Source organism: Chenopodium quinoa, unplaced genomic scaffold, assembly GCF_001683475.1.
Source record: "Chenopodium quinoa cultivar QQ74 unplaced genomic scaffold, ASM168347v1, whole genome shotgun sequence".
In the NCBI taxonomy this organism is placed as follows: domain Eukaryota; kingdom Viridiplantae; phylum Streptophyta; class Magnoliopsida; order Caryophyllales; family Amaranthaceae; genus Chenopodium; species Chenopodium quinoa.
Genome location: NW_018743942.1, coordinates 1,506,956 through 1,579,044, shown reverse-complemented (window position 1 = coordinate 1,579,044; position 72,089 = coordinate 1,506,956). Strand labels below are relative to the sequence as shown.

The 72,089-nt window shown below is 33.8% G+C and overlaps 2 protein-coding genes, 1 long non-coding RNA gene and 1 pseudogene across 4 annotated transcripts; 2 read left to right on the top strand and 2 right to left on the bottom strand.

The window, feature by feature from the left end:
- Positions 1 to 13,633: 13,633 nt before the first annotated feature.
- Positions 13,634 to 24,163, bottom strand: LOC110688837. Its single transcript, XR_002504690.1, has 3 exons — positions 23,881 to 24,163; positions 15,412 to 15,432; positions 13,634 to 14,396 (listed from the first exon to the last, which is right to left on the bottom strand). It is a non-coding gene; the product is annotated as an uncharacterized LOC110688837 (long non-coding RNA).
- Positions 24,164 to 28,434: 4,271 nt separating this feature from the next.
- Positions 28,435 to 34,628, top strand: LOC110688836 (protein CHUP1, chloroplastic-like). 2 transcript variants are annotated; one of them, XM_021865593.1, is made up of 10 exons: positions 28,435 to 28,688; positions 29,462 to 29,749; positions 29,952 to 30,016; positions 30,135 to 30,875; positions 31,329 to 32,687; positions 32,797 to 32,928; positions 33,398 to 33,579; positions 33,752 to 33,863; positions 34,023 to 34,166; positions 34,325 to 34,628. In XM_021865593.1, exons 2-10 carry the CDS (start codon positions 29,641 to 29,643, stop codon positions 34,421 to 34,423), a joined length of 2,943 nt encoding a protein of 980 aa, XP_021721285.1. In that variant the 5' UTR covers positions 28,435 to 28,688; positions 29,462 to 29,640; the 3' UTR covers positions 34,424 to 34,628. The 2 variants fall into 2 exon arrangements, with proteins under 2 accessions (XP_021721285.1, XP_021721284.1); XM_021865592.1 differs by having other exon boundaries at positions 28,435 to 28,694.
- A 17,381-nt stretch (positions 34,629 to 52,009) lies between these two features.
- On the top strand, positions 52,010 to 60,243 carry LOC110688835 (syntaxin-132-like). The gene is made up of 13 exons (XM_021865591.1): positions 52,010 to 52,351; positions 53,984 to 54,091; positions 54,294 to 54,350; positions 54,464 to 54,512; positions 55,264 to 55,352; positions 55,425 to 55,498; positions 56,211 to 56,253; positions 56,325 to 56,385; positions 56,483 to 56,508; positions 56,602 to 56,679; positions 58,443 to 58,523; positions 59,527 to 59,592; positions 59,741 to 60,243. The coding sequence occupies exons 1-13, from the start codon at positions 52,334 to 52,336 to the stop codon at positions 59,912 to 59,914; spliced, it is 924 nt and encodes a 307-aa protein (XP_021721283.1). The 5' UTR covers positions 52,010 to 52,333; the 3' UTR covers positions 59,915 to 60,243.
- Positions 60,244 to 60,465: 222 nt separating this feature from the next.
- Positions 60,466 to 66,168, bottom strand: LOC110688834 (annotated as a pseudogene).
- Positions 66,169 to 72,089: the final 5,921 nt, after the last annotated feature.

The following is a 72,089-nucleotide window of genomic DNA, read 5'->3' as shown; positions in this document are numbered from 1 at the left end:
GACTAATTCTTCTTTCTTTTTCTTATGAAAGGAGAGATGAGGGAATTTAATGAGTTCTATGAGTTTTTGTATAGTTTTGAAGGAAAAGAGTTAGCCAAATTTGAAGAAAAGAAGAAAGTAAGAAATTGGACAATTGGCATTGGGCCCGACAGGGCGAATGCCGCCCGACCGGGCGCGAGAGCTAGGCTTCAAAATCAAGTATTTTCGCCCGACCGGGCGATGCTCGCCCGACCGGGCGCGAAACTCATCGTATACAGACATATTTGTCCGCCCGATCGGGCGAATCTCGCCCGACCGGGCGCGAGAAGAGGCGAAAAATATTTCATCAGATCGCCCAACCGGGCGAATGTCGCCCGACCGGGCGCGAGAGATCATCAGATTTTGAACTTTAGATCGCCCAACCGGGCAAAGGGCGCCCGACCGGGCGCGAGAGTTGAAGGAAATTCGAGATTAGATCGCCTGACCGGGCGACATACCACCCGACCGGGCGCGAGACCATGTGGATAAAATGTTCAGATCGCCCGATCGGGCGACAGACCGCCCGACCGGGCGCGAGGGTCGGCCGCTCCTTCTTCTTCTTCTTTCTTCCTTCATTTCCTCTTACCTTCATAACTTTCTCTCTCTAAAACTCAAATTTCCTCTAACTTCTCTCTAAGTTTTCTCCTTCATTCCTCAACCAAATTCAAAACTTTTTACATATCTTTAATCCCCTCTTCACCCTCTACATTTCCATATAAAAATTTTCAGATTTTATTCAAATAAATTTTCATACCCATTTCTACCATGGCTTCAAAGAGGGCTCGGTCTATTTTCGGTAGGAGCTCTAGTTCGAGGGAGGAATACGACCCGAATTTGCAACTCCCGTAATGGCCGACGATCCGTATTGCTAGCCAAGAGCAAAAGGAGCGGCTAGAACACCTAATCGGGCGCGAGGTAATTCCTTCTCGGTGGTTACACCGCCCTAATTTAGAATCGTTTGGTTTGTATGATTTTGTGAAACGGTTTTTAAATGACATAGGCATGAGAAAATTTGTTGATATGCACTATCCTACATACCGAGAACTAACTTGTGAATTCTTGTCTTCTTTAAAAGTTGTAAATAGTAGAAATGGGCCGAATTTAATTTTTAGGTTGAACAATAGGAATATTAGTTTAACTTATGTAGAATTTTGTAAATTATTTGAATTGAATTCTGAGTTACCTCACCAATGGCATGCAGACTATAAAATGGGTGACACTTATTTTGCTCTGACTGGTTTGCCTACTCCCAACCCCCAACATGCTAGTACCAAACCTATTCATCACCCTGTCCCAAAAATCTAGCAAAGATTTGCGGGTTTGTGTTTTTTAGGTAGGAACGAGCCCCATAACGCCCAAACTAACGAACTAGCTGTCATAGGACACTATGTGTATGGGTTCGGAAAATTGAACATAGGTAGGTATATTATTCACCATCTGAGCAGACATGCCACAGCCAGTACCACATCTCGCACCCCCATCCGTATAGGAGGCCTTATCACTCGAATAACAGTGAAAAAGGCCGGTTTTGTAGAGGATGGACCCCACCAACTGACCAACTATGGACCAGATACCTATATGACTGCTAGGTAATTTGAGGAGTTTGGGTGGGTATGACCGGATAGCGAGCAGACACCCTTTTGGTGTATTAGGACTGGGAGCGAGCATCCTTTGCCCATCTTTCCCCTACCTAGTCCTGACTTGACCGCTTTTCCCCCAGGGCAACCATCCTATACATATGATCTTTTAGTTTCCAACGCTAGGGGGCAAGCACCACCACCACCAGTTCCACCACCCCAGCCTCAACCTCATCCCGAGGTGGCGTTTTCTCCACCTCGCATGTCTCACTCCGTCCCTCATGTTGACTCTGACCCATTTTGGGACCTTCAGAGTATAGGTCAGGCCTTAGGACGTATCGAGCATTCCCACACTGACCTTAGGAGGATGGTAGGCTCCATAGACCAGAGGTTAGGGTACCTGGAGAGGAACCAGGGTAGAGCTCTCTACCCTATGTAAGATGATTATGCTCGTCGGGGCAAAATTCCCGACGATGCTATTTACCCAGACTGGTTTCAGCCTCCACCCTAGGGATACGATAGGGATCCCACTGCCCATGGTATTTAGACTGACTATTCTGCCTTCCATGGGTACGGTCAGGACATTCCTTTTGGGGGACCGGCGGGGGGGAGTTTTCATGCTGATTATTTTGGTGGTAGCTCTTCTGGTGCAGGTGGCAGTGGAGGTGCAGGCTTCGGCTCGATGGATGAGGATGATCAGGACTAGCTATGTTGGGCTAGTTTCTGAGCCAATGAGGACATTGTCTGATTCTGGCTTGGGGGAGATTTTGGATTTGGTATCTTTCTTTTTCTCTTTTATTTTATTTTGGTGTGTTTCCTTAGGTTAGATTAATTGCTTTCTAGGTTAGTTTTATTGCTTTCTTATTTATGAAAAATACAAAAAAAAAATTAAAAATAAAAAAATCCAAAAAATACGTTCCAATGAATTGTAAATTATGCTTCCCTGTGCTCCTTACTTGAGAAAAATTGTTTTGATTCTTGGTATATGATGATAAGCATTGTGGATTAGTTGATCATGATTTGATGTTTGATTGCCTTGAAACCTTAACATGCGTCAATTTTGCCCAACTATTTGTGAATATAGTGCTTGACTAGTTGATTTGGTTAGGAATGTGTGATAGTTCCTGGTATGTCAATGAATTTTAGTATTGGTTTGCAACTATAAGTAATGTTTATATGATTCATTATTATGCACATTGAGGAGGACGAAGGCATTTGTTCTTTTAGGTAGCCTCCAGATGATTGTAGATACATTTGTTTCCTTCTTGCTACCCATGTTGTTGCCTTGACTTTTTGTTGTTTTATGAGCCACATTACAAGCCTATTTTGCCCCATTGGTTACTAGTCCCAAGCTTGTCTTGGAGGAGCTATTAGTGAGTGAGGTGAGGGAATTTGTGGTGTGCTTATTATTTGCACAATTTGGGTGGGATTTGAGAAGTTGTTTTTTTTTATCATGTTTATTTTTGACGAGTTTGAGAGTTATATTTTCTTGGAAAAATAAAGCATGATGTTATGAAAAAAAAAGAGAAGTTCAAAAAAAAGTGAAAAAAAAATAAGTGAACTTCAAAAAAAAAAAAAAGCAAAAAAAGAAAGAAAAAGTGTTCAATGTTCAAATGTTCTAGTTAGAGGTTGATCAAAAGGAAGAAAAAAAATAAGAGCTTCAATGAAAAATTCAAGTTTGGAAATAAAGTTTGTTTATTCACTCCACTTCTTCATTATTATATTTTTATAAGTGAAATTGTAAGAGTTGGGATTGTTTTATTATGATTGGAGTATATTTGGTGGATGTTAGAGTTGGTTATGTAGGAGATGTTGATCATTGTTTATTTTGATCATGGGCTTTATTAGGATTTGCTCCCTTAAGCATAGCTTTTCTCTCACTTGTTCCCAAATGATTCCTACCCTTTACCCTAACCTTACATTACAAGCTTTAAAGGCCTTCCGACCTTTGTGCATAGAGTTGTATGAATGTGAAAGTGTTGTTTATCAATGCAAGTTATGATTTGACATATTTCGAGTCGACTAGTAGGTTGAGCGTTCATTGTTTTATACACACGAGAGTGTGAGTTGGGAGGGCATTATTCACATAAAGGGGTTGGTTGGAGAGCGATCGAGTACATCTTTTACTCGCCACATAAATGAGAGTTGAGTGTGTGAGCACTAGTCTTGAATTCTATATTCTCTTGTGGTTTGCTCTATTTGACAATTGTTAGGAGGAAAGGTAATTGGATGGATTTGATTGGTTGATTTTGAAGCGTGTTTATTTGATTTACCCTGAATCGTTTGTGCTTGATTTTTTTACTTTTTAGGGTGAAGCATATTTATTGATTCATTGATGAGATCTTTGCTTAGGGACAAGCAAAGGTTTGGCTTGGGGGAGTTTGATGTGTCTATTTTATATAGTATTTTACCCCCGTCCCTAGGTCATAATTAGTAGTATTTTTGGCTCTTTAGAGCCACTTTTATTACTAATTGGTGTTTTCTAGTGTTTTCGTAGATTTGGTTGACTTTTGCAAGGATTTACACTTGTGGAGTATTTTCCCGAGATATTTTGGAGCAATCACGAGCATTGGAGAAGCACGACCAGTTCTTATAGCCCAGGGCCGGTTAGAGTCATCGAACCGGTGATTAAGGGCTTGGTATAGGTGATACCGGGGCATTTGGACCGAGTATTCAAGACCCAAAGAGGAAACCCAGATTGGCTCGAAGAATTGGAGCCCAATCGTAGTCCAATTAGGGGCCCAAGAGAGCCGCCCGGCCAAAAAGGCTGGCGCCCGGAGGCGCGCCCGGCCGGGCGGGAGAAGCAAATGTCGGCGCCCGGTGACGCGCCCGGTCGGGCGCGAGATTCAACCTGAAGAGCAATCGGGCGCGCCTCGCCCGATCGGGCGCGTGTTATTGTTAGGAGACGATTAGCGTCGTTTTAGTTTGTTTTAGTTTAGGATTTGTACGGAGTATAAATACTACTCCGTAATATAATTTTAGCATCTCTCTTTTACTCTTTCTTTACTCTCTTAATTGTTTTCTTAGATTTTCTCTCTCTTATACCTTTGTTCTTAATCTACTCTTAATTCCAGATTTATTTGGTAACTATTTCTCTTCTCTTAGTTTTAGTTGTTTATTTTATTCCTTTGATCATGTCTTGTTTTATTGCTTTGATTAGTTTATTTCCTATTATGTGTGAGTAGTTCTATTTCTAGGGTTTGTGGGGATCCATAAATAATATGAAGGGGTAATTTATTGTTGTTAATTGTTAATGCTAGATTAATTTCCTATTGATTGATTTAATGCTCTGTGACTAGATTAGGCCTTATCTTTTATGCATGAGTTTGACAATATTGATTCGAGATTCGATAGATGAGAATTGATGTTTAGGTCTAGTTTCAATAGGCAGGTTAATTTATAAATGGTTAAGTCGAGATTCGAAAGATGAGATTTAATACCGGTAAATTAATTGTGTGATTATAATACGTAGCGAAAGCCCTTTATGATCTGATTAATTATGCATTGATGAATGATTATTATATTCAACCATGGAATATTATTTATTGGTGAACCTATGCCCTAGATCCTTTTATATATTTTTTTCTCCTTATTCTTGATCTCCATAGTTTAGTTTATTATTCAATTATAAATATTGGTTACCTCACAATCTAGATTATATTAGTTAATTAGGAATAGAAAGATCCGTTTCTCTGTGGATTCGACCCTACTTCCCTATCTACTTTAGTTAAAGGATTTAGGAATTACTTTTGATTTGGGGATACGACTTTACCCTGTCATCGTGTCGAAATAATAAAGGACAAGATGGTAAAACTACTTATTAATCAACAATTTACCGAAATACCCCTAGGATCGGAATTCCCCGAGAAAACCGATGCCTAGGGGCATTTGGTATAGCCTAGGTGGCTAGCAAACGCACCAAGCCGAGCCTAGGGTGACTGGTGCGTGCTAGCGCACCATGGTAGACACGGCAGTCGGGACAAGGCAGTCGTCGCAAGCCAAGGCCAGCAGCTAGTTGGGTCGAGGTTTCAGCCGCAAGCCTAGGCCAGCAGCAGCTGGGCCGTAGGCAGCAGCCCACTCGGCTGCCTTGGTGCCCATTTTGGGGTGTCATGTGGCAGCCACCAATTGGTGATTGAAGGGTGTAGGTGGTCGGCTCTTAGGGAGCTCCTTGGGGATCAAGTTTGGTCCCCTCCCCTCCTTGTGGTCCTCACCTAAGTCTTCTCCTAAATGTGCCATTTGTTGATTAATTAGTTGTTTGATATTAATTTTATTTTTGATTTAAAAATAAAAGGAATAATCTATTCTCCCACATTGATGGAAGAGAAAATCTCACTCATGATTTTCCCTATAAATACCCAAGTTGGGGTATGGGAAAAATCACTTGAGTAAGGTGTTAGAAAAGGCATATCCATTGAGAAAACCTTTAAACACATACAATTACTCGAGTATTAGGTCAAGCTTAGCTAACCTCTTATTATTGGACCTTGTCGGGGTCGAGTTGCAGGTGGTTACCGTTGGAGGTTTCGCCCGGAGCGAAGCACGCGTCAAAGGTAATTAATCTTTCCTTAATTCTTGTTAATTAAGTTAATTATGTCTTGTGATTATATTAATTGTGAGTGTGGTCTTGGCTCGGGTTTTCTTCCGCGGTGAGTTGGACTATGGGAGCCTTGCTCATTTATTTTTATAATCAAAATTTTCAAGGTGTTTTTATGGCTTTATTTTTTTGGTTTTATGTTGCTAATTAGATTAGTAGCTCGGTTTTATTATTTTTAAGCCCGTATTAGGGATGATTACGGCCCCGAACCTAGATTTTCGCCCAAAAATAGTGAATTTTTGGTGGAAAAAGTGTTCTTGAAATGGTTTTACCCTTCAAACACTGTGTTTTTGGCCAAAATCCGACCAAAAATGTCATTTTCGAGGGATTTTTCATTTTGACAAAAATTTTAAAGTCTTTCTAACCTTGAATCTTAATGGCATATTTATAGTGATCATGTATTTGGTTCTTTCCTTAATGTTTCTGCATTTTAAACCTCTTTAAGCATGGTTACTTGGTAGTAATTGGTGCTTGAAAGATTGGTTTATGTTTTCACATAATTGCAAATCCATTGCATTAAGTGTGAAAAATTTGTTCTTCGAGGCATCTAAGTAATAAAAATTCAATCTTTAATTGTTTTAAGTGATTGAAACTTTGAGTTACTAAATTCCATGAATTTTTTGGTTGAACTTTTGATTTTTTTTTTTTTTTTTATGTATTAAGTTGATTGGAATCATAAAGTTTGAATCTTGTGATAGAAATTTCATTTATCTTCATATTGGAAGATATAAATTTTCAAGGATTCACAAGTTAAAGTTGGAATCTTTATTTGAATATTTATTGTGTTCATAATTCCAACCCCCTTTTAATTTTGTCAAATCTCATGATTAATTTAAGTTAATTAAATTAATAGTGAGTGTATGTAACACCCCCGATTTACTAGCTAATAATAAATAATAAATTAAAGGAAAATAAATAAGCTTTGAATAAAGTTGCGGAAGCATACACCTAAATAAGAGGTATTACCGCCACACTCAACAATCTGTCAAGTGTTAAGGCTTATAAAAATCCCAATGATTACAACCCAATAAATCTAGGTGAGCTATTTGTATAGTACAACTTTATAAACTCGTTATAGCAAAATAATCAAAACACTTGAGCTCCTTTAGCTACGATCATCACTTGATCAACCTGTCACAACCTTGAATGCTCACCATTAAGGACAAATTCCAAAATAGATCGTCGCAGGGCCACCATAAGAAGAAGACATGACCGCAAACACAAGTAGCACAACAAAACAACACACACACGTCAGCAAAAAGTTGAGTAATCACCACTTATCAAATATACAATGAAATAATATAATAGTTAATAATATAATTAGCTCACTGACAATGTAGTTTGGAACTACATTCACCAAAATATCAGACTAAATACGACACTTTACATAACTAACCTTGATAAAATCCAACCTCAAAAATAATAATATGATACTCTGCTCAATTAACTCATCTAACCAATATGTGTGTCACGCTCATTGTTTTATACCTAGCCTTGGACATGGGTAATTCGAATAACAAATCAACAAGTATAAAAACTTGAATACTCTCAATAACCATAAAACACCTTAAACCAGACCACATACGGGTCAATTCCCACTGTAGGGAACCATTAAAAAAATAAATAATAAAGATTGTATCTCATTCTTAACCCATGATTACCATCCTTTTACCAACATGCCAAGGACTAAGGTATATAACATTGAGCCTCAAATAAAGAAAAAAATAATAATAATTCTCAACCTTTTGATCTCATACATCGATCAAATAATAATTCACAAATTAATTTATAATATCTCAATAATGGCACATGTTCCCAAATAACAAAACAATTTGATTCATAAATATCTCAACTCTTGGGGTAATAATACTAGCACCCAAAATTAATTAATTCTCAACCCAAAATAATACTCTGCACTAATAACCCTAAATCTCGATAAAACAATACTCCTTATAGAAACAACATTAAAACCCTGAAAACAATCAATCATAAACAATAAAAGTTATACGAATCATCATATACATATACAAACTTGATTACACGAATTACAATTATAAAATTTACACATAATAATAATACAAAGTACAATCAATAAACAAATTGTAACCAAACAATTCTAATAATTTAATACAATCACATTATAATCAAGCAACTCCAAAATATCGATAGTGTGATTACCTTTCCAACGAATATTAAAACAATGAGACAGTACACAGTTGATAACCGCACGCAAATTGTGCAATTGTGCTGTGAAGGAATGATGAGAAAATTAATTAAATCAATCATCTTGCACCAATCGAAACTCACGACAACTTATAAGAGAAAAGGTAATGGTGTCATTGGTGTGCTCTTGTGAAATTTGTATCAAGAATGAATAATAAAAGGGTTGATGATAAAATAGTGATCTCATAATTGAAGAATAATATGAGATTGACAAACGTATTAACGGGGATGCTAATTTAATGAAATAATAAATTAATGAAAAGGCTTAATAATAAGGGCTTAAGGTCTGCTTGTTCCCACGCAAAGGAACAAAACGGCAAAAGGGGTGAAAATAATGAACCAACAGAACATTTATAATAGTTAGGGTTTAAGAATATTTATAGGGTTTAAAATAGTTTATATACGCTTAAAATTGTAGAGTCCTATTTAAATTAAAATAGAGTTTTAAACCTTTCTGAACTCTAAAAAAAATGAGATTAGGAAAGTTTTTTAATAAATAAAAATATATTATATTTTATATTATATTTTTATAAAATATAATATAAAATCATAAAATATTCGGATATTACAGTGTAGCCTTATTGCATCAACTTGAACCAATTTTATTAAATAATAGTTCTTGGAAATAATTTTGGTTTAGTGCACTTGAATGAATTTATTTAAGTTAAAGACTTTTATAATTTTCATTATGTTCATTGAATTAATTCTAAAACTAATTTGGAAATAATTTTTTCAAGTGAAGCAAAATCCGGTTAAATCCCGAGAGTATGACACGCATACCAAGGTAATACCACCCTAGGCCAGTCGGGCTGCTATGCATCCCACATGTGGCTACTAAAGGCTGGGTGCTCTTGGTTCACGCCACACAAATGTGCGTGTTGGTGCGACACAAGGCAGTAGTAGCGCAGTAGCCAGGCAGCAACAGCTGCGACAGTGTGGCTGTGCGCGCATGCTGCTACTAGGTGCGAGCTTGCGTGCGTGCACTGCTTGGTGAAGCTGCGGGTGTACGTGTGGGTGTGTTGCGAGCATGTGGCACGATGCGCATGAAAGGATTGGTGACCTTCGAACAAGTGTATTATTCTGATAGAGGGTTCGAGATTATTAGAAAGCTAATTATTCAGTGAGGTCAAGTGATTGGAATGTCTTGATGGAGGCCGCTTTCAATTAGTAATATTAATGAATAATTAATATTACAGCTTAATCTTGATTGAACCCTTCGGGTCGCACCCAAGCAATTAGCCGAATCGACAAATTAATTCAAAAGAAATTAATGAGTCCCCCGAGTAATTAATATTTAGACATCGGAAATTCGAGCTCGGAGTATCGAAACTGAGTGTCGGAAGTCGAGTCGAAAATAATAAAAGACGAGACGTGAAAAACTAATAAATCAAAAAATTCCCAAAATACCCCTAGCATCGGAATGCCCCGAGCAAACCTAGTGCTACGGGGATATGGCCTAGAATGGTGGCTAGCATGCGCACCAAGCCGAGCCTAAGCTGACTTATGCATGCTAGCGCATCCATGCTAGCGTGGCTGGGCGCAACCATGTGCGTGCATTGTCTAGCAAGCCATGCCGCAGCAGCCAGCCGCAAGGGGCCAGCATGCTAAGCGCGCCAGCCCGCAGCAGCTAGCAGTTGGGCCTCAGCCAAGTAGCCCGCACGCAAGTGTGGTGCCTGCTGGCCGAGTATAAAAGTTATCTTTTCAAAACAGGATTAATTGTTATGAAATCAATGTAAAATGTTTATAAATATGAAATAATAGACCCTAGATCAACATAAATAGTTCTTCATGGGTTATCTAATGGAAACTAAGAGGCATTATTCCTACAATCGCGTAGAAAACAAAGTGTTGGTTGCTCGCGACAATGTCTTTATAGAAAGAAATCTCTTCCTACAAATCCAAGTGATTGTTCTCCTCCCCAAATTGCTGCTGTTATGATTTCAGAGACAACGAGAAACCCACGGAGGCTATTCTTCAAGTGTAGAAGCTACGATTTCCTTGCGAGGTTGAAGGAAGGGGATATAATTAGGGTTAGCGAGGAAATGGAGGTTGAGCAAGGTGGTAGTGTTTTGGGTGTTATTGATAGGCTTGATGAGTTGCTGAAATTTATCAAATTAATTTTTAGGGTGGCCCTAATATATTTTGTGCTTTTATTTGTAGTTGATAAGTGATGATTAAGGTTGCTAGGATGGTGGGGGTATGTTTTATGGATTAATAGTGTGGTGTACTAGGAGAACAAATCTCAAATTATGTACTGCATTTTCATGAATAAAAGCACTTTATTTTACATAAGATTATTTGCAATTTCAACTGTTATCCAAAGTTATGCTTAAATTATCCAAGAAAAAATGTTGGCTTATTCATATTGAACCAAAACTGACAGCGCAAATAATTGAACAAAAACAGAGATTGTATTGAAACAATAATCACAGGACAAATTCATATTGTCATACGCTTGAACCAAACCATACTTGTTCAAAAAAAAAAAAAACACTCCAAGTCAGAATTTGGCAACCTAAAAAGGCATACATTGTTTGATTTCCTAATGTGATCATACAAAAAACAACCATACATTACATTTCAACTCTGAAATGCATAATCTAACAAGGCTGTGATGCTGAAACTCCTTTCTTTGCCCTGATTCTTGGTGACTGTCTTACTATTTGTGATGAAGATGCCAGTGTAGCAGGATCTGGTTGGCTTTGACTGATTCCTTTCCTTGTTTTTGGAGCTTGCTTTGGGGCTGCTCCAGATTTAGCTTGCTTTGGGGCTGTTCTAGATTTGGCCTTCTCTTTCTTAGTCAGTCCACCTTGACATGATATGTTTGTGAATTGTGCCCAAACTTTTAGCATTTGCTACATTTCACAGTCTTAGACCTTTTCCCCTTAGCCTGCTCACCTTCTTCTCTCCTTCTGTTCCTAGCAGGCCTCCCTATCCCTCTCTTCATTGGTGGTGGCCCAATCTTTTCATAAGTGTTATCCTGCCATTGCTCTGGATCAGGTATCACTTTGATGGTGTTGGCATAAGTGATCTTGTACCTATGGAATGAGTACCACTCACTGATTTACTTCCAGGGTCATCGTGTGAGTGCACTATTTCCCTCATAACATGTTTACAAGGCAATCCAGATAATTGCCATGCATTACACACACATGTTTTATCCTTAAGGTTCACAGCAAGAACAGATCTTCCATCTAACACTTCAAATAGTCAATCGCCAGATTTTAAGCACTTACATGACCTAGACTCAAGCCTTGTAACTTGAATTATTCTCATTATGCTAGGGAAAAAATCATCTTTCCAAGCTTCACAAGCTTCCCTTCTAGTTGTCATTCTTATACAAAGTTAGGAAGACATATTAGCATGTGTTCAAGTTGCCAAAATGAGAGCTTGATTAATAATGTTACCTTCAAGCAAGGTCAATATTGGGTCTGCATCTATCTACTCCCAAAATAGAATTGAAGCTTTCAACAAATTTGGATTTGTTCATATCATTTTTGATGGCTAGATTGAAAGCATGCTTTGTCCAAGTTGACTGTGGGCCAAGTTCTGCAAGCCACACCAATGCAAGTGGATTTGCCTTATGTAAAGTTGTCATAGCTTTCTTGAAAGTGAATGTGTTGTATGCCCCAGCAGCTTTCTAGAAAAGCTAGAACATTAGCAAACTAGGAAATTGGCCCTTGAAAATTTTGACTAAATGCTTACAACAATACCTCCTCCCCACCTTTGGCCAAATTCCAGTTAAGGCTGGATCAATACCCTATACAGACAAAACAACCAATCTTATTAGCATCATAATCACAATAAAAAAAAGCTATGAACCAATACTGTAATACCCTAAATTTTTATATTTTAAGTTTCGAGGACGAAACTTATTTTAAGGAGGGTAGATTGTAATACCCGAATATGTTATGATTTTATATAATATATTTTATAAAAAAAAAAAGTTTAGTTTTATTTATTATATAAATTTTCTAATCTAATAATTTTATTTAGAGTTCGTAAAGTTTTAAAACTCTATCTTGTTTAAATAGCACTATACAATTCAAAACGTATATAAATTATTTTAAACCCTAAAAATATTCTTAACTCTCAAAATATATTTTATTAAAAAAAAAAAAAAAAAACTTGTCGTACGAATATCTTTTGTGCGTGACTTCCAATATTACATGATCTAACCCCAAAACTTGATTATCCATAAAAGTTTTCCTTTGATTATTCTCCAAATTCCATTGGATTGGTATAGTCAAAGCTACGCAAATTGGAACGACACCTGATATAATTTTCCTCAAATATTGTCATTCCGTTGTACTTTGCCGAAGTTAATCACACTTTATCAATTTGGAGATGTTTGATTTATTTGATTGTATTATTTATTAAGTGTAATCACACTCGTTGCTATTTGTTATTTGTTATACATAATCACACGAACCTGTATAGAGATGTTTGTATTACTAGTATGTAGTATATGTAATCAGATCACACGTTTGATTATAATTTTGTACTATTTATTATGGTTATCCTGCTTATCCCTTGATAGTTTTTGGGTTATAATTATTCTTTAATTTGTCTAACAATTTTGTACTCGTCAATTTTCATATGCTTTTGATGTTTTATGTATAAGTTGATTGTATCTTATTGATTAGTCGACTATTATGAATTATGCTCTTAGTATGCGTCTTTAATGATGCGCATCCACTAAGTATGATCAACTTTTTTTTTATGCAATATGTATTACTTAAGAGTTTAGATTAGATATGTTATAAATATAATTCGATATTCGGTAATTTTAGTTGGGTTTCTTTCGGTTGCTATATTAGAGTGCAGTTCAGCGATATTATAATTTTGAGGTTTTAGAGTTACTTGTATTATTATTTTTGGGTTGAGATTTGATTAATTTTGGGTATTAGTTTGATTGCCCTAAGAGCATACCCAATGGATGACCCAAAATATTTGGTCATGGATTATTATATAATTTCTTTCTCTTTCCACTCATCCACGACCAAGTCACATGACCAACCATGACCAAAGACTCCCAATTTTCTCTCTCCTACTTTTACCATACCCCACCATATATTCTCTCTCTTCTATCCCACCATATAATTAAAATTGTTGTTAAAAACGTAATAATTCCTATAATTGTTGCATATAATAAAAAATTTAAAATGCTTAATGATAAATATAATTATACACTAAATGTAATCAATGATGTATTATTGAAGCGCAAATGTAAAATACATGGACACTTAATTTAAAACCACGTTAAGTAATAATAATACACAATAGTACGATAACACATGCATGATTAGAACACATTATTTAGCATTAGCTAAAACATAAACTAAACATAATTACTTAAATAAAATACTCTTAAAGGCCTAATAATACATCATTACTGCCTATTATAAGACTCCCCATATCTAAGCCATAAATGTTCCACTAAATCTGACTTCAAGGCTCTATGGGTAACTTCATCACGAACTCGAGCTCTATTAGCCATGTAAGTCTCCAAATTAGCTGGTCGGTTACTACTGTTGCTAAATTGAAACGGTCCTTGAGAATTTCTTCTACTTGAAGACGGTGGTTCAGCTTGCTCATATTCATTTGGATCATCATACCTTGGATCATAATATCTTGCGTATGTATCTCGCTCATCCTCGACGATCATGTTGTGTAAGATGATGCAATCTATCATAATTTTTCCAAGCATTGATACATCACGAGCAAGAGCAGGATGCCGCACAATGGCAAAACGAGCTTGTAGTACTCCAAATGCACGTTCGACATCCTTTCGCTGACCTTCTTGCTTTTTGGCGAAAAGACCCTCTTTTTCATTTTAGGGGAGGGATATTGTGCGAACGAATGATGCCCATGTAGGATATATACCATCAGTGAGATAATATCCCATATTGTATTGGTGGCCATTAACGATATAGCTAACCGAAGGTGCACGACCTTCGAATATATCATTAAATAATGGAGACCTGTTGTAAGGAATAATTTCAAGTGTTAACCCCTAGCTTGAATCCCACTGTGATCATACACTAAAGTACGGTGGCATTCAAAAGGGAAGAAGATAGAGCAAAAGAGTCGCCAACAAGTTTTAGGAACTTGTAAAACGTTGGAACTTGTAAACCGTTCACAGGGTGAAGGTTACACCCCTTAACGATTCAAGAGATCGTCAACTCCATAAGGTCTTGAACCAAATAGGGTTCGGGGATGAAGGTACAAATCCAACCTAAAAGAGATTGAACCTGCCCTAATAATAGGCTTCTACTTTATTCTGATCGTATTCATGCGCGCTTTTTGATTAACATGCAATCAATAGAATTAACCCTAAACCTGTTTATCTATGTTGGTTGAATATTAATGCACAAATAAATCTATTATTGGCGATCACTTGAATTATAACCATATTAACCCTAAACAAGATTATTAAATATCTTATTAAGCGTGATTACAAATACCAATTCCCTTTAAACATGCATAAAAGGCGTGATCAAGCAATAACAATAAATAATCAAGCAACATAATAATCATCATCAAAATAATTATAACAATCATAATAATCATAATAATAATTATAACAATTATAATCATAAATCATAAAGAATAATCATAGTAATGATCGAAACAATAATCATCATAATAACAATCATATTAATAATAATAATAATAATAATAATAATAATAATAATAATAATAATAATAATAATAATAATAATAATAATAATAATAATCATGTTAAGGCATAGCAAGATCCTAGGCATGATACTAACAAGATTAATAACAAACCCTAGCATGTCACTAAGCAATAAAAATCAAACCTTTAACCCTAACATGATACTAACAATGAATATTAGGAAGAACATAGGAAGCATCATACTTTTAATCACACTTGATATTAAAGTTACCCTAGACATGATACTAGGAATCAAAATAACAATCTAAGTATGAACTCTATATCATAACATCAATAAAAACCATTAAAATACTTACTTTGATGCTTCGTACCTCTTTCTAATAACAAAATACACACGTTAGTAACTTCAAGGAAAATAATAAACAAAGCAATTAAATTAAATAATTGAAAAAGAGATTTGGGACCAAACCCTCAGAAATTAAACCTTTCACGTCTAGGGCGAAGACAACTTCAAATATGGCTAGGTGTTTCTAGATTTAATGAATGCGGAATTTAGTTTGTAAAAAAGCTAGTTTAGAAAGAGAGAGAGAAAGAGAGAGAGAGAGAGTAATCAAGAAAATCTTGATGAGAGTTGATGAATGATTACAGATGAAAACTGGTTGTAGGTGAATGAAAACGGAGTTTTTACGACGTTATTTATAAAGAAATAATGTGTGTATTTTGTTATTAGAAAGAGGTACGAGGCATCAAAGTAAGTGTTTTAATGGTTTTAATTGATTTTATGATGTAGAAATCATGTTTAGACTGTTATTTTGATTCCTAGTATCATGTCTAGGGTAATTTTAATATTAAATATGATTGTTACAATGTTTCCTATGTTCTTCCTAATATTTATGATTGTTAGTATCATGCTAGGGCTAAAGATTTGATTTTTATTGCTTAGTGACATGCTAGAGTTTGTAATTAATCTTGTTAGTATCATGCCTAGGATCTTGCTATTTTTATTATGCTTTAATATTAACATGAACATGATTATGTTTATAATTGTTATAATTTATGATGATTATGAATATTATTATTATTATTGTTATTTTGGTGATGATTATTTTATTTATGATTATTATTATGACTATTATAATTTTATTATTATGATTATTGTGTTGCTTGATATATTTATTATTTATTGCTTGATCACACCTTTATTGCATGTTTAAAGGGAATTTATACTTGTAATCACGCTTAATAAGATAATTAATAATCTTGTTTAGGGTTAATTGTGATTATAATTCAAGTGATCGCCAATAATAGTTTATTTGTGCATTAAATTCAACCAACATAGATAAACAGGTTTAGGGTTAATTCTATTGATTGCATGTTAATCAAAAAGCGCGCATGAATACGATCAGAATAAAGTAGAGGCCTATTATTAGGGCAGGTTCAATCTCTTTTAGGTTGGATTTGTACCTTCATCCCCGAACCCTTATTTGGTTCTAGACCTTATGGAGTTGACGATCTCTTGGATCGTTAAGGGGTGTAACCTTCACCTCGTGAACGGTTTACAAGTTCCTAAAAAAACTTATTGGCGACTCTTTTGCTCTATCTTCTTCCCTTTTGGACGCCACCGTACTTTAGTGTATGATCACAGTGGGGTTCAAGCTAGTGGGATTTAAAGGCTTGAAATTATTCCCTACAGCTGCTGATACAAATTTTCTTACAACCTCCACACTAATTTCCTAAATTCATAAAACAATATTAATGCACACATTCTTTCCCAAATTGGACAAACAAAACATTAATACAAAATGGAAAAAACCTTAAACTAATGGCGTCTACATTCACTACCCTGACATGGCAGTGGATAACTTACATGATTATGATTTGCAACTATGTCGTTGTCAAAGACGTACGTTTTATACATTTGTCTAGATATATGTTCCCATAGTCTTTTGAATCTTGTGCAATCGAATGGTGTACATAGTATGGCTTGGCAATTTTGATGGTGAGCGGCTTGATGATCCTATGTTAGTCATCCTCCTCATCCTACCATAAATTGCCTACGTGACATGTTTTATTGGCTAATTTTTAATTCTTTTAAATTACAAAATTAATAATAAAGATTTTCTAATTTTGTAGATACATATATAATTTCTAAAATCAGTTCTATAATGTCTGAAAACTCATGTTTTATTTCATATTTTAATTTTTGAAATATCATTTTTAATAAATTAATGATTAAAATCGGAAAATTAAATATAAAAAATGTTTTCATTGCTCTTCCATTGTTTTTCATCCATTGATCAAAATAACCGCCTATCATCAAGCTATTCTCTTATTTAATCATATAACTAACCAACAATTCGTTTATAAAATCAATCATGAATTGGGTTGGTCCAATTTCTTCATGGATGCATATGGTTTTTCAAAAATATGAAAGGCTCTAAATTTCTACATTTTTTTTGACATGTTAGGAGTTTTAGGCTCATCAGTGTGATCGAAAATAGAGATTGTTTCGTCAAATATGATCTAAAAGTTTGAACGATAGAGTTTGTGAACTAAAGAGGTGATGGTTCGATGTTAAGATATTGGTTTGTTTGTTTTATTGTTTTTAACAAAAATAAAACAAACAAACTAATATCCTAACATCAAAATATAACCTAGCCTACCCTAAAGATTATTGTTGGTGTTTGATTAGTTTACTTTTGTTTATGTTTTTTTCCATGGTCACAAGTAATTGTGTTAGTGCAAGTTGTTTTTGGCTTTTGTGCACTAGTAGATGACCTATTGACCTACTCATATTTGTTTCTTTTTAGGGTGGTCTTATTATTTATTTTTATTTATTTTTTTTGAAGGAAGGGTGGTCTTATTTTACTGGTGGAAAGTAGAAACGGATTGTGATGTTTATTATTTATAATGGTTTTATTCAAACTGTGATCCTTTTAAAAGTGGTTTTCATAACTTGAACGGAAGGGTTGGTGTTGTATAATATAGTGTTCTTAATTAATTACGAGAAATTCAAATTTAGTGAACTTTTTCCTACAACTACTCATTCAGCTTCTACAGTTTACAAATTTTAAATAGCCGATCAATTTCCCCTCACTTTCATTCTTACTCATTTTTCATGGTTTTGCAATACTTCATAAATTTTGATTGCTTATTTAATTTGCACTTTATGGTTCTAAGGGAAGTTATAATGATTGACTCATACAAAACTGCGAACAAATTATCGGAAGACCATCAACGTCTAATTTAGCTAATTTGATTGTCATAATCAAGAATCTAGACTATAGATTAGGAGCTTAATTTCGTACATTAGAGCAAGCAAGTGGAAGTGAGAATAAATAAATTGATATACCACAATGTATAGTATAACATACTATCAAGTATAGTACCAAACATGCACCACGATGGTTAAAGTTGAATTCATCAACTCATATCAGAAAAAGCTCCTCTGTCACTCTTTGATAATATGAATCTTGTCAAATTATGTAATGCAATTGATAAAGTATTTATCTAAAATCACCATTTTTAATTAATTTAGGGTTTTTAAAGTAAGCCTGAATAGAATAAAAGTATGATAGCAAACACCATAAAATTATTTACAATAATCTATTCATTCATTATAGCTTTTGTCCAAAAATAAATAAATAAATAAATATATTCATTCGATACTCTTAATCAAACACCCATGATTGATTTCTCTTTAATTACCGTGATCCAAAATCAGATATCATCCTATTACACTAAGTCTTCAAATCTTTCAATTTTAATTTTGCTTGTTATTGTCACTATCTACTATTCTACTGTATACTGATTTTGACATTTAAGCTCAATTTATTCACAACCCAAAATAATCAAATATATTACAAAAGTATATAAATTGAACACATATATGATCAATTTTCACATTATACTCGTATATCATTTTAGAAAACCAAATAAGCTAGGCAAAAGGAAAAGATACAATCACAGAAAAGGATTTTCAAAGATAATCAACCCTAAACTTCAATATCTTTGCAAGAATTTTAGAGTGTAACAAGTATATATGTAGTGTATGCTAGCTTATTTATGAAATAAAGGGGGAGGAGGGAGGAGGGAGGAGCATGGTAAAAGAGTGGGTAGTGTATAGACATACATAATACAAATCAACAACCTTCTCAGGATTATTATAAGCAACACGAAAAGCACAAATAACAATATCATTATCCGGTTACTCCAACTTCCTCTATTTATTTACTCCCAATAATGCTCCTAATTTTTTTAAAACTCTAAAATTTTCCAACTTCCTTCATTCAGTTCTATTTTGTAATTAGTTTACAATTTCCTTGTTCTTCTTCCCAGAAATTTAATTTTCGAATAAGGTTTTTGCCTTCTTCTATTTTATTTATTTATATTATTTTTTTTACACAAGCACAACTTTATTTAATTAAGGACAAAAGAGTCCTGCAATACAAGGTCAAGAGCTTCATAAGGAACCTCTTCGATCCAAACCCGCATACATAAACACTTAAAATTCATACTCAAATGGGCAAGAGTATGAGCCACACTATTACCTCTCCTTCCTACATGTGAGAACAAAATACTAACACAAGACTTAGCAAGCTCTAGAATATCTTCCTCTTTTAAATACAATAGTTCTGAGTGTCCTTGGGTATAGAGGAATTAATTTTTTGTTTTCACTTTAATACTACTTAATTTTCGTATATCAATATCCTCAAATTTTTCACCCCCATATATCTTCTTTCAATCTCATGTCATACTCAAATTAATTTTGAGAACAAATAAACAAAAATTAAGATTCATAATACGGAGTAATAGTAAATTGGGTTTAAGGTGTAAAAAAGTAGAACCACAGGAATTGTCATAGTCATTAACTTATTAAGTGAATTTTTTACTGTTCAACATCAAAAGTATCGCGTATTACGGAGTACTACTTTTTTATTTTAATTGCTTTATTATTATTATTATTATTATTATTATTATTATTATTATTATTTTACATGAACTAATTGCAATTTGCAATTTTGAAGGTGGAAATTAAGAAAATGTTTGAATGGCTAATTCAGAATTAAATAAAATGTGGAATCGAAATTACAAGTAAATTCTTATTCATTATTAAGACTTAGGAGTTGCGTTGAAGATTGATTTTTAACGCTCATTCAATATGTGTACCAAAATGTTTATACGAATTATAATGAATTATTAATTTTGCACAAAAGTATTAAAATGTTCTAATCTTTATCTTTTCATTATAAAAATAATTTCTTATAAAATTTTGCCCTTTAGATTAGGGCTCAATTTCTAAGGTTAAGACTGTCCATGCATTACATGTTACAGGACATTATATTGAGCATTAGAGCTTCCTCATAAATGGTCATGCAACTGTTCTAAACTACATACACTACTATACAAACAAGTCTAGTACACAAGCTACAAGTGCAACTATTTCATAATTTACCAGAGAAATTACACAAATAATAATTTCACAACTCAAGAATACTTTAACCTTCAGACATTTAAACCCTTTACTACCAATTTATTGAGGAAATTTTTTTTATTCTAGACAATGAAGGGCTATCAAAAGCTTTATTCCAATTGAAGTAGACAAGTCTTATTGCAAAACAGTTCTAATTTCAGTCATCATCCAACTTTTAAAATGGTTTTTTTTATTGCTATAAATGCTTCAATATTTATTGTTTGAAATCACAAAATATTAATTTTTCCCATGTTAAAAAGAAAAAATTCACTTTTTTTTTTTTTTTTTTGGTACCAAAACTCCTCGCACTATCGAAATATTAATTTAGGTAAATCACGTTACTTCTCTTCCCTTTATTGGCTTCATGTAGTTGAACAACATATCTAGAGTATTAGTGGTATAGAATTAAGCAATGATGTGTTTCCAAATGGGCAAATTTTGCCTACTCCAAATATAAGACAATTCAGTTTCAAGAGTTTAGAGCTGCAACTCGAAAATTCAGTCATGATAATTTAATGGGTCAAGGAGGTTTCGGTAAATTTTATAAAGGTTTTCTGGAAAACAAATGTCCTCCAAGAAGTGGTAGCAATTTGATTGTTGTCGTAAAAAGATTAAATTCCGATAGTATTCAAGGTTTAGAGGAATAGCAGATAATCCATCATAACCAAATAATATTTATCATTTAGTTTATAATGTATCTTGAAGTAGTTATTGAGATTAGTCATATTATATTTATAAAAAATAGGAAAAATTGTTAAAAATAATACAAACTTTGAACGATCCGCTAAAAACAAGTCAAACTTTTAATTATTTCTAAATAATACAAACTTTATATATATATATATATATATATATATATATATATATATATATATATATATATATATATATTGTTCAAAAAGTTTAGTGGAGTGGACTAAGCCAAACTCATACTAAAACCAGATTTTAGCAAATTAAAGTAAAAATAAAATGAAGAATAAAAACTAAAATCTAACACGTAACCTAAAAATTACATACTGTAAATAAATTTTTTATTATTGTGATTGCATATGCACACTTAAATCATAATTTTTTATCTAACACGTAACCTAAAAATTACTACCTTTGTTTCATAATATTTGCAATGCTTCTACATTTTGTACTCCACTTTATGTCAAATCGTTGCATATAAAATGAAACGGGAGTAACAGTTTGTTTGAATTACTACAAAGCCATAACGACCATAAGTAAAACCAATTCCTCAATCTATCACTATATATTAATGTCGTGGTTTATCATATGATGTAGGCAGAAGTAATTTCTCAGGAAGGCTTTTGCACCCTTATCTAACCAAATTACTTAGATATGGTTGGGAAAATCACTTTAATGTCATGGTTTATCATATGATGTTGGCAAAAGTAAATTACTTAGGAAGGCTTTTGCACCCTAATTTAACCAAATTACGGATGTTGTTGGGAAATCAATGAAATGCTGAGTTCATGGAAATAGGGAGTTTGGTAACGCATCTTTCTGGAAATAAGTTTTTCTCAAAATCATATCGATGTTGGTATAATGAAATATTTTGTCGTTAACATCAATTGTTTTTGTAATAGGCTCTAATATGTTGTTATCGCGGATTTAGTAAAGTTGAAAATATTTAATAATAAATTACCATACAAAATTGGCATAGGATGTTAGTTAGAGGCTTAGGGCTGATTGCAAATATATCTTTTCAAATAACTGGCTTTATTGTGTGCATCCCTTGTGTCAGAACATCAAGTAACCAAAAACTTCATATCATTAATAAAGCTTTGGCGTAAATATTTTTTATTGTAGTTACTTTGTTTCTTTTTAGTCACATCACTTTACTAAAACATAAATTTTAAATTAGTGAAAATCATCTTTTCGTAGCGATTATTTTGTAACGATTGTACATTTTCTACAATATGCATGTATGTATGTGAAAAATTTAGAGAAAACCGTATCATATATTCACCTTTTTTTTATTCACATTTATAAAATTATTGAAAATTATATCGTTGACAATCGCCGCTAAAACCCAAAAAACGATACGAAATGCCTTTCTACACTAGATTTACAAATTTTGTTTGGCAAAGAAAAAATCAAATATGTCATAGTTTATAAGTAAAACATTAAGTGTTCGTTTGGCAATGCTGTGGTTTTTTGTTTTTTGGTTTTTTGTTATATAAAAGTATATGATATATGTCACATAATGAATCAGAAATTATTTAAACTTGTTAGAATCATAATAATTAAGTTATTGCCAATGCCAATGGAAGCATCAGATCAAAGCTCTTATTAAGAAAAAGAGCCAACATTCAGAAACATAAAAAATGATAATTTTTGTAATTCATTACTGACTCCGGAGTAAGAACGACGACAATATTTAATTTTGGAGCAAAAATGGAATTTTCTGTATTGTTATTGACCTTTTTAAGTAGAAAGAATAGAGTTGAAAATACAATTGATAAAGCCTAGGCTGGTTTGTGATTGAAATGGTGTTTCTATCATAATTCTGTTTAAAGTAGATCTCCGAATTTCAATTTCATATATCCACATCATTTATGTAAAATGTAAAATCTCATTGATTGAGAATTTGAGGTCAATTTTATTTTGGTAAGAGTGGCAGTTAATCATGCTGCATATATGCATGACTATTTTGTGGACTGACTAGGGACTTTACTCAACAAATTAAGTCCTGATGGCACAACGCTGAACAAACTATATATCCTAACTCAGTCACATTTGACTATCACCAAGATGACATATCAAAATCTTAAAAAAGTTGCAGGTCAATTGAAGAGGCGACCAAAAAGTCAAAATGAGCAGCCTAATTCTTCAATTAAGTCTGGAATGTCTGGCAGAGATATACTATCCCACCAACAAATCCATATAGTCACATATTATTTCACCACCAAAATTCAAATTAGCAGTTTAGACAAAGAGATAGATGTATTAATAGATCAAAGTGATTGATTCAATACAAGATTTACGCGCACACACACACACAAAGCAGTAACACAAACAATAATCGTTTCTTAATTTTTATTTTTTTAGTATTAAATTTTGTCAGGGTCCTTATGATCCCATCTGCTGAAAGCTTGGGAAAAATGGGATACAAAGCATGGATCAGAGAACACAGCAACACCAGCTCCAAAAATTCACCCAAATAACACATTTTTTATTATATTTGTTCGAAATTATTCATCAAAACCTAATTTTCTTTGTTTTTAATAATCCAATTTCATTAAAAATTAATCAAGTAATTGAAAACAACAACAATCAATTCGAATTTACATGTAAAACCACTAATTCAAAAGTACAAGAATCCTAATTCAAAAGGAACACATACCTCAAAACCTTGATACAAATCCACTAAAGTTGATCCCAAATTCGAACAAACCAAAACAACAATTAATGGAGTGAGATGCAGCGAAAGAGAAGGAAGAGCGGTGAAGGAGAAAGAGGAGCAGTGAAGGCGTGAAGGAGGAGCAGTTTGTATTGGAGCGAAAGTGTGAATGGTTTTTTTTTTATTTCTGCGAATTTACCTCGAATAATACTACCTTAATTTTTTTTCCCTTTTTTTTAACCTTTGATAAAAAAAATTAAATGAAAATTGCTTTCCAAAAAAAAAAAATTTAATGAAAATTAAATAAAATTAATAGAAAGTAGAAAACTAGAAACTTAACGTTTGTTGCTTTAAAAAAAAAAACAAAAATTATTGTTAGACTTATTATTTATTACCAGCGTTTGTAAGCTAGTTACAAACTTTTTGGTCAAATTTACTTTGAGTTATTATTTGTAACTGGCGTTTGTAAACTAGTTACAAATATTTTGGTCAACTTTTCTTTGACTGATTATTTGTAACTGGCGTTTCTAAGCTAGTTACAAATGTTTAGGTCAACTTTTCTTTGACTTAATATTTGTAACTGGCGTTTATGAGCTAGTTACAAACGCTTTGGTCAAATTTTCTTTGACTAAGTATTTGTAACTGGCGTTTGTAAGCTAGTTACAAGCTTTTAGTCAAAGTTTTTTTGACTAAACATTTGTAACTGACATTTATTTAGTCAGTTACTAGTAAAACTTCAAATAATGATAAACCACATATTAGTAATTGACATTTACTACATTGGTTACTAATGTCATGAAATTTGTAACTGGCATTATCTTAGTCGGTTACTACTGATGCTTCTGTAACTAGCATAATATACGCCAGTTACTAATATGGCGTTACAAATAACATTTTTACTACTAGTGAATAAACATCTATAACTAAGCATTACATATATGTAGTATCAATATCCAAATGAGACTCATGAGCATTTCTAAATATGAGAATGAAATGAACGTTCAAAATTCTATCAAAATTCGAATGTATATATATATATATATATATATATATATATATATATATATATATATATATATATATATATATATATATATATATATATATATATATATATAATGAGAATTATATGAAAAAGAATGAAATTTATTTTTAAAATTCTATGCTAACAATTAATAATATAAAATCACGCCTTAATATACGAATAATATATGAATCACTTACTTCCACAAAAAGTATAAGAAGAAAAGCTTTAATTCCTTAGAAAATATTTGATGAAGATGACAATAATATGAACATATATAAAAAAATCTAATGCTGGTATATTAATATACGAATGATCATTTACTAATACGCTAATGAACATCTATCATAACGAAAGTGAACATTCTTCAACAATTATTTTTCACACTAAACTAAAGTTATATCTCAATAATCTGACGAAATAGATCAAACTATCCACAAATTAGGACAACACTCTATTTTCAATTTTTTATGTCTAATAATTATTTAATATATAACACACTATAAACTATTTCAACACAAGAGTACATCAAATAGTAAAATAATTCAACCAACACATTAATTTTTTTTTCTATGATTTTGACAATCAATTTGGGGAAAAAAAATTAGTGTAATCAAATCAACATTTAACAATTATATCAAATCATTGAAATGAAAATTGGAGAAAGAAATTAGTATCTCATCATTGATTTGCGTCAAAAATGAAGCTCCCATAAGAAGTGACATAAATAAGGTGATGATTAAACTTCTATGATGAAAAATATGAAGGTAATTAAGTAGAGAAAGCTAAAAATGAAGGTTTTTGGAGAGAGAAAATGAATATGATGAAATTTTTGGAGAGAGAAAACAAAGTTTGATGGTTTTTGGAAAGATAAATCATAGAATTGAATGAATTGTAAAAGATAACAATGGCAAAATATATCCTATGTATTTTTGTAGGGAGACTTTATTTGGAAGGGAGGTAAATTGGTAGTGGTGGGGGGGGGTATTTACCTACACTATGACGTAGGCATTAGTAATTAATCTCTCTACCCTTAACTCTGTGTCATGTCGGCGATGGAACCAATACCGAGGAACTTCTTTAATCGCGAGCCAAGTAGCCAACCTTCATTCAATACATCTATAACTCCCTTCTCTTTCTTCCGTACTCCAGTAACCACGTTTAATGAAACTAGTAATATAATTTTGCTTTTGATTTATTTGTACAAGTTTTGGTTGATTTGAAGAATGTCTAACATGTTTAAATGTTGAATGAGCTGCAATTTTGTTTTTATAAAATAATTTCATTTTTATTACATTTGTAGAAAAAAAATAGCAAAATATGTAGGATCCATTTTGGATTCAGACCCAAACCCATATCCGAAGGACCCGCCGAATCTGGATTTGGGTCTCCATTTTCCAGACCTGACGGATTCGGGTCCGGATGGACCCGTTCCAAATTCGGCCCGTTGCCATTCCTAGGGAGTAGTATGAACTTCGTTTGGACTATAATTATACATATGATGTATAAATAAAGGCCTTGACTAGGATAGGGCCGTAGCAATGATTTTGGGGGCCCTGTTTCAAATAAAAAAAATGAGGCCCTTAATAATGTGAAAATTATACAACTTTTTTTATAATTTAAGCAATGTACAATTTCCCTATATATAAATTACAAATTAAAATGCTTTCTTATAACAATAATAATATAACAATGAAATCGAACCATATGCAAAAAATGAAAATTTTATAACAATAGTGTCACGTATACAATGATTACAATTTATACTAGGCCCGTACAAATAATCAAGATTTTAATAACAAATAAAAAATCTAACATTCTCACCCAAAAGCCAAAGCAAAAAACAGCCAGTAAAGATTCTAACATAAATGTTGCAAAATTAAAAAGAAATTCAGCCAGCTATGAAATAATAGGAATGATGAACATACTGCATAAATACAATATATACACCCATAGAAGAATTAGAAACTATCTGGCCCGTGCAAAAAAAAAAAAATTTGCTTCAATTCAAAACCAAAAAAAATAATATTAAAAAAAAAAACAAAAACATAAAAAATTAACCTTTAATCGATGGGCAAAGAAGTGAATTAATTGCTTCAATTTGAATTGGGAATTAGATGAATAGATGATTGAAGAATGATGGAAGATAACCCAGCGTTTGATAAATTTGACTGAGGAATTTTTTTTATTTTTTTTTTCCGTTGAAAATCCTTGAATAGAGAAAAAGAAAATAAAATTTTCCATGAAATTGATTGAAGTAATTATAATAGTACTAATTTGAATTGATGGAGGAATTTGGAAAATCGTAGAATTTAATACTTCCTCCGTTCTTTTATTATTGCATCACTTGCCATTTTAGGAAGTTTCACAAATATTGCATCATTTCCTCTTTAGAAAAAAAATTATTTGTGTTCACACTATAAATACCCAACATACCCTTACTTTTTCACATTTACTTTTTAGTTTATTAATATGTCACATGGGCAATTTTGTATTTTTACCTTTCTCTCTCTTACTTTTTTCCATTACCAAAATATTTGTACCCAACCCCTATGGTGCAATAATAAAAAAACGGAGGAAGTATGAAAGTTAGATTAAAGAGATAAAGATAATGAGGGTGATAAACAAGGAGACTTTATGTGTGTGTGTGTGGGGGGGGGGGGGGGGGGGTGGGGGGGGGGGGCTCCTTTAAAATTGGAGGCCCTGTGCAAAGGGGCACCTTGCACTTGCTCTTCTACAAGCCTGGACATGACTAGGGTTTGACATACTACACAATTAGCAGTCAATTGAGAATTGATAAGCTAGCAACCAAATCCTAAAAACCATGTATGAAGGAGTCAATACCAGTTAAAAATTGGTGAACCTTTTGGTCTTCTCGTTCCAATGCAGACCTTATAGAGCAACCTGCTTCGATACCATGCTGGAATCAAGAATGAAGGAATGAGAGTTTGTTCTCTTCTGTATTTCTTGAGTGATACCTTGCGACCCCTCCAACATTTACATGCATATTAGGTTAATATTAACTAAGAAAATACAGTTATATAATCCTAAATATATGCAAAAGATATACATCAATGCTACGTCTAATATAATACCTCCGAATACACTCGCCTTTTCTTTCTTATATTTTCAAATTAATTTGAATTTATGAGTTATTAGCCTTTCATACTAGTTAGTTCACCTCAAAAAAAGACAAAGAACTACATACTATTATTGTTAAGACTATTCTAGCTCTTTTATGCTTTTAAACTTTTTTTTTTTTTTAATTCACCTCAAAGAAAGACAAATTAATATGATCCTTACATTTAGATAACAATCCAATTCATTCATTAAAAAAAAAAAAAGTCAATTGTTGAGTTCAACTTGTGGTTCATGAATATTTTAGTCAATATCAAAACTTTAATTATTGGCTCCACACATTAAAACTCTACTCATATAATTCTTCTTGTTGAGTAGATGACCAATATTACTAGAAAGAAAAGGAAAATATAAGATATGGTTTGCTAATTGCCACAAATTAAGGGTGTGTATGAACCTCACAAAGATGTCTTATCTCATCTTGTTACACTTCAATAAGACAAACTTTACATTTTTTATGTTTTTTAGTTCAAATTTTATTCACGACTTTCAAGGCATTCAGACATATTTCAAACATCCATCAAGCTTCAAAACCGCAACCCTTTTGTGCGACGGCGCAGCCGTGACAACCGCCGTCACTCTAGGCATCTGCAACCTCTCCTTTCTTCCACTAGTTCTTATTCCTTCTTGGTTCTTTCTCTCTTTAAAGGTTAAGGTACTATTTTTATGTTTTTTTTTTTTTTTCACTAAATTTAATATGATGTTAAGCATTACTTTAGTTATGTTTGTGTCAATATTTTTGATGGGTTTTTGAATTTTGAAGTACCCTTTTGTTTTTTATCTTCTTGTATTTTGTTTGTTTTTAATTTGTTTATATGCAAGTGGGTATGTGTAGATTTTGGTGAAATGTTGGTTAAATGTTATATTTGCTGAAATGATGTGAATTAATTTTAGTTGGCAATTTTATGTTGTGGAAGGTGGTATCAGACTATTAGAGCAAATGAGCAATGTCATATACTTCTGTACAATTTTAACTGTATGTATGTATATTGTATTTCTTTTGTATTTTGGAATGAGGATATTACCATCTTACAAAGTAGCTAATGTATTTAAGGGGAGTAAAACGTTCAATTGTATGTTTGACTACATTCGATTGTATGGTGATGAACTGAATTGTCATTCATTACGGATTTAAGGAGGTTTTATAGAATTGCTATGAAATTAGCTTAGAAGATGAAGTTTGGTACATAATCTGTTTGGAAAGATTGTGTAAGGAAGTAGAGTCATCTTCATCTATTTGATGCTATAACTTCTTCTTCATGCCTTCACCTATTCCTTATGTATACAGTTGGTATGTCATTAATCAATTTGAACATGTATTGTTACTCATATGTTTCCGAATTCCTTAATTTGCTACTGTCTGAATCTTCATTTACAGCAAAGTTAAAAATGATAGCATATTGTTGCATTTTTTTGTTGCAGATTTGGCATTTGAGGCCCCTTGTTTGCGCTACATATGGGTTAGTTTTCAGTTATGGGATTAAGGGAAGATGGATGATGGGTTTGACTGTGACTGGCTCTTTGCTTTACCAGTTCATTGGAAGATTGTTAATTTCCTTCCAATTATATCTACATGATTCCTGCAAAAAAATTATATCTACATGATAGTCAGGTTAGGCCTGTTGGTTGGTGCTTCCATCGCAGCCTACACTGTTAGGCAGGTTAATGTCAGAGGTCCAAAGTCATCAAAGTCCTCAGTTAAACGTAAAGGTATTTGTTGATATTAGAATTTATTTGCCTTAGTTAATTTTGTATCAATCTTCGTCAATCTATGTCTTATGAGACGAAGTCATCTTTAAATTAATTTCATTAGCTAATTATACAAACTATATCCAACTGGAGATGACACTTTTACTGAAGTTTCTATCAGATCTGACTCGTGTCATTATTCATGTGCAAATTTGTGATGCAGTAAATGATCAAGATGCGCAAGAAAAGGAAAATCTTGACTACACAAATATCAGCAGCAATGAGAAGGTAATATTGCAATCTCAATTAGATTCTTTACTATCAAGGTTTCTCTGGTGTATCAGTGTATGTATAAATGATGAAGCATTGCTAGATGATTTACTGAGCTCTCAAATTTATTGTTCAGGAGCAAGAAGAGGAAAAAGAAGAGGTTAAACTAATAAGCGGGGAGATAAACCCTCCCATTGTTGATACTTTTGACATTGGAGAGGATGAATTCGAAGAGCTTTTATCAGGGCAGATGGACTTTCCTGTACCAGATGCTGAGAAAGTTGCAAAGGCTGATCGTCAGCGAGTTTATGAAGAAGAGATGGCAAACAATGCAAGTGAACTAGAACGGTTGCGCACTCTTGTACAGGAGCTTGAGGAAAGAGAAGTACGACTAGAAGGGGAACTGCTGGAATATTATGGTTTAAAAGAGCAAGAGTCTGATATAATGGAGCTCCAACGGCAACTCAAGATCAAGACCGTTGAGATTGATATGCTGAAGGTTAACATTAACTCGCTGCAAGCAGAAAGAAAAAAACTTCAAGAAGAGGTTGAGCTAGGAGCTTCTGCCAGGAAGGATCTGGACTTGGCAAGGAAGAAAATTAAGGAGTTGCAGAGGCAAATTCAGCTCGAAGCTAATCAGACGAAGGGCCAACTTTTGCTCCTTAAACAGCAAGTCAGTGGATTACAGTCTAAGGAGGAAGAGGCCTACAAGAGGGATTCTGAAGTTGAAAAGAAATCTAAAGCTGTTAAACAATTAGAGGCCGATTTAGCAGAGCTTAAGAGAAAAAACATTGAGCTTCAGCATGAAAAGAGGGACTTGTTGATTAAATTAGATGCTGCTGAAGCTAAAGCAGCTGTACTTTCCGACATGACAGAGGTCAGGAGTTTAAAATCTTTTTCATTCTTCTCAGCTCCCTAAAATGAATGCTATTAAAAAAAAATTTAAACATATCTTTATCTATGGTTTCGTTGTAGATGATAGTTCTTACTTGGTTACATTGAGACTTTTTGTATACATAAAAATAGGCTCTTGCCTTTTTATCACTCCTGGATCGGCAATTAAACACTTGGTATTTTCTAGTAAACTAAGTGTATATTGTGCATGAGACTAACTGGGGTTTGTGGTGGTGAAGGAACTACAGTGCAGAGAGTTATTGTTATTTATTTTGTTTTGTCTTCAGTTATTATGAAAATGAACTGGATTTAGTCACTAGATATAATTAACTTCAGTATACATACTGTTATACAGTTAAGTTCACGTAAATGAAATGTGTTATTGCTATCAATTATCTAACTTTCTTGTACTTACACTGATTCTGTGCTTCTGCAGACTGAAATGGTTGCAAAGGTTAGAGAGGAGGTCAATGACTTAAAGCATTCAAATGAAGATTTGCAAAAGCAGGTTGAGGGACTTCAGATGAACCGGTTCAGTGAAGTTGAAGAGTTGGTCTACCTACGTTGGGTGAATGCGTGCTTGAGACATGAACTTCGAAACTACCAGACACCAGCAGGAAAGATGTCTGCTCGTGAGCTTAGCAAGAACTTAAGCCCTAAATCTCAAGAGAAGGCCAAACAGCTCTTGTTAGAATATGCCGGCTCAGAACGTGGCCAAGGGGACACTGATCTTGAAAGCAACTTCTCTCAACCATCTTCTCCTGGAAGTGAAGATTTTGATAATGCTTCAATTGACAGTTCCACGAGTAAATACAGTAGTTTAAGTAGGAGACCAAGCATTATACAAAAGCTAAAGAGATGGGGTAAAAGCAAAGATGATTCAAGTGCACTTTCATCACCAGCTAGGTCTTTCTCAGGAGGCTCACCTAGGAGCAGGGCTAGCATGAGTCAGAAGCAAAGGGGGCCACTGGAATCCTTGATGCTAAGAAATGCAAGTGACAGTGTTGCAATAACCTCATTTGGGAAGGCAGAACAGGACATGGATGGATCTGAAACTCCAGATCTCCCCCGCATTAAAACCCGGGTTCCTTCGAATGATTCATTGAATTCTGTTGCAGCTTCATTTCAGCTGATGTCAAAATCAGTCGACGGAGGCATTGATGAAAAGTATCCTGTATACAAAGACAGGCATAAACTGGCATTGGAGAGAGAAAAACAGCTCAAGGAAAAAGCAGAGCTAGCAAGAGCTGAAAAGTTTGGTGATAAGTCAGGTTTGAAGCCTGAGTTTAAGGCAATTAGCAAATCTGCAGCTTTGCCTCCAAAACTTACTCAGATAAAGGAAAAGGTACAGGTTCCTAGCAATACAGGTGATCAATCTGGTGATAGTAAAATGGCTGATTCTTCAGTGGTGAGCAAAATGAAACTTGCAGAGATTGAGAAAAGGCCTCCAAGGGTACCACGCCCCCCACCAAAATCATCTGGAAGCAACGCTTCTAGTGGAAATGTTAATGTGTCCAGTGGAGTACCATCAGGAGGCCCACCACCACCCCCACCGCCACCCCGTGCTCCTGGTGCACCTCCGCCTCCCCCTCCACCTCCAGGAGGCTTAGCAAGAGGGACTGGAAATGATGAAAAGGTTCACCGTGCTCCTGAAGTTGTTGAATTTTATCAGAGCTTGATGAAAAGAGAGGCAAAGAGAGATACAACAAGTCTGATATCAACTACTTCTACCACAGCTGATGCAAGGAGCAATATGATTGGTGAAATTGCGAATAAATCCACCTTCCTCTTAGCAGTATGTCTTATTGTTTTTCTAATAGTTGTCATTTTCTTTGTTTTGTGTTTGGATGTAATCTTCATTGTTTCTTGACTGATAAAATTGTGTTTCATTTTGATGTAACCAGGTGAAAGCTGATGTTGAAACTCAAGGTGATTTTGTTCAGTCATTAGCATCTGAAGTCCGAGCTGCTTCTTTCATTGACATTGAAGATCTGGTTGCATTTGTGAATTGGCTAGATGAAGAACTTTCCTTCTTGGTATGTCCATGGTTATTCCTTTTATTTTATATGCTTGACCTCCTAGTTTCAATACTAGTACAAGTTCTGTATGACAGTATGTATGTTCTAAATAATTAAAGTATATTATATTGCTGCTCTTGCAGTGGCTAAATGATCTTCCCTATAAATGTGCTGTGATTCAGAAATATAGGTATTTTGTTTATGTGATATTGTGAATAAGAAAACTAACTTACTTTACCTACTTTAAAGGGAGAGGAAAACCTACTCATCTATGGATAATGAGTTTCTAGTTATCTCTTAGCATAATTCCTATTGCAACCTAACTTGACTTAGTCCCTATCTTCTGAAGTCATATAAGCTGTTCTTCACTTGACTATACAAAATGAAAGCATATTGCAATTTGTTTAATCACAACCTGTTACCCTTTTTTAATTTTTGTAATGGCTATAATTGTTTTAAGTCTTAGTTTTACTTATGTTGTGGTTAGGTTGATGAGAGGGCAGTTCTCAAGCACTTTGATTGGCCTGAGGGTAAAGCTGATGCTTTAAGAGAGGCTGCTTTCGAATATCAAGATCTGGCAAAGTTGGAGAAGCGTGTTTCATCTTATGAAGATGACCCCACCATTCCATGTGACAAGGCTCTCAAAAAAATGTACTCATTACTTGAAAAGTAAGTACTAGTACTATAACCTTCCTCTAGTGAAATTGCAAAATAAAGCAGAGCATAGCATAATGTTGCCGAGTGTATCTAAAATGTTCTGTAAATCCTATATATTGGAATGAATTTTGCACTCAGCTTTAGTAGCTTACTTGGACCTCATTCATGGAATTTCTTCATCCAGGGTTGAACAAAGCGTGTATGCATTGTTGCGCACACGTGACATGGCTATTTCAAGATATAAGGAGTTCGGGATTCCAGTGAATTGGTTGATGGACTCAGGAATTGTTGGCAAGGTAACAATTTCATGACTAGAAACTGAACTTTCACATCTGTTACTGTTAATATTATATTAAGAAAATTATTTGGTTGGTTTTCATATTTTTCAAGTTTAATATTGAAAAAATCTACATGATTGAGGTTTTTTATTATTAAATATCGGTATCTGCATTCAGATCAAGCTATCATCAGTACAATTAGCAAAGAAGTACATGAAGCGTGTGGCAACAGAACTTGATACACTCAGTGGTCCGGAAAAGGAACCAAACAGAGAATTCATACTCTTACAAGGCATTCGGTTTGCTTTCCGTGTACACCAGGTATGTTCCTGTTCTGCATTAACTTACTGGTGTGACCTTATTGCTATAAATATTATAGCTGCTGAGTATCATTGAGATAGTTCTAGCTGAAGGTCCCAGTACAATAATACTCAAGAAATGACTTTTAATTAATCTTACTTTGATTTTCCTTGCTGTAGTTTGCTGGAGGTTTTGATGCTGAAAGCATGAAAGCATTTGAAGATTTAAGAAATCGCGCTAACACACAACCGAACGAAGATAGTAAGCTGGAAATCTGAGTGGTGCTCTAATGTTACTCCTTGAACAGAATATATATATACATTTATCTTGTACATCTTACCATTATTTACAAACTTCAGGAATATATTAGCAATTTTATACAACGTTAAGTTTTTTGAGGTCAAAAGGAAAAAAAATGTACTTGTACAAGCAAGAGGTTCATAAGTTCATTCCTAAATAATCCTGATCCTTGTCTTGCTCCCACTCCTCCTCCTGCTTCTGCTACCTAGTTGCTTTGGCATGAATGAATTGAGACGAGGTGAACTGTGGCACTGGCTATCAGCTGTTTTTAAAGCATAATGCCAACTGTTGTACCGAAAACAGTCCTGCTCTTAAATTGTCTCTTTTAGATTCTATTGGCATAGCTTTGACGAAACTCAGCTGCCATCTCAAACACCTGAAGGCAGCCTGATTGCACTGTGCTACCTGAATATCCTGGACTTATTTCAGGTTCGAGAAGCTTGAAATCCTTGAACTAACTTACCTTTCTCTTCTCGTTATTTGCTGGGAGGAAGTGCAGCTAAGTTTCAAAGTCTAGTCACCAACAATGATAACTATGAGATGCAAGTTCACAAATGAGCCTGGTCTCTTGAAGGAAATATGTGAAAGTTTAAATTAAAGCTAGTGATGTAAAGAACATGTAGGTTGAACATTGTTAGGTTTAATCTCGATTCTATTATCTAAGCTACTTGACTTCATGACTTGCATGATGAACATGGCTAGAGCTCCACTCAAATAAATGTTTAGTGTTCTTGTTTACGTGATCAACTTTTTTTAAGAAATATATTTCTAGCAAATTAAGGATCCATTTTGAGAGGCCACTCCAATTAATCTCCACTTGAAAAGATGCAAAGACATTGAATGACACTCTTCGCATCAAGCTTGAAGCGGTGAAGATGAGCTAGGAAATGCTATACGGGGCCCTTAGGACTATAAATAAGAAGCTAAAATAGAAAATACAAATGAAAATATAACATTCGTTACATTGATGTGCATGTGATTTTGTCATGCAATCCTAAAGTAATACTTTCATTGTTTTTTATTAGTTGACACATTCATTTAGGCACGTTTGCCTAGGGCTGTACACAGTTTGGTCTGGACCGTAACCAAACCAGACCAAACCACATTTTAGCGGTTTGGTTTGGTTTGCGGTTTGGAAAAATACGGTTTGCGGTTTGGTTTGGTTTTTCAAAAATTATACACCAAACCAAACCGTAAACCAGTAAACCAGTAAACCGCATTTTAATATTTAAATAATTTTTAAATAAATTAAAATAGTTATTATATATTATAAAAAAATAAAAAAACAAAAAAAAAATGAAAAATCATTAGAAGACTATACGATCCGTATACTACTATACTCTATACTCAATCTCAAATATCAATACTTAAAATTCAATGATGTAGTATGAATTATTTTTTTGGACAAATTTATTATGTTTTTTTCCACTGTTAATTTGTTATGTATTATTTTTATTATGTGTTATTGTGTTAGCACTTAGCACTTGATTAGTTGGTTGTTATTTTTATTATAACTTTGTAGTAGAATTTAATCCCTTTGGCTAATTATTTGAACTTTATTATAAATTTATTAATATTTGACAATGTTTAGGAAAAAATGTCATCTCATCATAAACCGCAAACCAAACCGCACCAAACCGCATTATTACGGTTTGGTTTGGTTTGGTTTCAATACTAATATGGTTTGGTTTGGTTTGGAAAATTGACCAAACCGTATTTTACGGTTTGGTTTGGTTTAGACTCAAACCACACCAAACCAGACCATGTTCACCCCTACGTTTGCCATTGCATACTTTTAAATGTAAAACTAGTTAGTAGCCCAAACGTTGCCCTGGTTGCTACTGTTGTAGATGTGCAATCGATAAGTTTTTTTTAAAGGCTTTTTAAAATTGTCATTGTCAAACTAAAATTGAGTTTTTTTTTTTAATTTGAAACTTGTGGTTTGCACTTATATAATTTTTTTTTACATATTAATAACATAATTGATAATTGGCTTAGATCCTCCTTATCCTAACAGTTTTATAAGGAGTAATGTTGTTTGCTGGAGTGATGTGACATCATGAGATGTTAGAGAAGATGACGTGTCCGTGGCACATGGACGATAATACCAAATTAGAAAATGTATTAAATGCTTATTCATAGCCCCAAAGAGTACATATAACATTACCCTAATAAATATACCTATTATAATAACAGTTAGGATTTTCTACATTATACTTTCCCCTTTAATTCTTCATTTTTTACATTGTACGCACTCTTTTTGAGTTGTATTTACCGTGTTCAAAAGGACTGTGCCATTAATGACAGTAGTTGTCAAGTGTTAAAAGAAACCAATTACTTACTGACATTTAAATGGTTTACAAAATTAGAAACCACTTTATTACCCAAACGGATTGGCTTGATAACGAGCAGAGTCATTAAAAGTTTAAAAAATTCGAGTATGTTCAATTTCAGGTTTACAAAAATCGATTCGGGTTGATTTTAATTTTCCAAAAAAAAGGAGTTAAGATAATATTTGGTGATCAAGTTTTCACATTTTTCACCTTTTGGTAATTAACTTTTTTTTCATTGTAGTTTGGTGATTGAGGTCAACTTTCCGGTGACTTAACTCAGCTGAATTATGTTTAACTCACCTTTAACCACACCAAAACTTAATAACCTCCAAAAAAATAATCACCTCAAAAAAAAAAAAAACATAATCACCTGTCATAAATAAGTTTCAAAATATTTATGAAATCCGTTTTTCCAAAAAATTAGCCGTTGGGATATTACATATTCATTCCATTTCCTAATAGCAACAGAACAATTAAAAAAAAAGCTATCCTAAGTCCATTGCAACGCTTCCATAAATTACAGCAAATCCAGTAGCACAACCATCAATTTTTTTAAAATCCTGCAAGAACAACAAAAACTAAAACAGGTTATGGAAAGATTGAATATTTTCTGTCATTGCAATAGAAGGCCATTACAAAGAGTATCAAGGACTATAAGACATTAGACATTCATTCATGAGATTTCTTATGTGTCCCAAATACAAACAAATTAATGGCTGTAATTTTTACAAATGGATTGATAACCAACATGATCCAGAAATTACATATGAATTGATTATTATGCTGAAGAAGAACATGGAATTGGAGGAAGAAGCTACTGAAATCAGGAAGAAATGTAATATACAAAGTGTTGTAATTTTGTTTTTAATAGTTACCTTGGTTATTGTAGTACTATTTAAGTGATGAAGTAGATCAGATTCATCAAGTAGTCCCACCATGTGTCTAAGTAGCATTCATGTACTGAAATTGTCAAAGAAATAAAAATGTTGGTATTTTGAAACTGGTGCCTTTGTGAGTATGTTTAATTGATTTTGCTTACCAATGCCACTCTCTGATAACCATTGGTGTATGTGTACATCCCAATCCCCCTATTATACAATGGTATGGTGGTCTATGACCGTTGAGTGGCCTGAGTAGTTGTTGCTTGTTGATACACATGGTCTTGTTGTCTGCTTGTGTTTGTTGACCCTGATGCAGCTAGGGCTGGCAAACCCTGACCCGACACAAAAACCCGACCCGAACCCGACCCGAAGTTACTGAGAGAGACCCGAACCCGACCTGAACTGAACCCGAACAACCCGAATTCGACCCGATTTGACCCAAATTTCATATTTCGTAATAATAATAAGTTTTACACTATTTTTAATAGTTTCTAAGCATAACCCGAAATCGACCCGAAATCTGACCCGAACCCGACCTGCTGACCCGAATTGCCACCCCTAGATGCAGCTGCCTGAGGGGGCAAATCATCTTGTTGTGGCCTGTCTGTCTACATATACTGCACTTATGATGTTGCCCTTGTCCTGTGAGCCTTTCTCCATGAGCCTCACCGACTGGTTGTCTCCTCTTTTGCTTTGGCCTATGCTTCATTTTTTTGAAGTGAGGAGCTGTTATTGGTGGATAATTTGACTGTGGCCATTCATTTGGACCATTCAAAGGCTCTAGGGGGTAGTCATAAGCCTTCAAATAGGTTTCCTTACTGTACTAGTGGCTAATGTAGTGTTTAGGGACCTCCATAGCCTTCCCATATAGCAGTGATAGCATGCTTGCGAGGAATTTCATGAAGTTGTCAGGCATTGCAACTGCTTGTTCTGTCAAGTAAACTCACCACATACCTAGTTTGTGTGCCCCCCTCCCTAACACCATATGAAAAGTTCCCATCCTAGTATGCCACCCACCCCGGCAACCACCTTTGCTTTCTCTAATTCCTTTTGGATTCTAGGGTAAATAGGGGTTTCTATTCTGATCATGAAGTCTCTTTTCTTAATTATGCAATCTTTCCATGATCCCCTCTCTAATGTCCTCTAACATGGTGATTATAGGTTTATGCCTAGATGACAAAATGTATGCATTGAATACCTCATTCATGTTGTTGTCTATGCTGTCACAAGTTGAAAGAGTTGTCTAGTAAGCCCTTACCCATTTCTTGTAGTTCCTGTTGAGCAAATCTTCACTAACTTCAGCATTGATCTTAGAGAATGTTTCCATATTAGCATTGAAATCATTCTCTATAGTGCTCTTTGCTATCTTCCAGAATCCCCTTTTGTACTCAAGACCCCCTCCAAATTTGCTCCTAAAATTGCAGTATCCATGTCTAGCACACACTCTTGTCTCTACATAGGGCCAAACAGTTGATATGGCCTTTAGAAGCCCTTTTTTTATCACTCATAATTGTGTACCCATAGCCATTCATTGTCCCTAAGTCAACCCCTTGCAGCTCCAAAAACCATTCCCAACTATCAGTGTTTTCTACCTCCACACAAGCTCATGCTATGGGAAAAATCTTATTGTTTCCGTCCCTTCCCACAGCCACAAGTAGTTGGCCACCATATGGGCCTTTCAAAAAACAACCATCAACTCCAAAAAAAAGGTCTGCAACCTGCTAAGAAGCCCTTTTTAATCGAATCAAAGCAAATGTATACCCTTTGAAACTGGCCCTGATTAAGTCCAAACTTAACTGTGTTCAAAGGGTTTGCTCTTTTGATTTCTTTTGCATATCTGTACAGAAGTGAAAACTGCTGTGTGTATTCTCCTAAGATGAGTTTCTAACTTATTTTCCTTGATTTTAGTGCCAGCCAGAGATTCACCTTAACCCCAAATTCACTCCAGATTGTGTCAACAATCTCTTGACATCTAAGGTAAGGATTAACATTGAATTTTGTGTAATAGTTCTCAGCAACCCACTTAGCCTTTATTTTCTTCCGTTTAGGGACTCTACCACATGTATGTCTTAGAACAAGGGTTTTCACATACATTGTTCCATTTTTCTTCTCAACTGATGCCCAAATATAACAAGGACATCCCAACTCATGCAATCTACATCTTGCCCCTAGAGCAACTTTAGTATTCCTGGTAAACACTAAATCTCTTCCCGTGCTAACACTGTAGTTGGTTAATGCCTTCCTAAACTCCACAACACCCTGAAACAGTTGTCCTAAGAAGAAATGCCCATCATCATTAGGCCTTAGTGTCAACATATGAGCAGAATGAGTCAATGTCTTCCTCTTCATGTGTTTGGGGCTGCTAGGAAGTAAGTGACCATAATCTCCTTCATCAAATAAAACAGGACTGGTCAGGACAGTCACTAGAGGTGTCCACCGTGCGAGTCGTGCGAGCTGGGTTAGGGTTAGGTGGGTCGCGGGTTGGGGTTTCATGACACACGGCACGACACACGTAGGGTAGGGTGGGCCGGGTCGTGGGTTGGGTCGGAGAAGTTGGACACACCAGGGTTAGGTTCGTGGGTTAGACGAGTCGTGGGTGGGTCGAGCTGGGTTTGTGGGTTAGACGGATCGTGGGTGGGTCGAGCTGGGTTTGTGGGTTAGACGGGTCATGGGTGGGTCGAGCTAGGTTCGTGGGTTAGACGGGTCAAGGTGGGTTAGTGAGTTAGGGTGGGTCGAAGGGTGGGTTAGTGGGTTAGGGTCGGGTCGGTTTGTGGGTTAGGTGGGTTAGGGTCGGGTGGGTTAGTGGGTTAGGGTCGGGTGGGTTTGTGGGTTAGGTGGGTTAGGGTCGGGTGGGTTTGTGGGTTAGGGTCGGGTGGGTTCGTGGGTTAGGGTCGGGTGGGTTGTGTGGTGTTTTAATTTTTACAAAATTAACAATTTGATGGCTTGCTCTTAATTAAGATGCCTACGTATCCTTATATTATAAAATAAGGAATCAAAGCCAGCGTAGTTCTTATATTGTACTTCTTTTGAAATTTGGGGGGGGGCTTGGACCTATCTTTAGAAAACTAAAATTTAATTTTGCAATTAAATTGTAATTTTCGAAAAATAAGTTGCCTATGTATCCCGAAAGAATCAAAGCCCACGTAGTTCTTAGCGTACCTGATTTAGACTTTTCTAGCCACCCATGTTTGTTGCATCATCATCCCCGGAAGCTGCATCATCCGTTGACGACTCCAATATCATCACAGGATCATCTTCATCGTCTTCGTCTTCCTTTAAACCTTGAGTTCTTCTTTCAGCTTGATCCCAATCTTTCTTACAAACACAAATTTGAATGCTTTCCGGAGTTAAGCGAGATCTTTTTTCATCTAACACTCTTCTACCTGCACTAAAAGCAGACTCGGAAGCAACAGATGAAGCGGGAACTGCAAGTATATCTTTTTCAATTCTCGCCAATATAGGAAAACTTTTTTTATGTTCTTGCCACCATTTTATAATTTGAAAGTTGTTGTTGGTCTCATGTTGATATGACAAATAATCATTAATAGCAAGTGTTGAAGAAGATGATGATGAGAATGATGTAGATGCTTTGTGTTTTTTTTTCATAACTTTATCAAGAAAACCAAATCTAGAATCGGAAGTGCTAGTAGTAGTTGGTGTTGCCAAATCAAAACCATAAATAGATGCATAATGATCATAAAGGTCTCCCAAAACAGATTTGCATTTGTTAATATATTCACTAAGATCATAATCGATACTTAAACTTGTATAATAAAATTCTAAAAGATTTTCCAAACCTTCAGCTTTGACACCGGGGTCAAGAATAGCAGCAATTCCATAAATGATTGGAAATTCACTAAAATAAGTATGCCACTTACGTTTCATGCTATCAAGAACGGGACGAAGTCCATCAATCTTCATATGCTCTTCGATGGTGTGAACAACTTTAACACACTCAATTATGACTAAATGAACGTTAGGCTCATAAATATAAGAGAAAATATGAGTTGCACTATCAAAAGCATTTAAAACATCACGAACAAAAGAAGCATTAGTCCAATGACTTTCGGTTATTAACTCAGTAGGATCAACACGAGTCTCATTGTAAAGTTGGGTCAAAATATCACGATACTTTATAGCATCACTCAACAACTTGAAAGTAGAATTCCAACGGGTAGGGGTATCAATAGACCATTGTCTTTTCTTAAGACCTCTCTCTTTACACATAGCTATGTACTTTCTTCTAACTGACTGAGTAATCCTAATCCATTTTATAACTGTTCTAATTGGGTTTAGCAATGGTTGCAACTCAGCGAGACCCTCTTGAACAGACAAATTCAAAATATGAGCACAACATCTAACATGCAAGAGACTACCACCCAACAACAAATTCAACTCGGAGTCATTTTTCAAATAGTCAATACACTTTGTGTTTGCAGTTGCATTATCAAGAGACAAAGAAAAAACTTTATTATTCAAGTGAAATTCTTTTAAACAATCCAAAATACGAACTTTGATGTTAAAACCGGTATGCCTTTCTTCCATAGCTTGAAAACATAGTATACGTTTTTGAATAAACCAATCATCATCCACCCAATGAGCAGTAATGCAAAGAAAAGGTTCGCCAAAACTAGAAGTCCATGTATCACTTGTAAAACTAACACGACCATCAAAAGTACGAAATAATTCAATCAAACCACTCCTATACTTATAATAAGAAGTTTGTGTATAACGTCTTAGGGTATTTCGGGGGACACGAGTAAATGCAGGTTGTAATGCAACTTTATTAAAATGCTCAACGTTTGCATTTTCACCGTAACTAAAAGGGTATTCATTAGCAATAACTAAAGTACTCATTTCATCAATCATTCTATCTTTATTATAAATGAAAGGTGTACCTCCGCCGGGTTGGTTCATGTATCCACCCAATTGTGTTTGGACGCCACCCCCCGAAGGACGGGGGCCATTTTCGAACAAGTCGTGTTTATTTTGCAAATGCCGACTCAAGGTTCCGGTTCCATCTCCCGTTTTCCAATTATATGACTTGACATTTGCACCTAGCGCCTTGCAAACTAGGCATGTACACGTGAACCTCTTTGGTTGACCAGGTTGCCATCCCGGGGGTGTGACCTCAACTCGTTCAAAATGTTTCCACACCCAAGAAAAATGTGCTCGACCTCTACTTTCACCGCCACCACCTTTCATAAATCAAATTATTAAAATTAATTTTTAAATGCTATTCATGAAAATAAGCTTTTAAATTTTAAATATTTTAATTATACTTATTTAAACGCATTTTTCATGGTAATTAACTAATTGTAAATCATAGAAAATTGGAAACTAAACTAACTTTATAATCATTAATAATAGTTTTTTTAAATATTCATAACAATAAAAATTTAATTAGAAATTACCTTGAGATGAAGGTTGAGATGTTGGTTGCGATGGAGGTGGCATAGTTGAACTTGATGATTAGTGGGACTCGTGGGAGAAATGTTGTGGTGGAGACGTTTGAATATTTTGCCTATCTCCTAAACCATAATCTCCATATTCATTGACAAATTGGTTTAAATTTTCCGTATTAATTTCATACGAAAAATTTGCACCACCACTCCTTTGGCTACCACTTCGACCACCACTTTGACTCCTTCCCATTCCTCCTCTTGAGCTCATTTTTTTTTTGTATGATTACTAATTATAATATGGAGAAGAACTTTTTTTTTTTAGAATCTTAAGAATACTAATAATAATATTAAGGAGATTTTTTTTAACAAAAATATAACTCTATATAACACTTGAGAATTTGAGAACAATAAGAATTTTTAAGTAAGAGAGAAAGAAAGCTTGAATTTGTGTGGAAATTTGAGTGAAATGGAATTGGTATTTATAGGAAAAATAGAATGGATGATCATACACTTAAAAAACTAGCCGTTAGATACAAAAAACTAGCCGTTAGATACAAAAAACTAGCCGTTTTTTTTTTTAAAATGGATGTTAGGCCGTGCGGGCCGTGCGGGTCGTGCGAATTGTGCGGGCTGTGCGGGCCGTGCGGGTTGTGCGGGCCGTGCGGGTTGTGCCGGCCGTGCGGGTTGGGTGGGTCATGCGTGCGGGTTGGGTGGGTCATGCGTGCGGGTTAGGTGGGTTGGCTCGTGCGGGTTGGGTGGGTCATTCGTGCGGGTGGGCCGTGCGGGCTGGGTTGTGCCAGGTGGGTCGGGTTAGGTGGGTTCACGGGCTAGGTGTGTCGAATTAAATGAGTCAAAACGGGTTGTGCGATTTGGGTCGAATCAAACGGGTTAAACTGAGCTGGGTTGAAATGGGTTGTGTCGAAAATTTTGGACCCACGACACAACCCGGATTAAATCCGAGCTGTGCCGGGCTGTGCCGGATTGAAACCGGGTCGGACCCACGTGACCCACCAGCCGTGCGAGTTAGGGTGGGCTGGGTCCAACCCGGCCCACTGGCCACCTCTAACAGTCACTGTCACTTTCTTTGCAAAGATCATCATCAATAACATCCCCTGAATTAAGAGAAGCCACTTCTTTATCCAGTTCCTTTTTCCTTTTTCTTGTAGATGTGCAGATCCTCTCTTGCCTTCTGCACTTCCTCATCTTCATGGTCACCGCCCTCATCATCATAGTCTATATCATCATCAACTTGGTTTTCTACATAGTCACTCCCAAGTTCATCTGAAAAAGATTATGTTCTGTTACTACTATGTCCAATTTCTTTTTGTCTAGTCAACCAGTTGTCAATGCCCCTGACAGTCCTAAGAACAGTCCCAACATCACTTTCAGCAACCTCATGCTCAGTGCAAAGATCAATTATTCTGTACTCTACTAGCAAGCTTAAAAACTTTATAAATGTAGTATCATCATAACTCGAAAACCTAACCCCGGTGTAACATCCCCGATTTACTAGCTAATAATAAACAATAAATAAAGGAATAAACATCCTTTGAATAAAATTGTGGAAACATACACTTAAATCGGAGGTATCACCGCCACACCTAACAAGTGTTAAGGCTTACAAAAATCCCAATAACCCAATAAATCTAAGTGAGCTATTTATACAACTTTACAAACTCATTATAAAAACACTAATCGATTACTTGAGCTCCTTCAGCTACGATCACTTGATAAACCTGCTTAAACAATCTTGATTGCTCACCATTAAAGACAAATTCCAAAATAGATCGTCGCAGGGCCACCATAAGAAAAAGACATGGCCGCAAATACAAGTAGCACAACAAAATAACACACACACGCGTCAGTAAAAAGCTGAGTAATCACCACTTATCAAAATATAATTAAACAATATAATAATCAATATGACTAGCTCACTTAGCAATGTAGCCCGAAACTACATTCACAAATATACCAAACTCAAGGGTAAAATTAACTCCATACTCTGAAAGTAACCTCAAATATAATAATACGATAATCTGCTCAATTAACTCATCTAACCAATAAGTGTGCCACGCTCTTTGTTCTATACCTAGCCTTGGACATGGGTAATTATTCGAATAACAAACCAACAAGTATAAAAAATTGAATACTCTCAATAACCAGAAAACAACTTGAACCAGATCACATACGGGTCAATTCCCACTCTAGGGGACCACACATAAAATATAAATAAAGATTGTACCTCATTCTTAACTCATGATTATCATCCTCTTACCAACATGTCAAGGACTAAAGTATATCATGCCGAGCCTCAAACCAAGAATAAAGTATAATTTTTACCCTTTTGATCTCATACTTTGATCAAATAATCATTCACAAACTAATAAACAATATCTCAATAATGGCACATGATCCCAAAAATAAATAAAAATATGACAATCCGATTCATAAAACGTCTCAACCCTTATAGGGAAATAATTCTAATACCCAAATATAATCAATTCTCAACCCAATATTATACTCCACATTAGTAACCCTAAAACCTCAATATAACAATACTCCCTAGAGCAAGAACATTAAAAGATTAAAATAAAAACACAATCAAACAATAAGACAATTAAATCATATAATACAACACATTAAACAGTAATCACATAAAATATATATACATCTTGATCATACAAATAAAGAATCATAAAATTTGAATATAATAGTATAGATTAAGATCAATACAAACAAATTAATCAAACAATTCCAAGAAAATAAATCGTGTAATTACCTTTGAAGGAATCTCACATGATATACAATACAAGGGATGAACTAGGTGGACAACTTTGCAACTCACGGTTTTAATCCCACAAACAATATTGTGCAGCTTCTCTCATGATGCAATTAACATATAGATCAATTACTATGTTGGTGGAGATTAGAATAAAACAAAAACATTGAAGAAGAATCAAAGTTTTGGTTTTGGTTAACAAATACCATGCACAAGAAGGAAAACGGCTACTCCCTTTTTTTTTTCCTTCTAAAATACAATAATTTTATTAGATTTTAAATAATTTATAGTTTGTAAACAAGAGTTCTACTAGACATAAAATAGATTTTAAAAATTACTTTATTTATTTTTTCTATAAAATATATTATACAAAATCGTAAAATATTCCGATATTATACCCATATTGCAGTGTCTTACTAGAGTCACAATAATGTAGCTTAATGATATCATCATATCCTAAGCTAGCAATGACCCTTTTCAACCCACCCACATCAAAGTCGTTAGGAAGCTCATCAAAGATTCTAACTTTACCATCAACATAGTCCAAATCAGGGGTGTTTTTCCATTCACCACCATAATGCACAAGTAGAGACATATAGGAACTTCCTCCATCTACAAATAATGCATTAAAAGGATTGATAAATAATACTAATAAACAATAACAAACAAGACAGAAAAAATAAACCAAAACATAAATAAGGGAATAAGTAAGTACTTCAATGCCTTCATTTCATTAATGATTGTCAAATAATTACATCAATATATTTCATTGCTTGTCATAGTTGTGACATTGTCTTATAACAACAAAAGTACACTGTCACCCTAAACTATGACAACACCAAAAAATTCCATACACTAATTCCTATCTAGATCAACATGTGCTACTACAACTGACTGCTTCTACAAAGCTAACACATACAACAATTACTTAAAGTCAGTTTAAAGCCAAAAGACTGCCTTCTAGTTACCCAAAAGCCAACTCACAAGGCAATTAACCTACCCACTATCATCACTCTAGCTCAATCCTCTTCTGCTGCCCACCGGGTAGATTAGCTTCCTCCCTCTTCCTCTTCTTGCTCCACATATCTTCCTCATCCCTAAAAAGCTATTGCAAACCATCCAGAAAATCAGCCCAATCCTGAACCATCGCATTATGAAAGTCATACCCATTATGCCGCATAGTATCATATGCCAACCGCCACCTTTCACTAGTTTGTCTCGCCCTCACAACATCAGGAATCCAGACCGGCTTTCCGAAACTAGAGTTTATTCCAGTACTTACACACGCAATTGCACATAACTTGTGCTTGAGGGGTGCACTTAGGGAAGATATACGTGCATAAAATTTCTGGAATAGATAAGGCGTGTAGGGCATCTTCTAGAGCACCCGCATGAAGAGGGTCGTCTACTGGATTAATCTCCCCTAAAAAAAACACCCAACAATCATGGTGTTTACAAAACACCCAACAATTATGGTGTTAAAACACCCACAATTTCACATAATTCATACAAACATATACTCTGTTTTCAAAAATACTAACAATGTAAATCAATCTATACTTAGCATCACATTACTTGAGTAACACATTCGAAAATTCGATCAATTAAAAAAAGAACAACAATTCCACAAATTATAATACTTATTCAACGATTTACCAAAGATATAACAATGATTAGAAGGGCTTTTGTTTTCTTTTTTTTTTTTTTTATAAAAAAGTTCCATATAAACTCTAACTAGGTCAACAAATCATCATCAATACACAACAATAAAATGCAATTACAAAAAAAAAATATTGTAAAAAGATCAGAATTGTACCTTAACATGCAGTTATGAATCATTCGTGCAAATATTTTTCGGCTTCATTCTAAAAGAGAATAGAAGATGAAAAGGAAGGGGATAATATCCTTTGCCTTTGTCTTTTGTTGAGTAAATAATACAGAGAGAAGGGAAGAGGGAAGAGCGTACGAAATTGGGGAACAAAGGGAGCAGAAACGCCATTTCGTTAACTGACGTTTTTGATAAAAACCAAAAAAAAAAAAATGACATCAGCTTAACTCCTATTGTTATCTTTAGGTGACTAAGGGTTTGTTCACATTTACTTAATTTCAGTTCAGTTCAGTTTAGTTTAGTTTAGTTTAGTTCAGTTTAGTTTAGTTCAGTTCAGCTTCAATCAGTTCAGTTCAGCTCCTAATTTTTCTCTCTCATAAAACATTCAATTCAGTTCAGTTCAGCTCCAATCAGTTCAGTTCAGCTCCAATCAGTTCAGTTCAGTTCAATTCAGCTCCAATCAGTTCAGTTCAGCTTAGTTCAGTTAATGTGAACATACCCTAAGTTTTTAACCACAAGTGATTAAGTTTTAAGCAGGGTCGTATCTGGGGCGGGGCAGGTGGGGCAACCGTCTAGGCCCATATTTTTAAAGCCCATAATTTGTTTAAAAGGGGCCTCAAAATTACAGGGAAAAAAACAAACTAAAACTACGTCATCTATATTATAATTGTAGAGTGGTTTTTCCAACTTTTAACCACAACACTCCAAAACTCAATCTCTCAATTCTCATTCACTCCTTTTTTTTTTCCTTTTTTTGCCCTATAAATAACTTCCACCTGTCTTTTTTTAAAAAAAAAAATAAGAACCCTCCAAAAAAATTTCCACTATTATTTTTCCTAATAACACACACTACCCCAAAAAACTACCTACGTTTTTTTTTAGAAACACCAATATTACAATAATTGCACATTTTTTTTCCAAAATTACGTGCATTTTTTTAAAATAATATCGCCACCATAAGTTCCTCTATTTTCCTTTTTAAAAATTCTTCTAATTGTTTATTTATATTTTTTAAAATCAGCTTCTATATTATAATTACAGAGACACTTTGTCAAAAAAAAATAAAAAAAAAATATTACAGAGATACTTTTCACAAAAATCCTCCAAAATCCAAATGCTCAACTCTCATGCATTTAACGTTTTTTTTAAAGATAAAAATAACTACCTATCTAACAACTTTATTTTTATTTATTTTTTATTCATTTTTTTTTAAAAAAAAAAATAACTACCCATCCAATATTTCCTTTTTGTTTTTTTTTTCAAGAAACTACTACTAACATTTAACTTCGTGTTTTTTTTTGGTACGTAGTATAATATATGACATGCATTAGCACGAGTATACAATTCCTTTATCAATAGTTCCCTACAACACTCAAAATCCCCAACATTTCACTTTGTTTTACGAGTATTTTTTGGTACATAGTATAATATATGTCATGCATCAGCACGAGTATACAAATCCTTTATCAACAATTCACTATAGTATTCTAAATCTCCAACCCTTCAATTATATGCATGTTTTTTTAGGGACTACCCTCTAAACAATTCCACTTCTCTAATCATAAAAAAAAGAAAAAAAGTACAACACGTTTTTGCGCAACTGACCTCACCGAATAACTATTTGAAACAGATTAAAGTATACAACTCTTAGAGCAAGACATGCATATAACCCATATGACACTAACCGAGTAACCCAAGTAACCCCTATATCACTAAACGGGTAACCTCTATAACTTTGACAAAGTAAACCCCATAATATCTAGCTACATTGCATGGCCGCCGACATAAAAAGAGTAAGACCCTGTTTTTTGAGCTTCTAAGCGAAGCAGGGAATATCATATGCAAAGCAGGTGTCAGCACGATAGAACAAGTGTCAGCACATTTTTAATACGATTATTAATACTCACTAGAGCAAAGCTAAGCTGGGTTTAACAGAGTCGACCAGTCCAAAACCGACCATTGCAGCCCAAGTATAAGTTATACCATCAAGATTAACTTTCCATGTTTTAAATATATTTTTTCTTATATATCCCGTGCATTTTGCACGGGTACACTCTAGTCTAATATATAACTGTAGAGTTAATTTTGCAACACTTCACCACAATCCTTCAAAACCCCAACTCTTAAATCTCATTAACTCTCTTTTTTTTTTTTTTTTTTTTTTTTTATTTTTTATTATTTGGCATCCAAATAACTTCTACCTCTCTAAAAAAAAATAAATCTTCAAATAACTTCCACTATTATTTTTCCTAATAATACACAACTACCTAAAAAACTACTAATTTTATTATATACTATATAAAAATCAACTTCATGTATTTGAAATATAATTTTGTTATTAGAATTTTTATATATTTCCCGTGCATTTTACACGGATACACTATAGTACTTTTACAATTCGTCAGTTGTGTCAGTGCAAGTTACACTTCCAAAGCAATTCCCTTGATTTTCACTTCAGTTCTCCCCTTTTGATATTTTTTTTAAGTTAATTACTTCGTATCTCTTTAAATTTTTCAAAGTCTATCCAAATTCTATTACTCCATATTTATCAAAAGAAATCTCTAGTAAAATCAATTAAAGATGAAAAATATTTAAACGTTGATATAATTTTTAGTTTTCAACGGTTGGCATAATATATCAATTACCAGTAAAATGGACTGTAGTCCATAATTCATCTACTCGGTATAATAATTAATCTTCTTATTTATTTTACAAAATCTACTTAATTTATTGAATTTGAGTGATTCTGTTCTATCATCTGAATTTTGGATTAAATTTTCTCAATCTTTCACCAATCGCTGTGATATTGTTTAATAATACAAGATTTGTGTTCGATCTTTTTCATATTACGAATTTTTCGTTCTTATTTTTTAAAAAAATAGCTGTAAAACAATATGAATTTCGTTAAGTTTATGCTCTACAATTTAAACTTTAATTAAAATTTATAAAAATGTAACAACAAAAGCATTTAATTAAGATAAATGTTTCCTTCAAAAAATAAAAATTAAGATAAATGTGATGATACACTTATGTAGAAATTAATTACTGTACATAAATTAAGGGTATATTTTACTAGTAGTTTTGACTATTGAGTAGTAGTAATTTTTTTTTCGAAAGATATTGAGTAGTACTTCCTCCGTCCCTAAATTACATTCCCACTTCTCTCTATTATGTGAGAAATAAATGGTAGAAATATGAATGTAATTTAGGGACGGAGGAAGTAGTAAATTAGTATCTTTAATTTAGATTTTTTAAAGGTTTTTTTTTTTATTTTTTATTATTGTAATTAAACAAGCGACCTAATTTTTTAATTTCTTATATCGTTTACAACTAACTATTTTGGGGGGTGTTATATACCACCATCCAAAATGATCAAAACCACGCAATATTTAGTGTGAATTGACAACCATACCCTTAGTACTTCACCACTATCTTCCCTCTTACCACCAATCACTAACACCTTGACACCACCACCCCAATTGATGACTAACACCACCACCACACTGACCGGCGAAGACGACCACCACCACAACCACCCTGACCGGCGACCTACCACATCCCCTTCAAAGATGACCCACCACCTTCCCTCTTTGGCGGAAAGGTGGTGGTTTTTCTTTTGACAACCGTACCAACCGGAGCTCAAAACCGGTTACCGGGCACGATAATCGGTTTTGGGCTCCGGTTACCATGGAATCAGTTAAGGTGCACTGTAACCGGAGCCCAAAACCGGTTACCGTGCGCGGTAACCGAAGCCCAAAACCGGTTACCGTGCACAATAACCGGTTTTGGGCTCCGATTATCGTGCACGGTAACCGGTTTTGGGTTCCGGTTACCGCGGTTGCCTGAAATAAAAAAATATATATTAAACCACCACCTTCCCGCCGGCGAGGGAAGGTGGTGGGTTGTCATAGAGGAGGGTATGGTGGGTCGCCGATCAGGGTGGTGGTGGTCATCGCCGCTTGATCATTAGGGCCCCACTCTATATGTTCGCCCTAGGCCACCAAAATCTCAGAAATGGGCCTGTTTTTAAGTCCAATTTAATTAATATCACCGAAAAGTTGACCTCAATCACCAAACTACAATGAAAAAAAAATTAATCACCAAAAGGTAAAAAATGTGAAAACTTGATCACCAAATATTATCTTTAAAAAAATAAAAAAAATAAATAAAAAAAAAAAAAACAAACAAATGACCACCGAATTGAACAACCGAATATACTAATTTCTTTCCTTTTTGAACTTTTTTTTTTCTTTACAACAAATCGACAATGGCAGGTAATATTATTACGAGTACTTTTTTTTTTTTTTTGAATAGTATTACGAGTACTTAATTCACCCCTGAATTATCATTAGAATGAACAATGTAATTTATTATTTAAATTGAATTTCGTAAAAGTAAAATAAAAACAAAAACTTTCGTGCGTTTCTCTCTCCACTCCCCCCCCTTTGGCCAGGTTGTCTCTCAATTTCTTCATTTTCTCTTTCTTGCTCTTTTTCATTCAAAACCCAAGTCAATTAGTTTCTGAAATACACCTCTATATTTTTTGTATTATTCCAAATTCAAAAAGGGGGCAATTTTTATAGATCTCCCACTTCAATTTGAGGTACTACTTTGCTGAGGAAGAAGAGGGTTGAATCTGTTTTCAACCCATCTACTGATACAATGAACAATCTACTTTCGGTAATTTCAATTTAATCTCTTTTTGAGTTTTGGCAATTACCCTTTTGAATTCAATGTGGGATGCAATGATATGTAATTTTTTGATATGGGGTTTGTTAATTTTTGATGTTTTAATTTGATCATGCTGTTACAATAATTAATTTTTATCTGGGGCTATTGGTTTAATTGATTGTATAATTCTGCATTGTATGAATTTTTCTATTTTTTTTTAGTTCATTTTTGGTTTGATTTTAACGGGGTAGTATTTGATTAAGCTTGCCATTTTAAGGGGCTTTTGATCTGGTTCTTTTTTTTTTTTTTCTTTGATCAATTTTGTACTGAGGCGTAAAATTTGGGAGCTTTATCTTGTTAAAGATGATTGGGGTTTACCAAATAAACTTATGCGCCTGCCAATGGACTTATTTGCTCGTCAGACACTTGTGTTGAGCATGATGAACATGGCTGGAGCTTTATTTTGTACTTTTGAAATCAATGTTTGGTTGAGCTTGCATCTACCAAAACTTGAGACTCTATACCTTTATGAATCGAGGTTTTATAGGTACAGATGTGATGAAGATTCTTACTTCAGGTTGCCCTTTTCTTAAAGAGCTGATGATTAAATATTGTGAAGGCATAAAAGAGCTATATATAGATTCTCTGACCTTGGATAAACTGAAAATATGTCATGAGAACCAATTTATTGCTGTCAAAGCGCCATATATTAGATGCCTTGATATAGCTGTTGATGGGTCGAGATATGAAGTAACCAACCTTAGTTCACTTGTTGAAGCCAGGATTTGCTTAGGTGATTATGAATACGAACCTTGGAAACTTGAACTTATCAGAAGAATCTCTTAAACTTATGGGTTGTTTATCTTGTTCATTTCTGTCGTAGATTAGCCAAAAAGGATATGTGAGCTTCTGTATTGTTCTATCTAGAGCTCTGGACCTGACATTGTGGAAATAGCTTTGTGTAGCCTGATTTATCAGGAATTTACTGTAGGTCTTGTTTAATTTGACTTAACTAGAATGGGATTTTTGAAGGCTGAATGGATCAGATTTTAAAGATTTGTTGTGTATTTTCCATTGTTTATGGGTAACAAGAAATTTAAGCTGCACAACACTGCTTTGTCCTAGTATCTGCAAATAATCTAGTGCCTTGCCCAATTGCCCATCCTGTAATTGGGGTAATCGCACATGAAGATAATAGCATCTTCTTCTTTGAGAGAGTTTATAGACTTCAATGAGTTTTATGTCATTGGTCAAATCACTTGTTTTTCAGATTTTCCTTCTCATAGCTCTAGATTTAGGTGCAATGTTATCCCCACTTATTAGGGTTTCTTTTGAACTTAGTTAGAGGTCTTTAGTCATTATATCTTCTTGCTCATAGAGTTATAGTTCTGTATAATTCATTTTTCTTTTCATAAGTGCTTGTATCTATCATAAATTAGCAATATTTTTATTATAGCACACACTCATACAATTTGCCTTCTAATCTATTGCTCTTTTGACACCAGAATTGTCCTAGACGCTAAGGTCTTACAAAGATTTTTAAGTGGACACAGTTCATCTTTCCCTTTTATGTTGATGTGTGTGTGAAGTTGTGCCTTTTGTCTTCTTTCCTATTTTAATAAACATGGTTATAACCTGTAGGATTCATTTGAGATCCCACGCGGGGAATCATCGCGAGGTGGTGATCTTGAGATGGGGGAAAATCTTCAGAATTCAGGAGAATTGGGTTTGCAAATTTTCTCTAAGAAGGTATATATTTCTGTTCCTTAGGTTTTTCAATTTCCTTATGTTAAATATTTCTTTGTGTGCGCTCATATTTATTTTTCTGTGGAGGAGATGGGAGACATTCTTCCAATCAAGTAATAAAGCTTGATCTCATGTTGTAGATGGGAAACATTATGTTACTCTTTTTCTTCATCACTTTTAATTACTGAACTACTTTTTTTTCTAGGTTCAAGAGATAGACAAACAATATGAGAAACTCAATGAGCTTCTTAGAAAGCTTCAGGTTAGCTGTACTTTCAACACTGCTTGGCAAAGTTTTAGTATTATCCGTGTTTGTGCAAGGAATAGAAATCATTGATGTCTTTCTTCTCACTTGTTAATTAATCTTGCATGCAGAATGCTCATGAGGAGTCAAAAGCTGTAACAAAGGCTGCTGCTATGAAAGGTAAACTCTAGTTCCCTGTGGTTGTATATGCATGTTCTTATCCTTTTGTAGTCTGTTCAAGTCCTAGTGATTGGCTAGAAGTGATTGTTCACTCCTTTTAAGTTTTATTTAAGGAAGGAAACTAATTAGTTGCTACCCACACACGTAACTTGAAATTAGGTTTCTGGTTAGAAACTCATTATCCTGTAATTTTCTTTCAGTTCTTGTATTCTCCTTTAATAGATTTCAAAATTAATGCATGAGCCCTTCTTTGGAATGAAGATTTTTGACTTTCATGTTTAGATTCTAAATGCAGACATTTTAGGGAAAATATAAGTATAAGTTTGGTTCTTTTAACCCCTATAGGGAGGGGAAAATCCTAAATCCTTTCTTTGAGGTTTCTATATTAAGGCTTTGATGGTGTGTGTTTGTATAATTTATAGCAAGGCTTGAAGGTTTCATTTAATTTGTATTGATTCTATTTGTGTCAACTGTTGGTCCTCCTGTGTCCTGTCGTTTTTTTTTCCTCTTCTAGATTTTTAATTTTCTTTCTTTCAAAAAGAAATAGAAACTTACCATTATGTAGATTGCATTTTGAAAGGGTGAGAACTTTTTTGATGGCATATGTGCTTTTACTTATGTATAAGGGCAATAAGGCTGTAATTTATCTTTCTGTTGTATGCTAGAAATAGTACATAATCATGCTTTTTAAGTCTGCTTTCTGAAACTATGTGTACGCACAACCTTATTTTTTGCAATTCTTTATCTGAAGCTATCAAGAAGCGCATGGAGAAAGATGTAGATGAAGTCCAAAAGATTGCCCGGCTTATTAAGTCAAAAATAGAAGAACTAGATAAAGACGTAAGATGCTTTAGTTTATTTGGTTGACTTTATGTCTTTGAATATCTGAGCTGACCTTTCTTTCTCTTCCAGAATTTTTCAAGCCTGCAGAAGCCTGGATGTGGAAAAGGAACAGCTATAGAGCGTACCAGGTCAACACAGACAGTGTAAGTCTTGTGTCAGATGATGCTCATTTTTGTCGTGGGATTAATGTTATATATGATTTATGGTTTTGTGTGGCCTCTTTCCTACCCCCTATACTTATTCTTTTCTCCTCAAATTTCCTTTGGACTTTATTGGTTTGCATAATTGTATTAGTGCATTTAGTTAGTAGAAATTAGAGTAGTTACATGGGAAACTTCAAATTTACTAAAACAAACCTCAAAGCTCATTCAAATGTCTTCTTGTGGACTATAAACTTCTGTGAAGTATGGGCTGTATGCCATTGGCTGAACCACCTAGAGTAATTACAGATTTCAATTATGATTTGAATTCCCAGAATGCAGGTTTGTAATAGATATCAGAATGAGCCTTGGTTGGCCCTATAAAACAAAAATATTTGAATGCCTGATTCTAAGAAGGATCTTCCTGTAGTTTATATGCGCCTTAAGTGGTGCTAGGGTTCTGGTGAAAGAAATTAATCTTAGAATTAAAGCTTAGGAATTTGAATGATTTTAGAGATGCATAGAACTGTAATATTCTTTTGTAAATTTCTCTTAATACTCTTGTGTAAACAGATTCTTTGGTAGCATTAAGTTCTGTTCGTTTACATTTCCAATGAATTAGAATTTTTAGTACCTAAACTTTAGCAAAATTTTCATTTGGGATCCCGATGAAGTTTGTTGTGCTCAATAATAATGATTGCTATGTTGTTTGCAGTGCATTAAAGAAGAAATTGAGAGATAAGATGGCAGAGTTTCAGGTAATGTCAAGTTTTCAGACGAGAGCCAAATTTTCATTTTTTGGTTTTCTGCTTACTTTTATTCTCTGCAGACATTACGTGAAAATATTCATCAAGAGTACCGGGAAGTTGTTGAGCGTCGTGTTTATACAGGTTCACCTTTTGGCTTGCTGATAACGAATTTGTTAATCTTTATTCTTGAAGCTTTGATGATGATTTGATGATGTCTTTGGTTTTCTATGCTTCGCAGTAACGGGTCAAAGAGCTGATGAAGAGGTGAATTGTTATTTCTTGCGATAAAATATCTATGACCCGCTAAGCTGCAAGTTTATTTTTGCTTAATTGTGTGATACTCATGTTTACTTGCAGACAATAGATCAATTAATTGAGACTGGTGATAGTGAACAAATCTTTCAGAAGGCAATACAAGAGCAAGGTCGTGGTCAGGTGTGTCTTTTAACCCTGTTTTATTTTCTTTAAATTAAGCAGTTAGATCGCAGAATCACCCTCTTAGTGTCTTATCTCTGTAGGAAAATTATTGCCGGAAAATACCCTGTGTAGTGGTGCATAGCTTTTCAGGCTGCCATTTGTTGGGTGTTTAATTAAAGAAAACTTTAGTCCAATACTTGGAAGGTTTAAGATTGCTGTCTGGGTATAGTTATGATGTACCACTGATATTCTAAAAGATTATTTTATTACATTATTTTATAGGTGTTGTAAATGGCCTTAAAGCAAAGGGGTTGTAAACTACTAGAAGCTTTGGAAGATAGTGTTTTTTTCCCCAGTTTTATACACTCACTACATTAAAATCAGAAAAGTCAAATAAGTACTAGGGATCATAATCATTCTTGAGAAATATTTGTAATTATATATCCATAATAGTATTAAAAATACTAAGAACAAGTGATTAACCAATAAGATAATTTTGGGCATTAATTTCATTCTTTAATAAAAAACAACTTGTTTGTGCTATATTTTGGAGGATCCTTTATCTGCTTATTTTCTAAATTTTGTTCATGTTTGAAAAAAAAGGTCAAGAATTGCTGAATTCTTTTTATAAGTATCAATTTGGAAATTTGCAAGATTCGAGATGTTGGAACTGATAATAAGATCAGAATGCCTTTGGTACTCAGCAATCGGGATTGGTTTGGAAAAACCTTCTTGTCAATATGTTTCTTTTTTATTTGCATGTCCAATCTCATTTTAAATTCTTGGCTTCTACTTTATTTTTGTCTTTTTTAATTTGTTATAGTGTATAGTTGTATACTGTATAATAGCTAGGTTCACCTGGCTCTTAGCTATTTTGAAATTAGGCTACCTGTTACTGTAGTTTGGTTTATCAATTTTCTTGTACAGGCTCATTTTGTCTAATCGTGGGGCATAATTAATGGAACAGGCGCTGCATGTATACACCCAGGGGCGAAGCCAGAAATAAAAATCTAAGGGGGCCAAAACTCGATAAAGTTAAACCAAAAAAAAAGAAATACAGTAAAAATAAAAGGGCCTAGACTCCATATAGTTAACCCAAAAAAATTAGAAATTAAAAAAAAAAATAAATAAACGGAGAAAAAATACGCTCATAGTGGGAGTTGAACTTAAGACCTTTCTCACCATGTAAAGCTCATGTCACCTGCTGGGCCATGGGGGGCCGGGCCTCCACCACCCCCCCCCCCTCTCCCCCTGTGTTGGCTCCGCCCTTGTACCCACCTTGGCTAGCTAAACAACTTTATAGTTCATACTAACATAAGTTTTCATAGGTGGGCTTTAGTCTGCTTTATGAGAAGCATAAGTTATGCACAGCAGTGACAGCACTATATTTTAACGAAAAAAAAAAAAATCAATTTTAACTTGTACTCCCTTAGTTCATAAAGTAGCATCAGATAATCCCAATTCATCATAGTTAGAATTTGATATGATTAGTTTGAAATTTCTTCAAATATTTAAAGTAGTATGATCATTTTCTTTCTCTCTCTCTCTTTCTTTCTTTCTTTTTTTTTTTTTTTATAAGTTTATTAGTATGAATAACTAGAACTAGAGAATGCAACAGCTGTATCATGAAATCTCAAAACACCGTATATGACTATCACTTCCAGAGTTCCAGGTGTAGTGAGTAATGATTATTGGTTAATGTTTGGGTCTTTAGTTTATTAGTCAATTTTTAACATTAATATCAGTTGCATAATTGTATATCTACTTATCCATTCCTGCAGATAATGGATACACTTGCAGAAATACAAGAGCGCCATGATGCTGTTAGAGATGTAGAGCGAAAGCTGCTCGAGCTGCAACAGGTATATCCATTAGATTTTAGCATGATGTTGTTGATGCTTGTTTGGTTCTCTTGGGAATTAAACTCCCGTGAGAAGTGGAAGTCGTGGAACTTCTTACAAAATGGCACTCGTTTGCTCAACTTCCCAAGGAAGGCCCACTTCTTTCATTTCATGCCAACCAAATCATGTCAAATATGAAATACCGCCCGTTATTTGGAAGTTCTTTGCAGCTTCCCACACGCAAATAGATTGGGGTCACTTGATATTTGCTTGAACGTCAGATTCTGCTCCATGTCTGCACCCCAACCTGTAAATCCACAATCTATAGCTTGTGGGATTCTTTTTCATATAAGTTTAGTGGGTAGCGCACCTGCAGTCCTGCACTATCAATTTCTGAACTTGAAAGGATTTTCTGTGTGTGTTTGTGGGTGTTGGGGGGGTGGAATCAATTTTTAAAAGTTTGATGTGAGTGATATTGGATGACTATACTTGCACCAAAGAACCCGTCCATCGCACAAAGTTATCCCCTAGTAGTCATTTTTTTGAATGTCGCCAAACCAACCTATCCTTGAGTTGACTGTTAATGTGATACGTAGTTAAGGAACTCATCAGGTTCAAAGCTAAGGTGGTCATGAGCCTTACAACAACCTTGCGAATCTTTGTCTAGCCCTCCACAGTTGAAGCATTGCAGCCTTTTTTGTATGGTGAAATCACTTGAAAATTTGGCGCTCTCAAAGTCTCAATTTCCCCTCATCTCTCCAAACACTCAATTGCTAATCAACCCATCTGTTCACCTCGTTTAAGCAGCTACTGTCTACCGATGCATTGCATATATTTGCTATGGATTCATGCTCTTGAAACTTAAGGCTAAACCTTGATTAATAGAACACCTCAAACTTTCTTCCCCTTTTTTTGGGAAATATATATTACAAATTTGATGCTGTATATCAGTAGACAATATGGCATCCCTATACTTAACACTTAAGCAGCGAGTAGTTCTCATGTTTTTGTTTCCTGTATGCAGATTTTTATGGACATGGCTGTTCTGGTTAATGCCCAGGGAGATTTGCTTGACAATATCGAAACACAGGTAAAGTGAAACGAGAGAAAGCAATTGCTTTCCAAAATTACAAAAAGAAAGCTATTATTTTCATGAGAATTCTGAATATATATATTACTAGGATACTTGATTATTATACTAATTGCAATAAATTATGGCATTCATTCCCCTTTTTTAGGTTTCAAATGCTGTAGATCACGTAAACACAGGAAACACAGCATTGCAAAAGGCAAAGAGCTTGCAGAAGAACTCACGTAAATGGATGTGCATCGCAATTATAATCCTTCTTATCATTGTTGCTATTGTCGTACTAGGTGTACTCAAGCCTTGGCAAAGCAAGAACGGTGCTTGACCTGCTTCCTTTCGTACATTCTATACATATAACAAGATCATGTGAAATCCTTGTCTCCCCAAAATACAAAATAGGTAAAAAAAAATTGATTTTGTGAGTTTATTCTCCTTGTAACTTCATCAGCTTTGTGTGAATCAGTTGTTCCAATATCTACAAACCCAGATTTTTCCCTTTGTTTCATGTTGCTCAGACCTATTATGATCCCTATATCCCTTTTATTTTCTCTTCCAAACGCCGTGTGTATGTAACTTTATTCTTTCTGGCATCACCATTTTCATTTATCTTCTGAATGCCTTGGACTTGAAGTAATTTCAATTTTCTTCTCATCTTAATTTTTCTTTCATCATTTGGATTATGTAATCATTGATCAGAAAGACAGTACAACTTTGCTTGGGCAAATACTAACCTGAATGGCTGAATATGCTGCTTTTGCAATCAAAACAGCAGTCCAGTCAAGATTTGTTTATATTTTACATGATTTCTTATTGTTCAAATTTTACATTATTCACACACTCTGTTAATTTCGTTACGTGGAATTTTGTTAATTTCGTCTTGATATATTCGGAGTAGACAACACTGACCACTCCATAGGACACCTCAAAATATGCATAAAAATTTATCTTTAATTCTATCCTTCAATTCTACATGTACAGCTGCTATTTCAAGATGCTACAAATTCAATTGACCTCTTTTAATTAATTTAGTTACTATTACAAAGATGATTAACCACAATTTACATCAACTAATTTAAATGACCTTATAGAATATTAATACATGACTCTTATGGTGCTTCTTCTAAGCCAAAGTTCATACATAACCATATAAAAAGCATCAAAATCAAGAGGAGAATTATTCCACTGAAAATGCTTCCTAACCTTCAAAACATTAGCTTGCAAAACTGAGTATCTCTTTGGGCTAATACTTAGTAAAATTTTCTTCAAGTTAGGGATGTCTGAAGATGTAATAACGACCGAAAAACTCTTCCAATTTATGATGTCCATGAAAGGGAGATCATAGTAGTCTGCTAGTATAACTGGTACACATCCATAGTAAAATGCATCCCCTACTCGAGCTGTGTTTACCTCGAATCCCTTAACATGTAGGCAGTATTTGCTTCCTAGGAGTTGTTCCGAGTATGGTGTTTTCAACCTCCCACCGTGAACAAAGATGGAAGAGTCATTTTCCCATGTTTGCACCACTGCTTTTCGTAGTGGTGAGTTTGCTGTTCCGGCATAGAAGGCCAGTTTCTTTCTGATGAGTATCAAGAAATATAAGAAAAAAATGTTAGATTTTTTTTAAGGTGTAAATGCAACAAAGAACATATGCTATGTTAGTATGTTGCAAAATAGCTTTAATTTTACATGTGTAACAAATTAGTTTATATTTATTGGAGTAGAAAGAATATATGAACAAATTTGCACTTTCTTTTACTACTAGTTAAAGTTGAAATGTTTTTCCAACACTAGCCAATGTTGCACCATTTACATGAATGTTCATACTGATTTTTTAAAACTGATTTTTTAATTAATATTGTAACATGTTTTTCATTCTTAAGTACGAAATATATAATACGGAGTAGTTATTAATTCTTACCTTTTAGAATGTGAAGCAAGATCTAGAGGCTCTTCATGCCTTGGCCAAATTTGTGGGAGGGAAACATCTTTATGAGCAAAATAATTGGTAAGAAAATAACTAGATGAGCAAACTACTTGGATAGCATTACTTTTCACTTGATCAACCTTCTCCATAGCAACCCTACCAATAGAGTGGCAAGCAGCATAAAAATGATCAGCACCCCCGGTTCGATTCCAATAAGGGTAATTTTGAATAATGTTGGTCACATAGTTAAGGATAAAATCCGAAAGGCCACTAACTCCGATCTTTCGATCATGCCTCAAGCTAGCAATGGAGAAGGGCAAGAAGAAGAGGTCTGCTTCGGAGGGATCGTTGGTGACGAAATGGCTCTTGAAGAGTACATTCTTTAAGTATGCTTCACTTGCATAATTACCCCCGGGTTTATAGTGATCATCTGTTGGAAGTAGGGCATGAGCAAACGGTTCATCTTTTTTGTGTGGATATATGTAGATTTTAAGGGTTTTTTTTCATTTCATTGTAGTTTTGAAAGAAAATTTCTTTGTCATGGTAAACTTCTTCTTCATACTTTGTCTTGTGTGGTTTATTCATAGAGGATCCTGAAATGAAAACATAAAAAGAATCAACTTTATATAGATGGTATAAACTAGCAAGAGGTAAAAATAGCCTTAAGAAAAGGGAATTTTTTTTACGAAGTGTTTAAAATCAATACAACAGCTAGTAGAACAAGTGATAGCAAGAAAGAAACATTAACTAATTAAAATTACAAATAAAAGCGGTAAATTTTTAATTGTTACTGTATAAAATTACATGGGCAGACGGGCAGTTTCATTAAATTTATTTTTGTCCTTACAAAAGGACTTACTTCATATCTTAGTGCGTTTGCATATAATGTCTCATTGCAGCAACTTATTGTTCCTTGCGTTGTTAATTTTCGTTGTTAATTTTGTCATATAATTATACAATTCCTCTTTTTCTACCGAAGAACCCTTAACCCTCCCCTCCTTTCGTACACCCCTCTCCCTTCCCCAAAATAAAACACAAGTATTGTCCAGGCTACAGATGGAAAATACTGATGGAAAGCTACGGATGGAAGACATCAAGGAACTGATTCGAAATTTCACTAATGCTAATTCGCGCCACATTTATAGAAAGGGCAATAAAGCAGCAGACTATGTTGCTTCATTTATATTATTTGTGAAAAATTTGTACTTAGTTTTTTTTTTTTTTTTTTTTTTTTTTTTTTTTTTTTTTTTTTTGGTGCACAAGGGGCTAGGCCCCTGGAAAAGAAAAACAAAATAAAAAATAGGGTGGTACAACCTACCACATCATTATGTAAAATATAACTTAAAGCTAATTTGTACTCAGTATAATTGTTGGTTTATATTCTCCGTACCCATTAAATTCTAACTACTACATTTTCTTCATTACATTTATTGAAGATATCATCGTATTGGATACACAAAAATAGAAATTGAAATGGAAACGTACACAAGCACACCACAATCAAATGCCTAATTACATCAATAAGTCAATTGAGTAAACCATGTTCTCCAATTCCTTACGTAATATAATAACGATGTTTAACTTCGTCTTCTTGTCTAAATATATTTCAAAATTAAAGAACAACCTTTCAAGTCACTTTCATGCATCAACTCAATAAAATGCAATTCTTCAAAGAGGACAAGTACAATAATTTTGGAAAATAATTATTTTTCTGTTTTGAGAGTAACATTTTATGATGTTTTATAAAAGGTTTACTTTCCTTTTTTCGCTAGCAATTAATTTCAATTATTCTAGCTTGTGGAACTTCGTAGAAAGACCAACAATAACTTGTCAAAACTTTGAGATTGACATAATTGCACTTTTGAAGGAAAAAAAAAACCAAAACAAATGTAAGATCGATAATTCAATACCAAAATTATCAATATACGTAGTACTTGTATGTAGCAAATCTTGGATTATTACGCCGACAACAACTTATGCAAGACATAAAGTTTTTTTTTAGAGAGCCGCAATGGCAGGTGATGAGACTCGATCTTCCAGGAAGACTTAAAATCGAGAGGGGAGTTCTAACTACTTGAGCTCTCCCTCACTCTTTGCAAGACATTAAGTATTATACTCCCTCCATTTCTATTTGTTTGTCTTATTTGGAATCTTCGGAATAAAATCTAATATTTTAGTGATAAATATATACTTTAAAACAAGTTATGTGAAGTCTTGTAGATTCATCTTGAAATCTGTTTAATACATGGCTTGATTTATATTTTAATTACAATATTGCATTGAAAACTATGCAAGAAGCAAATAGGACAAACAAAAAGAAGCAGATCAAGAGAGTAATAAAATAAGTAGTTATCTATAATTTAAATATATAAAAATAAATTATTATAAATTCAATATCATAACTTTTGACCATATAATCAAAAGTGCTTATGACGATGGCTCTTGATCAAAATTGACTAAGGTAAAATACCAAGATTATGGGCTAAGTTTTGTGTAAAAGAAACCATGAAGTAGTCACTCCATTATGAGAGGAAAATATAGTATCTTTTAAGTTATTCCAATGGCTATACAATCATATAACATGATTTATTTATCTATTTATTAAACTACATGGTAAAAACAATGTTTGGATTTTAATATAGTATCTTTAAGTTATTCTAATACAAGTAACAACTAAAAAGTCCTCTAAAATAAAGTAACAACTAACAAGTAACATGATATACGTACGAAGTGTATATCTAGAGGCCAAACATTTCAATGGTTGGTGGAAAACGACCTTCCAAATTATATTTTTGTTGTATTATATATATTACTCTTACATAAAACAATTTAGCATCAAATATACAAAATTCAGTTGGCCCAATAGTAAATTCACTCTAATATGATTCGATATAGGCCGCCAAGAGATAAAACTATTGATCCCTTCTATATTAATGCCAAATGTCCTTTGATTTATAAAAACAAATCTATTTTATAGACCATATTAATGCCAAATTGCCAACTATATATAATATTCAATTGTTAATTAGTGATGTATGGCCCGTGGTTTGGGTTATTGCTTTGAATATTACATTATATTATTTGAGTTCCAAACTAGTAGTTGTTTTCTTATATAAGAAGTGTAGTGAAAGGTACAAAAAGGTCAAGTGATGTAGACAAAGCTCGATATATATTGCTAGGACTTCACCAACTAAACAAAACTTAAAAAATAAACAATTTTAAAAAAAAATTTGTGCATGGACAGTATTTTATAGTTGGTAAATAAATCATAACATCAATACAATATTCAATTAATTTATTTATACTTATATTTTTAATTTTTATTAATTTAGAATCAACTTCCAATTTGAACTATTTCATTAATTTTGATAGAATAATAAAATGTGGGCATGTATTTTTGAAAATTCTATGGTAGTCATCCTTAAAATGACTACAATTGTAAATTCTTTATTGGCTAACTTTTATAAATGCTTTTTCTTATTTTAAAATTTTATTTTTAATTTTATTTATATCTTCATATTTAATTTATGAATTATTTTTTTGTAATATAAGTAATAATAAAAAAATAATTTTTAAAAATTAATTAGGAAAATTATAAAAAAATCAAAAATATTATTTCAAAATAAATAATTGAATTTCGAAATGAGATAAATGAATTATAATTAATTTTGATTTTTGACATTAAAAAATAAATCAAAATCAACCAATAAAAAATTAGTATAATGGTAGCCATTTTTAACTTTATATCATATTAATAGTTTAGGGGATTTAAAAGTCTACGGTATATCTATAATTTACATGCATATATTTACCTCAAATCATAGGGAAATTAAATGGGGATAGTAACTATTAACAAGATATAGAGTAAGTTTACTTACGTAATCTATAATTAACTTTGGATGATTAGCTCATATTAAAAATAAATAAATAAATTAATACAGTACTAGAAACTGGAATACTAGCAAAGTAGCAAAATAATAGAAATAAATGTAATAAACCAAATAATAGAAAAATAAAATATATACTTACGTTTTGGTGGTGAAGTTAACTTCTTCGGTATCTCTGAATTTTCTTGAGTATCATTAACAATCAAATGATCATCTTCATTAACATTAACACTACTCGAATCACGAGTCTTATCGAGGATTCGAGTAATCGGAGGCCCATTTTGATCCTCAAATGTAACTAAAACATCACTAATACTATCATTTTGCTTTGGTAGTTTTACAAGTGAAGGAGTGTCAGCAGGAAAAATTTTTGTAAGATGAAAGAAGTTGTCAAAGGTGTAAGACATGTACAAAAGGATGAGAAAGCTAGTAACACAAGCTAAACATATTGGTAGCATGGACAACGGTGGCGGTTTTCGACGTCGTAGGTTGATGCACCATTGTGTCAACGACAATGGTGCCATGTTTGATTGAAAGAGAGGGAGATAGAGAGGAAAAGAAAAGAGGTTTAAGGTCAAGTAATGAGATGAAATAAAAAGAGACGTGCAAATTTAAAGCATAAGATAAAAACATATAGGTCTATATTTTTTATGAGGGTATCATGAAAAGCACATGTATATGTGATTCTTGACTAGTATTAGTACTTAATTAGTGTATATATTAAGTTTGGTTTTTGTAGTTTTTTTTTTTTCCCTTAATTTCTCCTTAATATTGGTAAGGTGGCCAAAGTGGGCTTAGCTTGGTTTTGGACTAATTACCCTTATTTTGTTATTTAAGTCTAAATTACGGAGTTAATTAAGAGGTGCATGTGGAGTTTACCATTACTTAATTCGATTTTTGTTGTTGCTAATTCATACAAGTATAATCCACTATCTAGATCTTAAAATACCCACTATTCTAGAGTCTAGACTATTAGAGCAACATATATATTTCAGTTGATTACTATTCACAAACATAGAAATTTTTAATATATGCGCAATTGGTATTGCCTTACTATTTCAATCAATATTTGAAACTATGTTCTCAAATTGATGTTGAATTTATGATAAAACTATACTATGTGTCGATTAAATACAATTTTTTAAAATAAATACAATTAATGTTGTGTTTCATTTATGTATATATGTTTAGTTTGTTTTAAATTTTGTGCTCATAAATAGTAAATACATTTTTTTTTTTTCCTTCTCACGTATTCATTATCAAATAAAACTCAGTAAATTTGTTTTACATTTTAAGCGCATAAATAGTAAATTAACATAATATTTGTGAAATATAGCCAATAGGGTGCATTTATAATAATGGTTTTTTAATAACCATATACGAAGAAGTACTACACATTAGTAAACGTCGGCCAAAATGGACTAATTAAGCAATTAAAGTCGTGGTTTAATACTTGAATTGGTATGAATCAACCTTCTATAATATCAACAATAGACCAATATCTATGACATAGGACGAAGAAGAATATTTATGCAAGAAAATTCTAAATTAAAGGACTATATATTTGTGCATATGTTTTATTGTATTCATGGCCCAACTATTAGCCGTGTTTATTAAATGTATAAATATGCGGTCAACAGCAAATACTCCTTATTGAATATTGAGCAAGGAAAATTATTTCACCGAATCAGAATAAAAAGAATCAAAGACTTTCGTTCTATGGTGAAATTATTAGAGATAAAATGAGACTTGTTAAGTTGGTTAAAAATTAGTCACTTGTAATTTATTATTTTTTTTTAAATTTTAATATTTGCTCGATTTACAATTAATTAACCTCTCATAGCTATTTTAATAAATTAATTAACCTCTCATAGCTATTTTAATGAGATATAAGGAGCCCAATCACGCAATTTATAAAACATAAATACTTTTTAACAACATTGATCTATCTTGTAAAAAAAATAAAAATTGATCTATGTATTAATTTTATTTTACGAAATTGATGTATTAAATATTTGAAGGGTGATCAATTGAATAAAAATGCATAGCTTTCTTATAACTATTTGGAAAAATTGTCCTCATTAATCCCAACTTTGCCTCGTCCGCCAATAATAATCCCAACTTTCGATTATTCACTATCACTCCCAACTTTGTATGAGATTAATTTATATTGCATCCAAATGACTTGAAACCAGGTTAATCAGGTTAACATTTGTGAATTAGATTTTTTTTGCACACGTGTCCATATGTAATTGGTTGAAAAAAAAGAGAAAATAAAAAAATGTCAAAAAAAAATTAATTTCCTAAAACTAACCCAACACCTGCCCCATTTCCACCACCATACCACCACCACTGACGCATTCCCTCCCCACACGCAGCCCAGCGCAGCCACACCACCACCACCGACGCACACCACTACACACACTCCCTTCCTAGCCCACCACTACCGGAAAACCCATCACAGGCCTACACGTTCGTTTCCCCACAAAAAAAACCCTCCCTAAAATAGATCACCAAAATTGGCCACAAATGGTCGAAATCGGTCAATGTTGGGGCTGAATGGTTGATTGCAACCCTTTATCGGCTGATTTCGGCCATTAGTGGCTAATTTCGGCGCCGGTTTGCCTCGTGTTTCTAATGTTAGGATTAGGGGTTAGGATTTAGGGGATTTTGGCTGGTTTGCGGGGTGATTGAAGAGGAAAGGGGAGGTGATCGGGGAAGCATCGACACTGGCGCTTGGGGGGGGGGGGAGGAGTTGGGCTGGTTTGTGGTGTCAACGGGCTGTTGTTGGTGCAGTTGCAGGGAAGGGGAAGCGGGGAGGTTGGTGCAGTGCGTGAAGTGCGCAGGGAAGGGGAAGCGGGAAGGTTGATGGAGTGCGTGAAGTGCGCAAGGAAGGGGTAGGGAGGCGGCGATACGGAGGTGGGGGAAGGGGAGTAGTGCTGTCGGTGTCTGCTTGCTGGTGGCTGTGGTGGCCTGGTGGAGAACCATGGCAGAGAGGGAAGGGGGAGGAGGGAGGAGAGAGAAGGTGCTTTTTTTTTTTAATTTTATTAATTTTTTGTAAAATTTATTTTAATTTTTATTTTTTAAGCGAATCATCATACGCTGACACGTGTATAGGTAACCTGCTACATCAAGTTAGATGACCGGTTGGGTGCAATAAAAATTAATCGGGTATAAAGTTGAGAGTGATAGTGAATAAACGAAAGTTGGGATTAATATTAGTGGACGGAACAAAGTTGAGATTAACCAGGATAATTTTTCCTAACTATACATATAAGGAGCTAAGAGTGGAATAAATAAATAAAAATATAACATTAATTACAATATTTGGTGCTTGATTTTGTCATGCATGCATTCCTAATTTTATACTTTACCAAATAAGATAACATATTAAACAATAAAAAATATTCATTTTTAACCCTAAAGGCTACATATAGCATTAACTTTCGTATAATAAAAAAAATATTAATTTTATTTACTTTGAAATCAACCATATGTCCCGTAAAAAAAAAAAAAAAAAAAAAAAAAAAGTCTGCACGGACCACACCTCATTAATCTACTACCACTTTACAATTGACATACCATTGTTGTAGGCTTGAGACGAACAGTGACGCACCAAAATATGTAAGTCTATTGTTTATGGTACATTTTTTTGAAATGATACTTTGTAAAAGATGAAACTTTACTCATAAAAAGATGATAGATGGATGAGTTATGCTCCAAAAATAATGAAAAGTTGGTGCAAACTAAATCGGCTAGAAGGTTATTGAACAATCTTAAATCTTGTGGTGTTGAATACTTTTGGATTATACTGCAGAGTATATGTAAATGCTACATTTGGCTTTTTCTTTTTTTATAATTTGGTGAAATTGTATTTGAGAATGTAAATTGTGTTAGTGTGTTTGCCTATTTTAATTATAAAATTTTAGATATAAAAGAAGCTTTGATAAAACCAGCAGTACAAACTAAAATTAAATTAAATGGTTAATATTCTTAAGAAAATATTCTTATGTCGAATTTGATTGCTTTTAAAACAAGACATTTTTACATGTATGCTTAGTAATTCATGTCATAATTTTGTCAACTTGAATTGTAATGAACCAATTTTGAAAATTTGATACCAATTTGTCTATATTGATATCTATGCATGCATTGCGTATATATAGGACTTGTATTTATAAAGTAGTCTACCCATTCGCTTTAGTTTTTTTTGGAGATGATATGAATTTTAAGAATTAGTGATTATCTAAATCTCAATAAATTATATATTTATATATAATGTCCCTTATAAAAAAAAAATATCAAGAATTATTAGAAAATTAGCTGGCAAAGACATCATTGGTCAATTCACTGATAATTATCTCATGGTATATGAAGAACGTATCAACCAATGTAATGTGGGCAAAAAAAAAAATTATGTTGATTGGATAACTAGGTCAACTTAAGAGATGGTGAGAGTTGGCAAATTTTTAAAAGTGAAAGATACATATCAACTTCTATCATTATTTGTAATTAAACAATTTGGAACAAATTATGCCAACATTATATGAAAAGTATTACAGATTTGTCTCTATTCAACTATTCATCCAACTCACAACTCTTAATCATGGAGACATAAAGTAATTAATAACAACATAGTACAATTAATTATTATTGTATTACTATTCTAATGTGGTTGAATTGAAATGGTAATTTTGAGATCTGTCTAAAGCTAATTAGCTTAAAAAGATGAATAAATCACATTCTTCACTATTAAATTAAACAATTAAAACTAACCAAATTGTTACCTAGGCTAATTTATTACAAGGCTTGTTAGACCAGGTTAACGTGTAAAGTACGAGTGACTGATTCTACAAAAATAATTATGAAGATTCAATTTCAAGCATTTTTACTTTTTATTTTATTTTTAATATTTTAATTTTTTAATTTTAATATTAATCTAGTTTAGATGAGATAAAATAAGGGTTGATATATTCGGATAAGATAATACTCCATAAGAGTTGATAATTTTTTAAGCTTTATATTATACACAAATTCTTATATGTGGCCAGTCACATGACGTACAAACGTGGCCACTTCACATAATCACATACTATAAGTCAATTAATTTAGTAATAGGAGCCCGTTGATGAGTAAATGAGGTTAGCTTAATGTAAGTAGGTTACTTAATGAGAAAAAGTGGTTACTCTCTTAAGTATGTAGAATTATTCCTTCAAATTTTAAAACAAAAAAATAGGGGTTACCCATCTAAACAAATGGGGTTACTTATTTCTAAATTACTTTATTTACTCATATATTGAATTTGGGTTACTTTTATGGACAACATGGAGTTACTCTTATTAAAAAATGAGGTTATCCATATATTTAAATGAATATTACTCTAGTGGACCAATGTGGTCAAAGCGTATGGCTAGCTACTGCAAAACCTTCCCAATTATCGTGCAAAGTGACTGAGTTCATAAAATTCGAGGATATTAAATAAGTTTTTTTTTTTTTTTTTTTTAAGATACTATTAACGAAAAACAAAATTACAACAGTCCTATGGCAAACACAAATCTACGATGAATTACGGGGTGTGTGTCTCAAGTGAGGACGGTGGAGAGTACTTTGGCATTTTAAACGACATAATTGAACTTGTCTACACCGGTCCCGAAAAAGAGTACAAGACTATTTTGTTTAGTTGTAGTTGGATGGATTGTGGTAAAGGAATGAACATTCATGAACAATACAAGCTTGTCGAAGTAAATCATACTAATAAGTATCCCAAGTATGATCCATTTGTCTTATCTTACCAAGTGTCTCAAGTGTATTATGCATCTTACCCTAGCCTTAAACGTGATCGGGTTCAATGGTGGGCTGTATTTAGAACTCAAGCAAGGTCGGTGATTGATGCTCCGGTGGATTTAGAGTTTTTGCAGGGTCCTTCCCCACAAGTACATGCAACGCTTTGTCCACCAAATAACATTCCAGACTATGAACTTGATAGTGATGATGATGATGACGATGGCTTTATTATCTCAAGCGATGAAGAAGAAGAAGAAAGCATTGGCTCCAGTGACAGTGACGAAGAAGAGGACATCGATGTATTTTTAGATGACACTAGTGATAGTAATAATGATATTGATAATGATAGTGGTAGTAGTGATAAGAGTAATGAAAAGGAGAATATGTAATTACTCCTTTTACTATTGTCTTCGAATGTTTAGTTTTTAATGACTACTCTGATTTGTAATATTGCATTACATTTTTGGTCTCATTTTATTATTTTAATGTCTTATGGATCTAATTTATGAATTTACAATGTGCGATTATGGTACTAATAACTTTTTCAGGTGGTCATCATGGGAGGAGGAAATAAAGGAGAAACGTCCAAGAGGAGAAAGTCTAAGGGGAAATCTCTGGTTGTACGTGTTGACGAGGATGAGTCAATGGAGGAAGCGGAGGCACATGATTTGGGGGCCTCTCAAGAAATCGTCACAAATGTACAAGGGCAACAGGAGCAACAGCAGCTTCAGGAACAGGAGCTACAGGACCCGCATCCTAATGACTTGCTTGAGTTGGACCCTTCCACACTTTGGTGCGTATGTATTTGTATAATGAAATATCCTTAAATTCGTATTTACTTTGATAAAGTGAATTTGTATTACTTTAACCATGTTTTGTTCACTTTTGGATGGATTATCTACTTA

Coding starts and splice junctions, on each gene's coding strand:
- LOC110688835 (XM_021865591.1), top strand. Junction 56,254..56,324: donor ATAAGATGGCAGAGTTTCAG/GTAATGTCAAGT, acceptor TATTCTCTGCAG/ACATTACGTGAAAATATTCA. Junction 59,593..59,740: donor TTGACAATATCGAAACACAG/GTAAAGTGAAAC, acceptor CCCCTTTTTTAG/GTTTCAAATGCTGTAGATCA.
- LOC110688836 (XM_021865593.1), top strand. CDS start 29,641: ATGATAGTCAGGTTAGGCCTGTTGGTTGGTGCTTCCATCGCAGCCTAC. Junction 30,876..31,328: donor TACTTTCCGACATGACAGAG/GTCAGGAGTTTA, acceptor GTGCTTCTGCAG/ACTGAAATGGTTGCAAAGGT. Junction 32,688..32,796: donor AATCCACCTTCCTCTTAGCA/GTATGTCTTATT, acceptor TGATGTAACCAG/GTGAAAGCTGATGTTGAAAC.